This window comes from Copadichromis virginalis, linkage group LG6 (assembly GCF_057382275.1).
Source record: "Copadichromis virginalis isolate Kocher_CV1m ecotype Utaka linkage group LG6, C_Virginalis_male_GT1.1, whole genome shotgun sequence".
In the NCBI taxonomy this organism is placed as follows: domain Eukaryota; kingdom Metazoa; phylum Chordata; class Actinopteri; order Cichliformes; family Cichlidae; genus Copadichromis; species Copadichromis virginalis.
This window is the reverse complement of record NC_140623.1, coordinates 28,209,308-28,278,095: the sequence shown is the minus strand read 5'-3', so window position 1 is coordinate 28,278,095 and position 68,788 is coordinate 28,209,308. Positions and strand designations below refer to the sequence as shown.

Below are 68,788 nucleotides of genomic sequence, written 5' to 3'. Positions count from 1 at the left end.
CAGACATTTCTGCTGTTAGATCTCTTTGTTCTTCAGGTTTTTGAAGAAAGTAGAAGGTTGACGTAGCGCACCTTAAGAGCTGAGCTTCTGGATCTGTGCTCCACAAAACCTCCTGACGCCTGATGTCTCTTATGAACTCCTCAATGTTGAGGAGGCTCTGCAGGCAGGAGTTCATGTAGCAGGTGTTTCCGATGTTTGGAAACCTGACACACACGCACAACGTTTACAGTATCAGTGTAAAAGAATTCATTTTCTCCACTTTGACAAAGTGAGCTTTGGTCTTTGTGCACCACGTGTACTCACCCGAAGCAGTCTATAGTCCCAGTTTGACTTTCTATTATTTCTCCACCGCATGCTACACTGCTCCAAAAAGGTAAAAACACAAACACAAAATTAGGAAAGATGTCAGGATGCTGAGCAGTGTATGTGCATGGATGCATGAGCTTTGAAGTTGAAACATTTTGGAGGACGTCTTTCTCTTACCTGTTAAACACATGCTCCCATCCACTCTCTTGGTCCAGAAGCTCCATAATCCAAGTGTCCCAACTCAGGTCTGCTGGGATCGTTTCCGTGGTGCTTCTTACCTGATATAAATATATAGGACATAGCTGTGTGCCTCATTGCTCTTAATTGCTCTCATTTAACTGTGATGAGTAAATGCTTGATGACAGTGACTCTTTCCATAAAACATACCTTCCCGGATTTAAAAAGAGTCTTCACAGTGTTGCTCTCTGCCTCTGCATCGCTGTCAGTTTGCTGCAGAGGACGAACAAACATAAGTTTATTAAAAAGTACATTTTAAAGAGAATGTGTATTTCATATGTTTTGTGTAAAAGCAAACCGAGGAACAGCAGAAGATGTGTCTCCATTTTCTCTTCTTTTGGCCATTTTCAGGGTTAGCTGGTGTGGCAGCAACAGAAGCATCCGGGATGCTGATGAGGACAAAAGTGTAAATGTTGTGGAAATTTATAAGAAGGAGTACATTTTGCTAATACAGATTGCTAATAAAAGTGAATAACTGTAATGGAATACCAACATGAACAAAATCATGTATTTTATACATTTACACTCTACATTTTCAAACGCTAATCTCTGCATCCATATAAATAATAGACAAGACTAGAAGGAGTAAAAAAGATGTAAATACACAAGGTGGAAGAAAAATGCCAATAAAAGGGAAATAAAAGAGCTCCAACCAAACCACTGCTATAAATATCTCCAGCAGCATTAAAGAGTGGCGCATTTCTTTACCTCTGATGAGACGTAGAAGGAATTTCCTTCTCTGCCACGTTTTGTTTGTGTAATTTCTGTTTAGAAACAAGAAAAGCAACATCAGTAATGGCATAAAACAAACATACCAAGTGGGTCTCTCCATGAAAAGTGTCCAGTTAGAGAATTTGGTATTATTTCATATTATTTATCACTTTAGTGAGCTGTCAGCTCATGAAGCAGATATAGGAATATCTTTAAATAAAATAAAAACAATTTATTCATGCCTTAAATTGAGTTTTAAAGTTTGTCCTATGAAATACAAAATCCTTCATTTGGTTCTGATCAAAATTCAGTTTTTACAGAAATCATCCATGAAGCTTCAAAAATGCTTATTCACCATAAAAAATATTTAGAGAAACATCCTGCAAGTCTCTTCGAACTTACCTTTCTGTGAAAAAAAAACGTTTAAACATCTTTGAACTTAATTTGAGGACATGGCTGTGTGCTAAATTGCTCTTAATTCTTCTCATTTAACTGTGATGAGTAAATGCTTGATGACAGTGACTCTTTCCATAAAACATACCTTCCAGAATTTAAAAAGAAACCAGCGACACTTTTTTTGTGTCTTCACAGTGTTGCTCTCTGCCTCTGCATCGCTGTCAGTTTGCTGCAGAGGACGAACAAACATACGTTTATTAAAAAAGTAAAGTCACTTTAAATTAACAAGTGCAATTTAAAGAGAATGTGCATTTCATATGTTTTGTGTAAAAGCAAACCGAGGAACAGCAGAGGTGTCTCCATTTTCTCTTCTTCTTTTGACCATTTTCAGTAACAGGAGCATCCGGGATGCTGATGAGGACAAAAGTGTAAATGTTATTTTTCAAAGTGCAAATTTTTAACAAGGAGTACATGCTGGAGATTGCAGATAAAAATTAATAACTGTAATGGAACAAAATCATGTATTTTGTACATTTACACTCTACATTTTCAAACGCTAATCTCTGAATCAATATAAATTATAGACAAGACTAGAAGTAGTAAAAAAGATGTAAATACACAAGGTGGAAGAAAAATGCCAATAAAAGGGAAATAAAAGAGCTCCAACCAAACCACTGCTATAAATATCTCCAGCAGCATTAAAGACTGGCGCATTTCTTTACCTCTGATGAGACGTAGAAGGAATTTCCTTCTCTGCCACGTTTTGTTTGTGTGATTTCTGTTTAGAAACAAGAAAAGCAACATCAGTAATGGCATAAAACAAAGTATATGGTATGAAAATACAAAATCCTTCATTTGGATTCAAAATTCAGTTTTTACAGAAATCATCCAAGAAGCTTCCTTAAAAGTTTCAAAAATGCTTGTTTACCATAAGAAAATATTCATAGAAATGTGCTGCGAGTCTCTTCAAACTTACCTTTCTGTGAAAAAGAAGTTTAAACATCTTTGGACTTGATGTGATCGCAGCCAAAATCTCCTCAGCTTTGCAAAAGTTCAACTGAAAACAAGCAGTCAAAGGTTGTATATTTATAAACTTTCAGCATAGAATGTTCATACCCTGAACAGCAAACATCATCATTATGATGTATGGGGCAAATTTGCATATTTTGGAATGTATGCTCATTTGAACTGTATGGTGCTCGTCTCCAAGCAACTGCTACACAAAACAGGTCAAGTCAAGTGGCTTTTATTGTCATTTTAACCACGTGCAGAGGTGCTGTACAGAGTGAAACGAGACAGCGTTCCTCCGAGACCCTGGTGCTATATATGACATATACGGACAAACCCAGGACTACATAAAGTGCAGTGTGCATAAATTGCAAAAATAAACAAGACAAAACAGTGCAAAACGTGACAGAACAGGACGAAACAGACACAAGACAATGGAAATGTGCAAAATGCTGAGTATTGTGCAAAAGTAACTTGGTGTCTGTATGTATGTCATGCGCCGTGGTGCGCGGGCACGAAAGGATCCAGGCGCAGACTCCGAGCTAACAAAAAGACACTTTATTAAAACAACGAAAGGCGACCCGGGGAAAGTAGAGAGCAAAACAGAAACTAAAAATCCGGGGAAACAATGACACGAGGAAGCCGGGATCGGGACGGCGGGGGGCTGCAATAGAAAGGGGAGATGATTACTAGGGAGCCAGGAAGCGGGGAGAACATATCAGGACTGAGTTAGAGTAGGGGCTTACGATAGAACGGAACCGTGGGAGCTCGGGAGGGAAGTGTGGCAGTCCGTGGGGGCAGGAAGTCCGTGGAATGGCGAGTGGGCCAGGTGAGCGCCGCGAGATCCAGTTCAGCCGGAGGACAGGCAGGTAGCAGACGCCGAGTAGAAATCTGGACAGAAGTAGGCAGGTTAAACAAAGTTCCAAGCAGAAGAGAATGCACACTTTTCGTGGAAGTCTGGTTACCACTGTGGGGATGACTACGGACTGGCGTGGAGCCTCCGTCAGCGCCGGATTAAGTGGATCTCCGTGAAATCACCGGGATGGAGAGCAGGTGTGCTAGTGATGGCCCAGCCCGGGGGTGTGGCTACCCGAGCATCACGCATTCCACAGACCATGACAGTGCCCCCCCCTCAAGGGTCGCCCCCAGGCGACCGACCGGACCGCGGCCCGCGGAGAGAAGCGCGGAAATCAGCGATGAGGGACGGGTCCAGAACGAAGGAACGCGGAACCCAGAGGCGGTCCTCGGGACCATACCCCACCCAGTCCACCAGGAACTGCCACCCACGCCCACGCCGGCGCTCAGCCACGATGCGCTGGACCGCATAGGCCGGGTGACCGGCGACAAGCCGGGCGGGAGGAGGGGGCTCGGACGGAGGGCACAACGGGCTGCGGCGGACGGGTTTGACCTGGGAAACGTGGAACGTGGGATGTATGCGCCAGGAAGTAGGGAGCTTGAGCCGAACCGCCGCTGGGTTAACAACCGCATCAACTTCATACGGGCCAATGAAGCGGGGGGCCAGCTTCCGGGAGGACACACGCAGCGGAATGTTTTTGGCGGCCAACCAGACCTTCTGCCCCGGCTGGTAGTCGGGGGCGGGGGTGCGACGGCGGTTGGCATGGCGTGTGTGCTGTTCCTTCGTCCGCAGGAGAGCTTGGCGGGCCCTGAGCCAGACCCGCTGGCAGCGCCGGAGATGGTGCCGAGCGGAGGGGACTGCGAGACCGAGTTCGTCTTCAGGGAAAAGAGGAGGCTGATAACCGAGGGATGCCTCGAACGGGGACAAACCTGTGGCAGACGAGGTAAGTGAGTTATGTGCATATTCAACCCAGGGCAGAAAGGTGACCCAGGAAGTGGGGTTTTGGGACGCCATGCACCGTAGCGCAGCCTCTAGCTCCTGGTTAAGCCGCTCGGTCTGGCCGTTAGATTGTGGATGGAAACCCGAGCTTAAACTAACTCTCGCGCCCAAAATGGAACAAAAGGTCCTCCACACTCGTGAAGTGAACTGTGGGCCTCGGTCTGAGACGATGTCAAGGGGAATACCATGGAGCCGGAACACGTTTTCAATTAGGGCTAGGGCTGTGTCAGGGGCGGAGGGTAGTTTCGGTAGCGGGACGAAGTGGGCGGCTTTAGAGAACCGGTCGATGATGGTGAGGATGACGCTCTTTCCCGAGGAACAAGGAAGACCGGTAATGAAATCTAATGAGATATGAGACCAAGGCCGGTGAGGCGTGCTGAGCGGATGGAGCAGGCCCGCTGGGTGCTTAGTGGACAATTTGTTGCGGGCGCAGACAGTGCAGGCAGCCACGTACTCCCTCGCATCTTGTCGTAAAGTCTTCCACCAGAAATGCCGTTTGAGAAGACCAATGGTTCTGCTCACGCCAGGGTGACACGAAAAACGTGCAGTGTGGACCCAATGGATTACCGCTCCGCGGGCAGCAGCGGGGACAAAACGCCGTCCGGGGGGTCCGGTACCCGGGTCAGGGTCTCCCGGGAGGGCCTGGCGGATAACCTCCTCAACATCCCAGGAGAGGGCGCCCACCACACAGGTTGGGGGGAGAATGGTGGTTGGTGACGATGTCTCCGTGTCTGGGGAGTACTGGCGGGAGAGCGCATCTGGCTTGGCATTCCGTGAACCTGGGCGATACGAGAGAGTGAAGTTAAAGCGTGTAAAAAACAGGGACCAGCGGGCTTGGCGAGAGTTTAACCTTTTAGCAGTCCTAAGATAAATTAGATTCTTATGGTCCGTCCATATGAGAAAAGGCTGCTCGGCTCCCTCCAGCCAGTGGCGCCACTCCTCCAAGGCGAGTTTTATGGCCAAGAGCTCCTTATCGCCTACGTCATAATTTCTTTCAGTAGGGGTGAGCCGGCGAGAGAAGTAGGCGCACGGCTGGAGCTTACCTTGAAGTCCAGACCGCTGAGAGAGAACAGCCCCGACTCCGGTGTCGGACGCGTCCACCTCGACGATGAATTGTTTGGTGGTGTCGGGGTGGAGCAGAATGGGCGCCGTAGTGAACAATGCCTTCAATTTGGTGAACGCTGTATGGGCCTCCAGGGGCCAGGTGAAAGGTACCTTAGGAGAAGTGAGGCGAGTGAGAGGCGCGGCGACGTGGCTGTAGTTTCGAATGAAACGTCGGTAGAAGTTCGCGAACCCGAGAAAGCATTGGAGCTTCTTCCGCGAATCCGGGACCGGCCACTCCAGAACCGCCTTGATCTTAGCTGGGTCCGTCTTCACCTGTCCTCCTGCTAAGACATAGCCCAAAAAGGAAACCGATGAGGCGTGAAACTCGCATTTTTCTGCTTTGACAAACAGTCTGTTTTCCAGTAACCGTTGCAGGACGCTCCGGACGTGAACGTGATGCTCCTCCATGGTCCTGGAAAAAATGAGGATGTCATCCAAGTATACAAAAACAAACACGTTCAGGAAGTCTCGGAGCACATCATTCACTAGCGTCTGAAAAACCGCAGGGGCGTTAGTTAAGCCGAATGGCATAACCAAATACTCGAAGTGGCCCAGTGGCGTGTTAAAAGCGGTTTTCCACTCGTCCCCCTCCCTTATTCGGACCAGATGGTATGCGTTTCGCAGGTCCAGTTTTGTGAAAACGGTGGCTTCCTGGAGAGAGCCAAAAACGGAGTTAATCAACGGAAGAGGGTACTTGTTCTTTACGGTGATGTCATTTAAGCCCCGGTAGTCAATGCACGGCCGCAGCGAACCGTCCTTTTTCCCCACGAAGAAAAAGCCCGCAGCGACTGGGGAAGAAGAGGGTCGAATGATACCGGCCGCGAGTGATTCTCGGATGTAGTTTTCCATAGACTCCCTCTCGGGGCGAGACAGGTTGTACAACCGGCCGGAGGGCAGCGGGGCACCAGGTAGCAGGTCGATGGCGCAGTCATAGGGGCGGTGTGGTGGCAGAGAGCAAGCCTTGTCTTTGTTAAACACTTCCTGCAAGTCGTGGTATTCGGGTGGGATGGAGGAGAGGTCAGGTGCTTGTGTAACAGGTGGGGTCGGGTTAGTGGGTGGAGCGAGAACTGCTGATCTCAGGCAATTCGCAAGGCAGAACAAACTCCAACTGGCGATCTTGCTTCCTGCCCAATCGATGTGGGGATTATGTCTTTGCAGCCACGGGTAGCCTAACACGAGCGGGGTGTCGGGAGACGGGAAGGTAAAGAACGAAAGTGATTCGTTGTGGTTCCCGGAAGTGACTAATGTCACGGGCGCGGTCTGATGAGTGATGTAAGCAAACACTTGTTTATTCAGCGCTGACGCAGGGAGGGGAGGTTCCAACAGAGTGAGTGGAATTTCCAGCTCTTTAGCCAGTCTTTCATCCATGAGATTCTGCTCCGCCCCAGAATCCACTAATGCGCTGCATGTGACAGTCTTTTTATTGGTTATTATGGCAACGGACACAATCAATCGGGGTCTAATAGTATTCAATGTGCAGCCCACCCGTATCCCCGAACCTACCGGTGAGCTGGTCCGTTTGGGCGAACCGGGCAGCTGGCGATGCGGTGTCCCGGCTTCCCACAGTATAAGCAGTCCCCGGCCCGAAAACGGCGTTCCCTCTCCTCCGGCGAGAGCCGAGAGCGCCCGATCTGCATCGGCTCCGGCGGAGGAGGAGACTGTGAGCGAGCGCACGCCGCTGGAGAGCTAAAAGGGGACAGGGGCAGTGATACGCGAAAGTCTGGGTGCAACACGGGTTTCGGTGGCTTGGACCGCCGTTCGGCCTCCCTCTCCCGTAGACGCTTATCGATCCTACGGGCGAGTGACACCAAATCCTCGAACGTTTTAGGCGCCTCGTGAAACGCGAGCTGATCCTTAATCTGATCGTTCAGGGAGCGTAAAAAAATTCCCCTTAGGGCCGAATCGGGCCAGCCAACAGCGGCTGCCACGGTGCGAAACTCCACTAAATACTCCGCAACGCTACGCCGACCCTGGCGGAGCACCAGTAGCTTTTGAGCGGCATCATCCTCGGAAACTGACGGAGAGAAGGTTGCTTTAAACTCGTCGAGGAAGTCATCGAAGTCGCAGCGCTGTGTCGGGTTAGCAGATAAATAGGCTTCAGCCCACGCCAACGCCCTTCCCCTCAGTAGTCCCACGAAGTGGGAAATCTTGGCCGCGTCAGTGGGGAAGGCGAGTGGCGAGCGACTGAAGAAAAGAGTACACTGAAAAAGGAACCCCCCACACTGGTCCAATTCGCCGTGGAAGGGTTCCGGCGGCGGAGACGTCACACAGCGGTACGCCGAGTCGGGCTGTTTAGCGCACATCTCTCCCTGTTTCTCGCTCAGCTCCTGATACTGATCCTGAAGCGAAGAAAGTAACTGATCGTGTCGGCCGAGCACGGCACCCTGCTTACTAATAGCTGAACGTATCGGGTCTGCTGGATCCATCTTGGCCAGTCCGTACTGTCATGCGCCGTGGTGCGCGGGCACGAAAGGATCCAGGCGCAGACTCCGAGCTAACAAAAAGACACTTTATTAAAACAACGAAAGGCGACCCGGGGAAAGTAGAGAGCAAAACAGAAACTAAAAATCCGGGGAAACAATGACACGAGGAAGCCGGGATCGGGACGGCGGGGGGCTGCAATAGAAAGGGGAGATGATTACTAGGGAGCCAGGAAGCGGGGAGAACATATCAGGACTGAGTTAGAGTAGGGGCTTACGATAGAACGGAACCGTGGGAGCTCGGGAGGGAAGTGTGGCAGTCCGTGGGGGCAGGAAGTCCGTGGAATGGCGAGTGGGCCAGGTGAGCGCCGCGAGATCCAGTTCAGCCGGAGGACAGGCAGGTAGCAGACGCCGAGTAGAAATCTGGACAGAAGTAGGCAGGTTAAACAAAGTTCCAAGCAGAAGAGAATGCACACTTTTCGTGGAAGTCTGGTTACCACTGTGGGGATGACTACGGACTGGCGTGGAGCCTCCGTCAGCGCCGGATTAAGTGGATCTCCGTGAAATCACCGGGATGGAGAGCAGGTGTGCTAGTGATGGCCCAGCCCGGGGGTGTGGCTACCCGAGCATCACGCATTCCACAGACCATGACAATGTATGTATATGAGTGTGAGATACTGCAGATAAGTGCTTGGTAGTGACATGTGTGAAGGTGTGCGTGTGCCAGTGCAGTCACTGAGTGTTCAGGGGTCTGACGGCTTGTGGGAAGAAACTTTTCCGTAGTTTGGTAGCGAGGGCCCGGATGTTGTGGGACCTCTTTCCAGAAGGCAGCAGGGTGAAGAGTGTGTTTGAAGGCTGTGTGGGGTCCTCCAGCAAGCGGGTGTTATAAGGAGGGGAGAGGGGCTCCAATGACCTTCTTAGCTGCTCTCACAATCCGTTGTAGGGTACTGCGATCCAATACGCTGCAGTTACCATACCAGACAGTGATGCAGCTACTTAGGATGCTCTCATTAGTCCCACTGTAAAAGGTGGTGAGAATGGATGGTGGGAGATGGGCTTTCCTCAGCTTCTGCATGAAGTAGAGATGCTGCTGGGCCTTCTTGGTTATGGAGCTGGTGTTGAGGGAGCAGGAGTGGTTCTCCGCCAGGTGGACACCAAGAAATCTGGTGCTCTTGACGACCTCCACAGAGGATCCATTCATGTTAAGTGGGCAGTGATCCCACTGTGCTCTCCTGAAGTCAACGATCTCTTTTGTTTTGTTTTGGTGTGCTGGGGGAGCAGCACAGCAAAGAAGGACTCATCCAGGCTGGAGAAACTGATCAGGAGGGCTAGCTCTGTGGTCGGCATGAAGCTGGACACTCTGGTGACAGTGGCAGAGAAAAGGACATTAAAGAAACTGATGGACATTATGAACAATGCTGGGCATCCTCTGCACATGGCCATTAACAACCAGAAGAGTCTGTTCAGTGACAGGTTGCTTCTCCCAAAGACAAGAACTAACAGACTTAAAAACTCCTTTGTCCCACACGCCATCAGACTGTTTAACTCCTCTCTGGAGGGGAGAGGGAGGGGAAACAGGAGGACAAAGGAGGGGGGAACAACTAAGCTGTAGTGCCTCTTCACCTCACTGTGCAATACCTTTTGTGCAATACTTTTGTAAATAGTCAACAGTGCAATAGACTCAATACTTGAAATGTGCAATTCACTTGTATTTTTATTTTTTATTCCTATTTATTCTATTTATCCCCTTCGTATATTTTATTTATATTGTCTCTGTATTTATATATGTGTGTGTGTGTGTGTGTGTGTGTGTGTGTGTGTGTGTGTGTGTGTGTGTGTGTGTGTGTGTGTGTGTGTATATATATAATATTCAGTAACTCTGTAACTTCTGTCGGTGCTGTGCTTTTTTGGAAATCGAATTTCCCAGAGGAACCCACCCGAGGGATTAATAAAGTTCTATCTAAGCTAATCTAATCTAATCTAAACATTCAGAGACAGGTTGTTGACTCTACACCTCTACAGATGGCCCGCAGTGCAACCCTTCAGCTTCCTAGTAAATGCACCTATATACAAATTTAAAGACCTAGGAGACTTACTTCTCGTCACAGAGTTGTAGCATTCACAACATTTTCAGAAAACTTGAACTCAAGGTCAAAGTCACTGATATTCAAACTGACCCCAGAACTTTAGTAAATGCACCAATGGCATCAATTCAAAATCCTGCCCCTCGTTCTCGACCAAGCTGAGTATACAATTATGAAACAATCATTTCCCATTTTATTTCACTATCTGTAACTAAGACAAATAAACAGTATTTGGGACACAAGTCACTATTAAAGTGGTTAGTGAGACTGTGTCTTCTTACGTTAATCTTGTAAAACAGGATGTAGGCTGAGTGCTGCTGTTCCTCACAAGCTGCAGATCCAGTTGTGTGCAGCACCTGTGCATCATTATAGGTGAGCCAAGGATCTGATGTAGAGTGTGGACTCTCCTCAGGATGGACAGAATTACAGATGCAGCAGCTGTTTCCGATGTATGGAAACCTGACACACAAACAAAAGTTTACAGTATCAGTGTAAAATAATTCATTTTGTCCAGGTTGAGAAGGTGAGCTTTGGTCCTTGTGCACCACGTGTACTCACCTGAAGCCGTCTCTAGTCTGAATTTTATTTTCCATTATTTATCCACCGCCCAAATGTTTCACTACGCTACTGCAAAAAGGTAAAAACACAAACACACAATTAGACGCTGAGCACTAGATGTGCATGTATGCTAGTGATGTGTCGAGTAATGGAGGGGGCGTTTCCGCGATGCACGTATCGAGGCTTGCTTCATTTATGGGAGGAGCTGAAAATGATGACGTCCGAAGCCTCGCTGCCCGGCTGTACCACGTGACTGGTTCATGAAGTGGTTCGAACTTTGCCGCGAGATGTGACAGCGATACAAACCCCTCAGACTTCAATCAAAATGTGGGTGTTTGATGGAGAGCTGCGGTTAGTGAGAGTTGGAGACAGCTGGGAGGCAGTTTGGAGGTTTATGAGAGTGAGGAGAGAAACTCAGGAGAGAATGGAGCCAGCTAAGAAGAGGAGGATGTCCTCCCCTGTGTGGGAACATTTTGATCTTATTCCTCCCAACAAGGTATTTCTACAGAAGATGTATTTTCATAATACTGATGGTGCAATACAATTTATGTTAAGCTGTATTTACTTTTGTACAAGGTGAAGTGTTTGCTATGTGCCAGGGAGCTGGGATATAACAACAACACCTCATCCATGCTTAGGCACTACAGAGCTTTGCATGAGAATAAGGGGAACAGCGATTGTTGAGCAAGACCAGGTGAGCCATCAAATGCCATGATAATAATAGCATGCCGTAATGTTACTAAATGATATAACAATATTATACAACTGTAATAAGTTACGTGTGTGATATTTATATTTGTGCTTTGTTTTTATTGTCTTTCCTCAGGAGAACAATCTCAAATAGATGAAAACCTGGTTAGCATGGTGATTGAGGACTCCCAGCCATTTAGCATTGTGGAGGACAAAGGATTTATAAGATTTGTTAAATCATTAAATCCTAGCTATGTTCTCCCCACTAAAAAGGTCATAAAAGCAGTGAAAATTTAGTTTTTACTGAATAAAATATGGGCAGGACTGACGCCTCAGTGTGTAGCTGTCCATACCTCAACGTTACAAAAGCACAACCACTGTCCACACCCCAACCACACCTCACCTCACAGTAAATGATCATTTCCATTTTAAGCATTTCCAAATAATCATTTTCCATACTGCCAGTATAAATATACACAGTATACTGCATCACTACAATATACATGTTTTACACACTCCTTTTGTTGTTGACATTTACAGGCTGTGTGCAAAAGGCCACACTCTTCAAATTCATGCCAACTAATATTTTTACGTCCAGTAGGTGTCCTACTAGAGCAAATAAAGCTTCAAGAAGCTTTGCGCTGGGGTGAACCAATTGGATGAAAAGCTTCAGTGCTTCATCTGCCCATCACTAATGTATGCATGAGCTTTGAAATTTAAACATTTTGGGGGACGTTATTCTCTTACTTATTAAACACATGCTCCCATCCACTCTCTTGGTCCAGAAGCTCCATAATCCAAGTGTCCCAACTCAGGTCTGATGGCATTTTTTCAGTGGTGTTTTTAACCTCTTGGGAACTTTCACTACATTCCTTACTTGATGCAGAAAGAAGAAACGAGTCCATATCCAACCTTCAGAGCAGAGGCGATTAAGATCGGTATGGGTGTCACAGGTGTACCAGTCCGCCTTTTCTTCCAGGGCGAGAGGGGTTGCCATTCTTGTTCGCAGAACTATTCCTTTTATATTCAAAACTCAGATATGTGATCCAGGTGGGAGGTTCATACTTGTTACAGGTACAGTCAACTCCACCCCTGTAGTCCTCTTGAACATCTATGCCCCTAATTTTGACAACCCTGACTTCTTTAGTAAAATATTCAATCTTGTCTCACAATACAATGACCATAATATCATTATCGGTGGTGATTTTAATTGTTATTTCGATCCATTGTTGGATAGGTCTTCTGCGTCCCTGGCCCCAACCTTGAGAGCTGTTTCTGTACTCAATACTCTTACTAAATCTTTGGACTTGGTTGACATTTGGAGGCACCAGCATCCGTTAGAAAAGCAATACTCTTTCTTCTCCCCTGTCCATGGCAGCTTCAGTAGAATTGACTATTTTCTTATTGATTCCAGGCTTATTTCGAAAGTGGTTAGTTCCACTTATCACAGTATTTTAGTTTCGGACCACGCACCTCTCTCAACGGTAATTGACTTCAACCTATATACCCCCCAATACAATTGGAAATTTAACCCCTCTTTATATCTAAATGACTCTTTTACGGTTTACCTATCTACTAAAATCGCAGAATTTTTACAATTTAATGATAATGGTGTAGTTTCAGACTCTGTTTTGTGGGAGTCCTTTAAAGTCGTTATTAGAGGCCATATTATTGCTTATCAAGCTTCTCAGAAGAGGGACAAACTCCGGCTGCGTACTAATATTGAGGCAGAGCTGTCTGTGTTGGAGGAGAAGTATCGCGATACCGGGGCTGCTGACACACTTAATACCATTCTCAAATTGAAATATGACTACAACCACATGTTGGGGGAGCAGGTCATGAATTGTATTCGTCGATTAAAACAGAAGCATTTTGAGCTTGGTGAAAAGGCTGACAAGGTGCTTTCCAGACAGCTGAAGGGCATTCAAGCTGAAAGGGCGATACACAGAATTCTCTCTGCAACTGGCCAGTTGCTGTCCGATCACAAGCAGATAAATGACAGATTTCGCAGTTTTTATTGTCAGTTATACACATCTAGTACTACGGCCACAGTTGCTGAAATCACTAATTTTCTTAATGCTTTAGACATCCCGACTCTTCCTGAGGCTGCACGGGGCTTACTCGATGCAGACTTTACGCTGGAGGAAATTAGAAATGCAATCTGCTCCTTTCCTAATGGAAAAGCATGTGGTCCGGACGGTTTCGGGATAGAGCTTTATAAGACACATATTGACGTTATCGCTCCCCTGCTACTTCGGATGGTAAATTGCGCAGTGTTAAACGGCTCATTCCCTCATTCTTTCTACGATGCCCATATATGTCTCCTCCTGAAAAAAGACAGAGACGAAACTAATGTTTCTTCCTATCGTCCCCTAAGTCTTCTCAACTCAGACCAAAAGATAATTGCTAAAGTCCTAACCAACCGGTTAAATAAGCACATAGGCTCTATAATTCATCCTGACCAATCGGGTTTTATCCCCAATAGATTCTCTTTTTCTAATACTAGATGTCTCTTAAATGCGATGTACTCAACGACACTGCCCAATTCTGCGGTGATTTCACTCGATGCCCAGCAGGCTTTCGACCAAGTGGAATGGAGTTATTTGTTTGCTACTCTTGAAAAATTTGGTTTTGGGTCGAATTTTTTGAATATGATTAAGTTGCTTTACGCTTGCCCTCGTTCCTCGGTCCTTACCAACCATGAGAGGTCGCTCCCGTTCCTCTTACACCGTGGGACAAGGCAGGGTTGTTGCCTCTCTCCAATGCTTTTTGCTTTAGCTCTTGAGCCGTTGGCCATTGCCATCAGAGCCAATTCCCATATCTCTGGTATAAATTGTGGCACGTCAGAGTACACCATCGGTCTGTATGCAGATGATATCATATTGGCTCTTTCAGATTTAAAGATCTCCCTTCCTCCACTTCTTAAGCTGATTGACAGCTTTGGCCACCTATCAGGGTTCACCATAAATTGGAAGAAGTCTGTTCTTATGCCGCTGTTGTCTGGTCTGGGCCCTGATTTCCTGTCTAGTTTGCCCTTTAAGGTCTCCCAGGATTACTTTTCATACCTGGGTATTAACATCCCTAGGAACTCAAAACTCCTCTTCAGGCTTAATTATTCGGTTCTAACTGATGAGCTCAAGTGTATGATAGATAGGTGGAAACTTCTCCCACTTTCAATGATTGGCCGTATCAATATAATCAAAATGGTTGTGCTCCCTAAATTCATGTACCTATTCCAGAACGTTCCTATTTTTCTCAGGTCTTCCTTTTTCAAAGCGTTGGATGCCATTATCATGCCTTTCGTTTGGGCCTACAAGCCCCCCCGCATCTCGAAGTCTCACTTGCAAAAGCCCTCGGACGAGGGTGGTCTGGGCCTTCCAGTTTTCAGACATTATTACTGGGCCTGTAATGCCAGAGCCTGGGTCTTCTGGAATCTGCCTATAGTTGGTGATGCTGTGGGATGCAGGTCCAGCCCTAAATGGCTCGAATTGGAGCTTAGCACTGCTATCGAGCACACTGGAGCATCCTTGCCAGCTATCTTATTTTCAAAATCGGTTATTAAAAGTGCATGTGATGACTTTATTCTTTGCAACTCCGTAAAAATATTGAATCAAATTAAGAGAATCTTGAACCTCCCGGTAGTGTCAACTTTTGCCCCGATCTGCCACAGTCCTAGCTTTACGCCTAGTACAATGGATGCTGCTTTCAAACAATGGCCTGTCAAAGGGTTAATTGCTATAAAGGATCTTTATATTGACAATCATTTTGCCTCTTTTGCTCAGCTTCAGACAAAGTACAATCTCCCTACAAGTCATTTTTTTCGGTACTTACAAATTAGGAATTATGTCAAGCAAGCATTCTCAAATTTAGATACCATCCCCATACAGCATGTCTTTTACAATATGATGAACGAACCTCCCACCTCAAAACACTTAATTTCTCGGCTTGTCAACCTTTTTTCTTCGGCAGCCCCCTCTTGCCATATTAAAGAGGCTTGGACAAGGGACACTGGTTTGGTTATCTCTGACGATCTATGGGCTGAAGTGTTAAGTCGGATAAAACTATGCTCTGTTAACGCCCGGCTTCAGTTAATTCAATTTAAGGTTGTCCATAGACTGCACTATTCCAAAACCAAATTGAACAAGATTTTTCCTAACGTTTCCCCCAAATGTGATAAATGTAAACTTGTGGACGGTACTCTTGGGCATCTTTTTTGGTCCTGTTCTACGCTTACAGCCTTTTGGACTAGTATTTTTAGTTTCTATAGCACTGTTTATGATAGGCAACTGTATCCTGACTGTCTTATGGTGATCCTGGGCTGCTCCGGCGACTCCTTGGCACTTCCCTTTGCTGTTCAACAGGCCCTCATGTTTGGTATGGTGATTGCCAAACGTTTGATTCTGGGGGAGTGGAAATCTGCCTCCCCTCCCTGCTTCAAGAGGTGGCTCGAGGAGATGGTCTCCTGTCTATACCTGGAAGAAATTCGGTTCTCTACGTCTGATTCCATGGAGAAGTTCAGGAAGATATGGGGGCCCTTTATAGACCACATTAAGAAGGACAGTCCACGCCCTGGGTCCTGACCACATTGTTTTAACTGCTTTCATTCTGAGCTGTTGCCCATAACTGTTTTTGCATGATTGTTATCAGCTCCTCCTAGCGATCTTTGGATTTGATCTTGTGGATTGGACTCACTAGATTGTGAGTTGTTTGACATGTATACCAGTTGCTTTGTTTGCTTCTCTGCTGTTTTTAATAAGTGCTGGCCTTGTACCCTGTTGTGTGGTTTGTTGCTCTGTTTTTTTTGTTTGTTTGTTTGTTTGTTTTTTGGTTGTTATTGTCTTTATTGTCTGTGTTCTTCTGTCCCGCTGTTTGTGAATGTGTAAAAAAATTTTGAAACTTGCATAAATAAATACATTAAAAAAAAAGAAAAAAAAAGAAAGAAGAAACGAGTCAGGGATGCATAGCAAGCACAACAAGACACCAGCAGCCCAGACCTTTCACCAACTGAAGACATTTGCAGCACCATAAAACATGACAGAGAAGAGCTGGGACTATGTGAAAGGGTGAAGTGCTGCAGTAAAGTTGCAATGGTCCTATCTTTTATACAGTCTATAGTTCACTCTATTCGATTACCCTTTTCTCATGTTTTTGTTAGTTAGGGAGATAAGACATTGTTATTTGGTTTTATTCTTTTCATAAATAAGTTTTGTACATCCTTTAGATACGGTCCCTTTTGTTTGTTGTTTTGGGGTCCACCCCGAAGCTGTAGTTCGCTCCTTTCCTTTGTTAGAATTCAATCACTGTGAAAAAAAATCACCATCAAAATTGTACTGGTTGTGTGATGTGCTGCTTGGGGTCAGACAGGGGTGGATCACCCTTATATTATGGTCTGGCCACCCTTAGACAGGCCATAACACTAACTAAAATGAAAATTAAAACTAGACTTATAACTGGCTGGCTGGTGTCCTTACCAGTGTCCTTGGGTCTGAACTGTGGGCTCCTCTTTCCAGGTGTTCGTACTGCCTGAGTGGCACCAAGGTGTGCTGTCTTGCCTCTTTTGGGTTTTCTGCATGTTTCTGGCTCAACATGCAAGTATCCACTTCTTGACGTTCGCTGTTGGTTGCAGCCACTTGAGGTTTTTGGGCTCATTTGGGTTCTCAACACTGGGCGACTTTGATGGGAGTGAAAGCATCCTCACAACATAAATCACCACACTACCTGCTTTTGTTTCAGGTTTTTTCTTTATCCTTGTTAACATGTTTGGGTACTGGGTTTACCTGTAATGCATTTTGTGCTCCAAAAGCTGTTATTTTGTGCAGCTGTGCTCCAAAAGCTGTAAGCATGACCTTTCTTATCATTAGATTGTGCCACACCAGCACCTGAGAGAAAAGCTTTGAGTTTGATTTTGTGTTTGTGTTTTGCAGGCACTCAGGAGAATAAGTCATGATGTTTCTTGTGTTTGTCATGTTAGTATCTCAGTGCTTGTCAATCACCAGTCAACAGTGTCACCACTGTGAACAACATCCTGCGACTGTTTGAGCCAAAACCTTCGAGAAGTCCCTGCAGCTGCTTCAAAACTCATCACTGAGCTCGATCTCTCTTTTAACACGCTGGAGACAACAATGAAAGATGACTTTCTTTCATATGCTGCTTTGAGGGCTTTGCTGATGAAGTTCAGCCAAAACAGGAAACATGCAGCAGGAGACAGTAACTTGTTAAAATGTTATAAAAGGTACAATTAAAGATTTTCACCCTACAGGGTTGTCAATGATCCAAGGATAAATGTCTAATTTGGTCAAAAGTTTATAAGCCATTTCTGGAGAGACTGCAGTGGAAATGTTGTCACTTTTGGACTTTGCTACCTGCAGCTAAACATTTGCAGCTAAATCATTTATTTAAAAGCAGAAGCTGCAACTGATCGAGTGAATGTTTGTCTGAAAACTTAAACTGAACTCCAAGCGTACCATTGCTCCAGCTTACCATCTTTACCTGAGTGAATCAGTTTGTTGAACAATCTAAATGATTCAGAAACTTCTGTGACATCAACTTAACTAAGGCTCATTACAAATTTCACAAAACACTGCTGAATACTTTTAATATTTTTTTTATTAGTTATTTTTGTTTTGTTGTTATTTTGATTTTAATAAAACAAAATAACATAAAGAATCAAATTGTTTCTTTGTTTTTTTAAATTTAATTTATTTTACAAATAAATTAATAATAATATTAATAATAATAACAACAAATTAGTGCTGTCAGCGTAAACGTCATTAGTTAAAATGACGTTAACGCTGACAGCACTAATTTGTTGTTCCAGAGAGCAAGCCAAACACTGGTCTAGAAAAGGACGATCTCTAGTAGTGCTGCACTACTAGTAGATTTTGTTTTAACCTCCTAGGACCTGGTGTCCACATATGTGGACATAAGATTTATGAGACCAAAATACAAAATTTTGCTCTTCAAAAACCTGATATCCACTTATGAGGGAGGACATTACACTGCCCCTGTTCAATCGAACTTTAAAATGAATGTCCTCATATGTGGATCTCATTTTTTTGAGAAACAAAAAAAAGATAGTCCGAATCTGATGTCTTTGTTTTCACATTCATCAGGTCCCAATCAACCCAAATGGCACAGAGAAATTAAAAATGCATGCCATGAAAGAGTTCAGGTCTTAGGATGTTAAAAATGTCCCTGCTGATGAGACCAGTGAATGTGGGGCGACGGTGGCAAGAAAAAACTCCCTCCTGGAGGAAGAAATCTTGGGAGGACCAGGCTCTCTGGGAGGACCCTTCCTCCTGAGGGCAATACTTACCAGTACTTGTCCTCCAGTGTGCGATGGTGGGCTGGGACGAGTGTTGTTTCTTCTCAGCATGATGATGACCTTCCTTCCATTTCCTGTTTCAGAACTGAGAATGAAGACAAAACTGGTTAACAAGGTAACAGGACATTTAAAAATTCTCTCACTTCAGGATGAGATGCTGTGTCTTCTTACGTTTCTCTTGTAAAACAGCATGTAGGCCGAGTGCTGCTGTTCCTCACAAGCTGCCGATCCGGTTGTGTGGAGCACCTGTGCGTCATTATAGGTGAGCCAGCGATCTGATGTAGAGTGCTGACTCTCCTCAGGATGGACAGAACTACAGATGTAGTGTCCTGAAATCACATTAAGACAAATGAATCCAACTTCTGGAAGTCAGCTGATTCAAGCAAACAGTGATTTTGACTTAGTGCGTCTTAGAACATCAAAAGCTTTTGTGTGTGAGTCCTTCACTGAAAAGTAGAAAGTTTTCACTTTCTGTTTGTAACAAGTCTGTTGTTTTACCTGATTCTGTGCCTCCATAATGACTGATGATGCTGACAAGACTATAACAGCCACCACCCTGAGAAGGAACAAATCCAAAGAGTGTTAGTTTCACAAAGTCTCACATCAGAGCCATAATTAAGCTGATTTGCTGAGGCTACGTCCACACTAATGCGTTTTCGTTTGAAAACACATCGTTTTCTCTCCGCTTTGACCTCCCGTCCACACTGAGATGGCGTTTTCCTCAAGGAAAAACACAGCATCTTGAAAATGCTCTCGAAAACGCACACATTTCAAAACGGAGTTGTCCCGTCGCAGTGTGGACACTCGAAAACGCAGACTTTCTAAAACGATGACGCATTTTAGCCATGTGATGCAGTCATGTGAGCAATTAAACAAAGATAGCCGAGTGCATTATACAGCGGTTGTTTTGATTGCTCTCAACTTTGACAGCCCTAAAAAAGATTAATATCAGTTTGTACATGCTCCGGATAGCTTTTCTTCAAATTCTGTAATCCTCACTCACTTTTGCGCATGCGCAGGACTGGAACGTAAGCGTTTTCGGCCGTTTCAATGCAGACGCACAACTATTTGAAAATGACTGAAAACACTAGTGTGGACACGGAGTTTTCAAATCTATCAGGGCTAGTGTGGACGTAGCCTGAGACGTTCTGCAGTCTCTTTTTACCTGATTGGATGGCACCACCAAGTCCCTCTGCAGCCTGACGGGGTCATCCACCTTCTTAATGTTGTAGGTTTGTGTAAAGCCAAACCTCTTCAGATGCAAGATCAGGACTCTGGCAGAAAAGAAAAAAAAAACACAAACAAGGTAGAAAATAAGAAGAATGAGTGTCAAACACAAACAGAAGATGGGAGAAAACGACTGCTCAAGTATTGTCTCGAAAAACTCTGATATTTGATGCGCCACAGTTTGGAAACCTGGTCAGTCGATCACTTCTGATGTGACCTTACTCACCTTGGCAGTGTATCAAAAGACGACTTCAGTTCTGAGGCCGTCCCTCCACAATCACAGCGAAATTCTATTTCTTGTTCCTGAACAACAGCACAGAGAAAACAGGCTTTATGGTAGAAAGAAATCTCAACATATGCACACACACATACGCACAAACACTAACAAAAAAGGTGTGTTAAGATCGCTGACACTACAACTCTATTGGAATTTGTGATCTTACCTTCAAGTATGTCTCTAACATGTTTATAATAGACCCCTCTGGAACAAGGTCAAGAGACAAGCTGGTGAAGTCCTCGTGCTGTGATGATTGGTGACCACAGCTACACATTTCAGGAGTAACGTAGTTAAAGTAAAGATCAGGTAGGTGGAAAAGAGGTATATGAAAATATTGCAACCAGCTCTGCGTTTCTGAAAGACAGGCTTACCTCTTGCATGTCCTCATGTTTTCCATTTTAAAAATGTGATGCTCTTCTACTGGGCAGGTATAACTTTGGCCCAGGAGAGCTGCGTTCCTCTCCAGGTGAGGTGCGAGCCTTTTGACCTCATTGAGGAACAATGTTAGGAATTCATGAGCGTCCTGAAAGAAAAGCAGAGAGATTTAAAACAGTACATCAAAATCAGAAGGTAAAGCAAAAAAACAAAATGTCCAAATAGCTGACGCACTTTCTGTGCACTGCCGGTGTATTCAGGAGCTTGACTGCTGAATGCCTTCTTAAAAGCTCTTAGGTGGTGATCTTTAAGGCCATAATCTGTTGACTCATGACAGTCCCTGACATCAATGAGCCTTCTGTAGAAAGGAAAGGGTAAACAGACATTTCTGCTGTTAGATCTCTTTGTTCTTCAGGTTTTTGAAGAAAGTAGAAGGTTGACGTAGCGCACCTTAAGAGCTGAGCTTCTGGATCTGTGCTCCACAAAACCTCCTGACGCCTGATGTCTCTTATGAACTCCTCAATGTTGAGGAGGCTCTGCAGGCAGGAGTTCATATAGCAGGTGTTTCCGATGTTTGGAAACCTGACACACACGCACAACGTTTACAGTATCAGTGTAAAAGAATTCATTTTCTCCACTTTGACAAAGTGAGCTTTGGTCTTTGTGCACCACGTGTACTCACCCGAAGCAGTCTATAGTCCCAGTTTGACTTTCTATTATTTCTCCACCGCATGCTACACTGCTCCAAAAAGGTAAAAACACAAACACAAAATTAGGAAAGATGTCAGGATGCTGAGCAGTGTATGTGCATGGATGCATGAGCTTTGAAGTTGAAACATTTTGGAGGACGTCTTTCTCTTACCTGTTAAACACATGCTCCCATCCACTCTCTTGGTCCAGAAGCTCCATAATCCAAGTGTCCCAACTCAGGTCTGCTGGGATCGTTTCCGTGGTGCTTCTTACCTGATATAAATATATAGGACATAGCTGTGTGCCTCATTGCTCTTAATTGCTCTCATTTAACTGTGATGAGTAAATGCTTGATGACAGTGACTCTTTCCATAAAACATACCTTCCCGGATTTAAAAAGAGTCTTCACAGTGTTGCTCTCTGCCTCTGCATCGCTGTCAGTTTGCTGCAGAGGACGAACAAACATAAGTTTATTAAAAAGTACATTTTAAAGAGAATGTGTATTTCATATGTTTTGTGTAAAAGCAAACCGAGGAACAGCAGAAGATGTGTCTCCATTTTCTCTTCTTTTGGCCATTTTCAGGGTTAGCTGGTGTGGCAGCAACAGAAGCATCCGGGATGCTGATGAGGACAAAAGTGTAAATGTTGTGGAAATTTATAAGAAGGAGTACATTTTGCTAATACAGATTGCTAATAAAAGTGAATAACTGTAATGGAATACCAACATGAACAAAATCATGTATTTTATACATTTACACTCTACATTTTCAAACGCTAATCTCTGCATCCATATAAATAATAGACAAGACTAGAAGGAGTAAAAAAGATGTAAATACACAAGGTGGAAGAAAAATGCCAATAAAAGGGAAATAAAAGAGCTCCAACCAAACCACTGCTATAAATATCTCCAGCAGCATTAAAGAGTGGCGCATTTCTTTACCTCTGATGAGACGTAGAAGGAATTTCCTTCTCTGCCACGTTTTGTTTGTGTAATTTCTGTTTAGAAACAAGAAAAGCAACATCAGTAATGGCATAAAACAAACATACCAAGTGGGTCTCTCCATGAAAAGTGTCCAGTTAGAGAATTTGGTATTATTTCATATTATTTATCACTTTAGTGAGCTGTCAGCTCATGAAGCAGATATAGGAATATCTTTAAATAAAATAAAAACAATTTATTCATGCCTTAAATTGAGTTTTAAAGTTTGTCCTATGAAATACAAAATCCTTCATTTGGTTCTGATCAAAATTCAGTTTTTACAGAAATCATCCATGAAGCTTCAAAAATGCTTATTCACCATAAAAAATATTTAGAGAAACATCCTGCAAGTCTCTTCGAACTTACCTTTCTGTGAAAAAAAAACGTTTAAACATCTTTGAACTTAATTTGAGGACATGGCTGTGTGCTAAATTGCTCTTAATTCTTCTCATTTAACTGTGATGAGTAAATGCTTGATGACAGTGACTCTTTCCATAAAACATACCTTCCAGAATTTAAAAAGAAACCAGCGACACTTTTTTTGTGTCTTCACAGTGTTGCTCTCTGCCTCTGCATCGCTGTCAGTTTGCTGCAGAGGACGAACAAACATACGTTTATTAAAAAAGTAAAGTCACTTTAAATTAACAAGTGCAATTTAAAGAGAATGTGCATTTCATATGTTTTGTGTAAAAGCAAACCGAGGAACAGCAGAGGTGTCTCCATTTTCTCTTCTTCTTTTGACCATTTTCAGTAACAGGAGCATCCGGGATGCTGATGAGGACAAAAGTGTAAATGTTATTTTTCAAAGTGCAAATTTTTAACAAGGAGTACATGCTGGAGATTGCAGATAAAAATTAATAACTGTAATGGAACAAAATCATGTATTTTGTACATTTACACTCTACATTTTCAAACGCTAATCTCTGAATCAATATAAATTATAGACAAGACTAGAAGTAGTAAAAAAGATGTAAATACACAAGGTGGAAGAAAAATGCCAATAAAAGGGAAATAAAAGAGCTCCAACCAAACCACTGCTATAAATATCTCCAGCAGCATTAAAGACTGGCGCATTTCTTTACCTCTGATGAGACGTAGAAGGAATTTCCTTCTCTGCCACGTTTTGTTTGTGTGATTTCTGTTTAGAAACAAGAAAAGCAACATCAGTAATGGCATAAAACAAAGTATATGGTATGAAAATACAAAATCCTTCATTTGGATTCAAAATTCAGTTTTTACAGAAATCATCCAAGAAGCTTCCTTAAAAGTTTCAAAAATGCTTGTTTACCATAAGAAAATATTCATAGAAATGTGCTGCGAGTCTCTTCAAACTTACCTTTCTGTGAAAAAGAAGTTTAAACATCTTTGGACTTGATGTGATCGCAGCCAAAATCTCCTCAGCTTTGCAAAAGTTCAACTGAAAACAAGCAGTCAAAGGTTGTATATTTATAAACTTTCAGCATAGAATGTTCATACCCTGAACAGCAAACATCATCATTATGATGTATGGGGCAAATTTGCATATTTTGGAATGTATGCTCATTTGAACTGTATGGTGCTCGTCTCCAAGCAACTGCTACACAAAACAGGTCAAGTCAAGTGGCTTTTATTGTCATTTTAACCACGTGCAGAGGTGCTGTACAGAGTGAAACGAGACAGCGTTCCTCCGAGACCCTGGTGCTATATATGACATATACGGACAAACCCAGGACTACATAAAGTGCAGTGTGCATAAATTGCAAAAATAAACAAGACAAAACAGTGCAAAACGTGACAGAACAGGACGAAACAGACACAAGACAATGGAAATGTGCAAAATGCTGAGTATTGTGCAAAAGTAACTTGGTGTCTGTATGTATGTATATGAGTGTGAGATACTGCAGATAAGTGCTTGGTAGTGACATGTGTGAAGGTGTGCGTGTGCCAGTGCAGTCACTGAGTGTTCAGGGGTCTGACGGCTTGTGGGAAGAAACTTTTCCGTAGTTTGGTAGCGAGGGCCCGGATGTTGTGGGACCTCTTTCCAGAAGGCAGCAGGGTGAAGAGTGTGTTTGAAGGCTGTGTGGGGTCCTCCAGCAAGCGGGTGTTATAAGGAGGGGAGAGGGGCTCCAATGACCTTCTTAGCTGCTCTCACAATCCGTTGTAGGGTACTGCGATCCAATACGCTGCAGTTACCATACCAGACAGTGATGCAGCTACTTAGGATGCTCTCATTAGTCCCACTGTAAAAGGTGGTGAGAATGGATGGTGGGAGATGGGCTTTCCTCAGCTTCTGCATGAAGTAGAGACGCTGCTGGGCCTTCTTGGTTATGGAGCTGGTGTTGAGGGAGCAGGAGTGGTTCTCCGCCAGGTGGACACCAAGAAATCTGGTGCTCTTGACGACCTCCACAGAGGATCCATTCATGTTAAGTGGGCAGTGATCCCACTGTGCTCTCCTGAAGTCAACGATCTCTTTTGTTTTGTTTTGGTGTGCTGGGGGAGCAGCACAGCAAAGAAGGACTCATCCAGGCTGGAGAAACTGATCAGGAGGGCTAGCTCTGTGGTCGGCATGAAGCTGGACACTCTGGTGACAGTGGCAGAGAAAAGGACATTAAAGAAACTGATGGACATTATGAACAATGCTGGGCATCCTCTGCACATGGCCATTAACAACCAGAAGAGTCTGTTCAGTGACAGGTTGCTTCTCCCAAAGACAAGAACTAACAGACTTAAAAACTCCTTTGTCCCACACGCCATCAGACTGTTTAACTCCTCTCTGGAGGGGAGAGGGAGGGGAAACAGGAGGACAAAGGAGGGGGGAACAACTAAGCTGTAGTGCCTCTTCACCTCACTGTGCAATACCTTTTGTGCAATACTTTTGTAAATAGTCAACAGTGCAATAGACTCAATACTTGAAATGTGCAATTCACTTGTATTTTTATTTTTTATTCCTATTTATTCTATTTATCCCCTTCGTATATTTTATTTATATTGTCTCTGTATTTATATATGTGTGTGTGTGTGTGTGTGTGTGTGTGTGTGTGTGTGTGTGTGTGTGTGTGTGTGTATATATATATAATATTCAGTAACTCTGTAACTTCTGTCGGTGCTGTGCTTTTTTGGAAATCGAATTTCCCAGAGGAACCCACCCGAGGGATTAATAAAGTTCTATCTAATCTAATCTAATCTAATCTAATCTAAACATTCAGAGACAGGTTGTTGACTCTACACCTCTACAGATGGCCCGCAGTGCAACCCTTCAGCTTCCTAGTAAATGCACCTATATACAAATTTAAAGACCTAGGAGACTTACTTCTCGTCACAGAGTTGTAGCATTCACAACATTTTCAGAAAACTTGAACTCAAGGTCAAAGTCACTGATATTCAAACTGACCCCAGAACTTTAGTAAATGCACCAATGGCATCAATTCAAAATCCTGCCCCTCGTTCTCGACCAAGCTGAGTATACAATTATGAAACAATCATTTCCCATTTTATTTCACTATCTGTAACTAAGACAAATAAACAGTATTTGGGACACAAGTCACTATTAAAGTGGTTAGTGAGACTGTGTCTTCTTACGTTAATCTTGTAAAACAGGATGTAGGCTGAGTGCTGCTGTTCCTCACAAGCTGCAGATCCAGTTGTGTGCAGCACCTGTGCATCATTATAGGTGAGCCAAGGATCTGATGTAGAGTGTGGACTCTCCTCAGGATGGACAGAATTACAGATGCAGCAGCTGTTTCCGATGTATGGAAACCTGACACACAAACAAAAGTTTACAGTATCAGTGTAAAATAATTCATTTTGTCCAGGTTGAGAAGGTGAGCTTTGGTCCTTGTGCACCACGTGTACTCACCTGAAGCCGTCTCTAGTCTGAATTTTATTTTCCATTATTTATCCACCGCCCAAATGTTTCACTACGCTACTGCAAAAAGGTAAAAACACAAACACACAATTAGACGCTGAGCACTAGATGTGCATGTATGCTAGTGATGTGTCGAGTAATGGAGGGGGCGTTTCCGCGATGCACGTATCGAGGCTTGCTTCATTTATGGGAGGAGCTGAAAATGATGACGTCCGAAGCCTCGCTGCCCGGCTGTACCACGTGACTGGTTCATGAAGTGGTTCGAACTTTGTCGCGAGATGTGACAGCGATACAAACCCCTCAGACTTCAATCAAAATGTGGGTGTTTGATGGAGAGCTGCGGTTAGTGAGAGTTGGAGACAGCTGGGAGGCAGTTTGGAGGTTTATGAGAGTGAGGAGAGAAACTCAGGAGAGAATGGAGCCAGCTAAGAAGAGGAGGATGTCCTCCCCTGTGTGGGAACATTTTGATCTTATTCCTCCCAACAAGGTATTTCTACAGAAGATGTATTTTCATAATACTGATGGTGCAATACAATTTATGTTAAGCTGTATTTACTTTTGTACAAGGTGAAGTGTTTGCTATGTGCCAGGGAGCTGGGATATAACAACAACACCTCATCCATGCTTAGGCACTACAGAGCTTTGCATGAGAATAAGGGGAACAGCGATTGTTGAGCAAGACCAGGTGAGCCATCAAATGCCATGATAATAATAGCATGCCGTAATGTTACTAAATGATATAACAATATTATACAACTGTAATAAGTTACGTGTGTGATATTTATATTTGTGCTTTGTTTTTATTGTCTTTCCTCAGGAGAACAATCTCAAATAGATGAAAACCTGGTTAGCATGGTGATTGAGGACTCCCAGCCATTTAGCATTGTGGAGGACAAAGGATTTATAAGATTTGTTAAATCATTAAATCCTAGCTATGTTCTCCCCACTAAAAAGGTCATAAAAGCAGTGAAAATTTAGTTTTTACTGAATAAAATATGGGCAGGACTGACGCCTCAGTGTGTAGCTGTCCATACCTCAACGTTACAAAAGCACAACCACTGTCCACACCCCAACCACACCTCACCTCACAGTAAATGATCATTTCCATTTTAAGCATTTCCAAATAATCATTTTCCATACTGCCAGTATAAATATACACAGTATACTGCATCACTACAATATACATGTTTTACACACTCCTTTTGTTGTTGACATTTACAGGCTGTGTGCAAAAGGCCACACTCTTCAAATTCATGCCAACTAATATTTTTACGTCCAGTAGGTGTCCTACTAGAGCAAATAAAGCTTCAAGAAGCTTTGCGCTGGGGTAAACCAATTGGATGAAAAGCTTCAGTGCTTCATCTGCCCATCACTAATGTATGCATGAGCTTTGAAATTTAAACATTTTGGGGGACGTTATTCTCTTACTTATTAAACACATGCTCCCATCCACTCTCTTGGTCCAGAAGCTCCATAATCCAAGTGTCCCAACTCAGGTCTGATGGCATTTTTTCAGTGGTGTTTTTAACCTCTTGGGAACTTTCACTACATTCCTTACTTGATGCAGAAAGAAGAAACGAGTCCATATCCAACCTTCAGAGCAGAGGCGATTAAGATCGGTATGGGTGTCACAGGTGTACCAGTCCGCCTTTTCTTCCAGGGCGAGAGGGGTTGCCATTCTTGTTCGCAGAACTATTCCTTTTATATTCAAAACTCAGATATGTGATCCAGGTGGGAGGTTCATACTTGTTACAGGTACAGTCAACTCCACCCCTGTAGTCCTCTTGAACATCTATGCCCCTAATTTTGACAACCCTGACTTCTTTAGTAAAATATTCAATCTTGTCTCACAATACAATGACCATAATATCATTATCGGTGGTGATTTTAATTGTTATTTCGATCCATTGTTGGATAGGTCTTCTGCGTCCCTGGCCCCAACCTTGAGAGCTGTTTCTGTACTCAATACTCTTACTAAATCTTTGGACTTGGTTGACATTTGGAGGCACCAGCATCCGTTAGAAAAGCAATACTCTTTCTTCTCCCCTGTCCATGGCAGCTTCAGTAGAATTGACTATTTTCTTATTGATTCCAGGCTTATTTCGAAAGTGGTTAGTTCCACTTATCACAGTATTTTAGTTTCGGACCACGCACCTCTCTCAACGGTAATTGACTTCAACCTATATACCCCCCAATACAATTGGAAATTTAACCCCTCTTTATATCTAAATTACTCTTTTACGGTTTACCTATCTACTAAAATCGCAGAATTTTTACAATTTAATGATAATGGTGTAGTTTCAGACTCTGTTTTGTGGGAGTCCTTTAAAGTCGTTATTAGAGGCCATATTATTGCTTATCAAGCTTCTCAGAAGAGGGACAAACTCAGGCTGCGTACTAATATTGAGGCAGAGCTGTCTGTGTTGGAGGAGAAGTATCGCGATACCGGGGCTGCTGACACACTTAATACCATTCTCAAATTGAAATATGACTACAACCACATGTTGGGGGAGCAGGTCATGAATTGTATTCGTCGATTAAAACAGAAGCATTTTGAGCTTGGTGAAAAGGCTGACAAGGTGCTTTCCAGACAGCTGAAGGGCATTCAAGCTGAAAGGGCGATACACAGAATTCTCTCTGCAACTGGCCAGTTGCTGTCCGATCACAAGCAGATAAATGACAGATTTCGCAGTTTTTATTGTCAGTTATACACATCTAGTACTACGGCCACAGTTGCTGAAATCACTAATTTTCTTAATGCTTTAGACATCCCGACTCTTCCTGAGGCTGCACGGGGCTTACTCGATGCAGACTTTACGCTGGAGGAAATTAGAAATGCAATCTGCTCCTTTCCTAATGGAAACGCATGTGGTCCGGACAGTTTCGGGATAGAGCTTTATAAGACACATATTGACGTTATCGCTCCCCTGCTACTTCGGATGGTAAATTGCGCAGTGTTAAACGGCTCATTCCCTCATTCTTTCTACGATGCCCATATATGTCTCCTCCTGAAAAAAGACAGAGACGAAACTAATGTTTCTTCCTATCGTCCCCTAAGTCTTCTCAACTCAGACCAAAAGATAATTGCTAAAGTCCTAACCAACCGGTTAAATAAGCACATAGGCTCTATAATTCATCCTGACCAATCGGGTTTTATCCCCAATAGATTCTCTTTTTCTAATACTAGATGTCTCTTAAATGCGATGTACTCAACGACACTGCCCAATTCTGCGGTGATTTCACTCGATGCCCAGCAGGCTTTCGACCAAGTGGAATGGAGTTATTTGTTTGCTACTCTTGAAAAATTTGGTTTTGGGTCGAATTTTTTGAATATGATTAAGTTGCTTTACGCTTGCCCTCGTTCCTCGGTCCTTACCAACCATGAGAGGTCGCTCCCGTTCCTCTTACACCGTGGGACAAGGCAGGGTTGTTGCCTCTCTCCAATGCTTTTTGCTTTAGCTCTTGAGCCGTTGGCCATTGCCATCAGAGCCAATTCCCATATCTCTGGTATAAATTGTGGCACGTCAGAGTACACCATCGGTCTGTATGCAGATGATATCATATTGGCTCTTTCAGATTTAAAGATCTCCCTTCCTCCACTTCTTAAGCTGATTGACAGCTTTGGCCACCTATCAGGGTTCACCATAAATTGGAAGAAGTCTGTTCTTATGCCGCTGTCGTCTGGTCTGGGCCCTGATTTCCTGTCTAGTTTGCCCTTTAAGGTCTCCCAGGATTACTTTTCATACCTGGGTATTAACATCCCTAGGAACTCAAAACTCCTCTTCAGGCTTAATTATTCGGTTCTAACTGATGAGCTCAAGTGTATGATAGATAGGTGGAAACTTCTCCCACTTTCAATGATTGGCCGTATCAATATAATCAAAATGGTTGTGCTCCCTAAATTCATGTACCTATTCCAGAACGTTCCTATTTTTCTCAGGTCTTCCTTTTTCAAAGCGTTGGATGCCATTATCATGCCTTTCGTTTGGGCCTACAAGCCCCCCCGCATCTCGAAGTCTCACTTGCAAAAGCCCTCGGACGAGGGTGGTCTGGGCCTTCCAGTTTTCAGACATTATTACTGGGCCTGTAATGCCAGAGCCTGGGTCTTCTGGAATCTGCCTATAGTTGGTGATGCTGTGGGATGCAGGTCCAGCCCTAAATGGCTCGAATTGGAGCTTAGCACTGCTATCGAGCACACTGGAGCATCCTTGCCAGCTATCTTATTTTCAAAATCGGTTATTAAAAGTGCATGTGATGACTTTATTCTTTGCAACTCCGTAAAAATATTGAATCAAATTAAGAGAATCTTGAACCTCCCGGTAGTGTCAACTTTTGCCCCGATCTGCCACAATCCTAGCTTTACGCCTAGTACAATGGATGCTGCTTTCAAACAATGGCCTGTCAAAGGGTTAATTGCTATAAAGGATCTTTATATTGACAATCATTTTGCCTCTTTTGCTCAGCTTCAGACAAAGTACAATCTCCCTACAAGTCATTTTTTTCGGTACTTACAAATTAGGAATTATGTCAAGCAAGCATTCTCAAATTTAGATACCATCCCCATACAGCATGTCTTTTACAATATGATGAACGAACCTCCCACCTCAAAACACTTAATTTCTCGGCTTGTCAACCTTTTTTCTTCGGCAGCCCCCTCTTGCCATATTAAAGAGGCTTGGACAAGGGACACTGGTTTGGTTATCTCTGACGATCTATGGGCTGAAGTGTTAAGTCGGATAAAACTATGCTCTGTTAACGCCCGGCTTCAGTTAATTCAATTTAAGGTTGTCCATAGACTGCACTATTCCAAAACCAAATTGAACAAGATTTTTCCTAACGTTTCCCCCAAATGTGATAAATGTAAACTTGTGGACGGTACTCTTGGGCATCTTTTTTGGTCCTGTTCTACGCTTACAGCCTTTTGGACTAGTATTTTTAGTTTCTATAGCACTGTTTATGATAGGCAACTGTATCCTGACTGTCTTATGGTGATCCTGGGCTGCTCCGGCGACTCCTTGGCACTTCCCTTTGCTGTTCAACAGGCCCTCATGTTTGGTATGGTGATTGCCAAACGTTTGATTCTGGGGGAGTGGAAATCTGCCTCCCCTCCCTGCTTCAAGAGGTGGCTCGAGGAGATGGTCTCCTGTCTATACCTGGAAGAAATTCGGTTCTCTACGTCTGATTCCATGGAGAAGTTCAGGAAGATATGGGGGCCCTTTATAGACCACATTAAGAAGGACAGTCCACGCCCTGGGTCCTGACCACATTGTTTTAACTGCTTTCATTCTGAGCTGTTGCCCATAACTGTTTTTGCATGATTGTTATCAGCTCCTCCTAGCGATCTTTGGATTTGATCTTGTGGATTGGACTCACTAGATTGTGAGTTGTTTGACATGTATACCAGTTGCTTTGTTTGCTTCTCTGCTGTTTTTAATAAGTGCTGGCCTTGTACCCTGTTGTGTGGTTTGTTGCTCTGTTTTTTTTGTTTGTTTGTTTGTTTGTTTTTTGGTTGTTATTGTCTTTATTGTCTGTGTTCTTCTGTCCCGCTGTTTGTGAATGTGTAAAAAAATTTTGAAACTTGCATAAATAAATACATTAAAAAAAAAGAAAAAAAAAGAAAGAAGAAACGAGTCAGGGATGCATAGCAAGCACAACAAGACACCAGCAGCCCAGACCTTTCACCAACTGAAGACATTTGCAGCACCATAAAACATGACAGAGAAGAGCTGGGACTATGTGAAAGGGTGAAGTGCTGCAGTAAAGTTGCAATGGTCCTATCTTTTATACAGTCTATAGTTCACTCTATTCGATTACCCTTTTCTCATGTTTTTGTTAGTTAGGGAGATAAGACATTGTTATTTGGTTTTATTCTTTTCATAAATAAGTTTTGTACATCCTTTAGATACGGTCCCTTTTGTTTGTTGTTTTGGGGTCCACCCCGAAGCTGTAGTTCGCTCCTTTCCTTTGTTAGAATTCAATCACTGTGAAAAAAAATCACCATCAAAATTGTACTGGTTGTGTGATGTGCTGCTTGGGGTCAGACAGGGGTGGATCACCCTTATATTATGGTCTGGCCACCCTTAGACAGGCCATAACACTAACTAAAATGAAAATTAAAACTAGACTTATAACTGGCTGGCTGGTGTCCTTACCAGTGTCCTTGGGTCTGAACTGTGGGCTCCTCTTTCCAGGTGTTCGTACTGCCTGAGTGGCACCAAGGTGTGCTGTCTTGCCTCTTTTGGGTTTTCTGCATGTTTCTGGCTCAACATGCAAGTATCCACTTCTTGACGTTCGCTGTTGGTTGCAGCCACTTGAGGTTTTTGGGCTCATTTGGGTTCTCAACACTGGGCGACTTTGATGGGAGTGAAAGCATCCTCACAACATAAATCACCACACTACCTGCTTTTGTTTCAGGTTTTTTCTTTATCCTTGTTAACATGTTTGGGTACTGGGTTTACCTGTAATGCATTTTGTGCTCCAAAAGCTGTTATTTTGTGCAGCTGTGCTCCAAAAGCTGTAAGCATGACCTTTCTTATCATTAGATTGTGCCACACCAGCACCTGAGAGAAAAGCTTTGAGTTTGATTTTGTGTTTGTGTTTTGCAGGCACTCAGGAGAATAAGTCATGATGTTTCTTGTGTTTGTCATGTTAGTATCTCAGTGCTTGTCAATCACCAGTCAACAGTGTCACCACTGTGAACAACATCCTGCGACTGTTTGAGCCAAAACCTTCGAGAAGTCCCTGCAGCTGCTTCAAAACTCATCACTGAGCTCGATCTCTCTTTTAACACGCTGGAGACAACAATGAAAGATGACTTTCTTTCATATGCTGCTTTGAGGGCTTTGCTGATGAAGTTCAGCCAAAACAGGAAACATGCAGCAGGAGACAGTAACTTGTTAAAATGTTATAAAAGGTACAATTAAAGATTTTCACCCTACAGGGTTGTCAATGATCCAAGGATAAATGTCTAATTTGGTCAAAAGTTTATAAGCCATTTCTGGAGAGACTGCAGTGGAAATGTTGTCACTTTTGGACTTTGCTACCTGCAGCTAAACATTTGCAGCTAAATCATTTATTTAAAAGCAGAAGCTGCAACTGATCGAGTGAATGTTTGTCTGAAAACTTAAACTGAACTCCAAGCGTACCATTGCTCCAGCTTACCATCTTTACCTGAGTGAATCAGTTTGTTGAACAATCTAAATGATTCAGAAACTTCTGTGACATCAACTTAACTAAGGCTCATTACAAATTTCACAAAACACTGCTGAATACTTTTAATATTTTTTTTATTAGTTATTTTTGTTTTGTTGTTATTTTGATTTTAATAAAACAAAATAACATAAAGAATCAAATTGTTTCTTTGTTTTTTTAAATTTAATTTATTTTACAAATAAATTAATAATAATATTAATAATAATAACAACAAATTAGTGCTGTCAGCGTAAACGTCATTAGTTAAAATGACGTTAACGCTGACAGCACTAATTTGTTGTTCCAGAGAGCAAGCCAAACACTGGTCTAGAAAAGGACGATCTCTAGTAGTGCTGCACTACTAGTAGATTTTGTTTTAACCTCCTAGGACCTGGTGTCCACATATGTGGACATAACATTTATGAGACCAAAATACAAAATTTTGCTCTTCAAAAACCTGATATCCACTTATGAGGGAGGACATTACACTGCCCCTGTTCAATCGAACTTTAAAATGAATGTCCTCATATGTGGATCTCATTTTTTTGAGAAACAAAAAAAAGATAGTCCGAATCTGATGTCTTTGTTTTCACATTCATCAGGTCCCAATCAACCCAAATGGCACAGAGAAATTAAAAATGCATGCCATGAAAGAGTTCAGGTCTTAGGATGTTAAAAATGTCCCTGCTGATGAGACCAGTGAATGTGGGGCGACGGTGGCAAGAAAAAACTCCCTCCTGGAGGAAGAAATCTTGGGAGGACCAGGCTCTCTGGGAGGACCCTTCCTCCTGAGGGCAATACTTACCAGTACTTGTCCTCCAGTGTGCGATGGTGGGCTGGGACGAGTGTTGTTTCTTCTCAGCATGATGATGACCTTCCTTCCATTTCCTGTTTCAGAACTGAGAATGAAGACAAAACTGGTTAACAAGGTAACAGGACATTTAAAAATTCTCTCACTTCAGGATGAGATGCTGTGTCTTCTTACGTTTCTCTTGTAAAACAGCATGTAGGCCGAGTGCTGCTGTTCCTCACAAGCTGCCGATCCGGTTGTGTGGAGCACCTGTGCGTCATTATAGGTGAGCCAGCGATCTGATGTAGAGTGCTGACTCTCCTCAGGATGGACAGAACTACAGATGTAGTGTCCTGAAATCACATTAAGACAAATGAATCCAACTTCTGGAAGTCAGCTGATTCAAGCAAACAGTGATTTTGACTTAGTGCGTCTTAGAACATCAAAAGCTTTTGTGTGTGAGTCCTTCACTGAAAAGTAGAAAGTTTTCATTTTCTGTTTGTAACAAGTCTGTTGTTTTACCTGACTCTGTGCCTCCATAATGATTGATGATGCTGACAAGACTATAACAGCCACCACCCTGAGAAGGAACAAATCCAAAGAGTGTTAGTTTCACAAAGTCTCACATCAGAGCCATAATTAAGCTGATTTGCTGAGGCTATGTCCACACTAATGCGTTTTCGTTTGAAAACACATCGTTTTCTCTCCGCTTTGACCTCCCGTCCACACTGAGATGGCGTTTTCCTCAAGGAAAAACACAGCATCTTGAAAACGCTCTCGAAAACGCACACATTTCAAAACGGAGTTGTCCCGTCGCAGTGTGGACACTCGAAAACGCAGACTTTCTAAAACGATGACGCATTTTAGCCATGTGATGCAGTCATGTGAGCAATTAAACAAAGATAGCCGAGTGCATTATACAGCGGTTGTTTTGATTGCTCTCAACTTTGACAGCCCTAAAAAAGATTAATATCAGTTTGTACATGCTCCGGATAGCTTTTCTTCAAATTCTGTAATCCTCACTCACTTTTGCGCATGCGCAGGACTGGAACGTAAGCGTTTTCGGCCGTTTCAATGCAGACGCACAACTATTTGAAAATGACTGAAAACACTAGTGTGGACACGGAGTTTTCAAATCTATCAGGGCTAGTGTGGACGTAGCCTGAGACGTTCTGCAGTCTCTTTTTACCTGATTGGATGGCACCACCAAGTCCCTCTGCAGCCTGACGGGGTCATCCACCTTCTTAATGTTGTAGGTTTGTGTAAAGCCAAACCTCTTCAGATGCAAGATCAGGACTCTGGCAGAAAAGAAGAAAAAAAACACAAACAAGGTAGAAAATAAGAAGAATGAGTGTCAAACACAAACAGAAGATGGGAGAAAACGACTGCTCAAGTATTGTCTCGAAAAACTCTGATATTTGATGCGCCACAGTTTGGAAACCTGGTCAGTCGATCACTTCTGATGTGACCTTACTCACCTTGGCAGTGTATCAAAAGACGACTTCAGTTCTGAGGCCGTCCCTCCACAATCACAGCGAAATTCTATTTCTTGTTCCTGAACAACAGCACAGAGAAAACAGGCTTTATGGTAGAAAGAAATCTCAACATATGCACACACACATACGCACAAACACTAACAAAAAAGGTGTGTTAAGATCGCTGACACTACAACTCTATTGGAATTTGTGATCTTACCTTCAAGTATGTCTCTAACATGTTTATAATAGACCCCTCTGGAACAAGGTCAAGAGACAAGCTGGTGAAGTCCTCGTGCTGTGATGATTGGTGACCACAGCTACACATTTCAGGAGTAACGTAGTTAAAGTAAAGATCAGGTAGGTGGAAAAGAGGTATATGAAAATATTGCAACCAGCTCTGCGTTTCTGAAAGACAGGCTTACCTCTTGCATGTCCTCATGTTTTCCATTTTAAAAATGTGATGCTCTTCTACTGGGCAGGTATAACTTTGGCCCAGGAGAGCTGCGTTCCTCTCCAGGTGAGGTGCGAGCCTTTTGACCTCATTGAGGAACAATGTTAGGAATTCATGAGCGTCCTGAAAGAAAAGCAGAGAGATTTAAAACAGTACATCAAAATCAGAAGGTAAAGCAAAAAAACAAAATGTCCAAATAGCTGACGCACTTTCTGTGCACTGCCGGTGTATTCAGGAGCTTGACTGCTGAATGCCTTCTTAAAAGCTCTTAGGTGGTGATCTTTAAGGCCATAATCTGTTGACTCATGACAGTCCCTGACATCAATGAGCCTTCTGTAGAAAGGAAAGGGTAAACAGACATTTCTGCTGTTAGATCTCTTTGTTCTTCAGGTTTTTGAAGAAAGTAGAAGGTTGACGTAGCGCACCTTAAGAGCTGAGCTTCTGGATCTGTGCTCCACAAAACAACCTGACGCCTGATGTCTCTTATGAACTCCTCAATGTTGAGGAGGCTCTGCAGGCAGGAGTTCATATAGCAGGTGTTTCCGATGTTTGGAAACCTGACACACACGCACAACGTTTACAGTATCAGTGTAAAAGAATTCATTTTCTCCACTTTGACAAAGTGAGCTTTGGTCTTTGTGCACCACGTGTACTCACCCGAAGCAGTCTATAGTCCCAGTTTGACTTTCTATTATTTCTCCACCGCATGCTACACTGCTCCAAAAAGGTAAAAACACAAACACAAAATTAGGAAAGATGTCAGGATGCTGAGCAGTGTATGTGCATGGATGCATGAGCTTTGAAGTTGAAACATTTTGGAGGACGTCTTTCTCTTACCTGTTAAACACATGCTCCCATCCACTCTCTTGGTCCAGAAGCTCCATAATCCAAGTGTCCCAACTCAGGTCTGCTGGGATCGTTTCCGTGGTGCTTCTTACCTGATATAAATATATAGGACATAGCTGTGTGCCTCATTGCTCTTAATTGCTCTCATTTAACTGTGATGAGTAAATGCTTGATGACAGTGACTCTTTCCATAAAACATACCTTCCCGGATTTAAAAAGAGTCTTCACAGTGTTGCTCTCTGCCTCTGCATCGCTGTCAGTTTGCTGCAGAGGACGAACAAACATAAGTTTATTAAAAAGTACATTTTAAAGAGAATGTGTATTTCATATGTTTTGTGTAAAAGCAAACCGAGGAACAGCAGAAGATGTGTCTCCATTTTCTCTTCTTTTGGCCATTTTCAGGGTTAGCTGGTGTGGCAGCAACAGAAGCATCCGGGATGCTGATGAGGACAAAAGTGTAAATGTTGTGGAAATTTATAAGAAGGAGTACATTTTGCTAATACAGATTGCTAATAAAAGTGAATAACTGTAATGGAATACCAACATGAACAAAATCATGTATTTTATACATTTACACTCTACATTTTCAAACGCTAATCTCTGCATCCATATAAATAATAGACAAGACTAGAAGGAGTAAAAAAGATGTAAATACACAAGGTGGAAGAAAAATGCCAATAAAAGGGAAATAAAAGAGCTCCAACCAAACCACTGCTATAAATATCTCCAGCAGCATTAAAGAGTGGCGCATTTCTTTACCTCTGATGAGACGTAGAAGGAATTTCCTTCTCTGCCACGTTTTGTTTGTGTAATTTCTGTTTAGAAACAAGAAAAGCAACATCAGTAATGGCATAAAACAAACATACCAAGTGGGTCTCTCCATGAAAAGTGTCCAGTTAGAGAATTTGGTATTATTTCATATTATTTATCACTTTAGTGAGCTGTCAGCTCATGAAGCAGATATAGGAATATCTTTAAATAAAATAAAAACAATTTATTCATGCCTTAAATTGAGTTTTAAAGTTTGTCCTATGAAATACAAAATCCTTCATTTGGTTCTGATCAAAATTCAGTTTTTACAGAAATCATCCATGAAGCTTCAAAAATGCTTATTCACCATAAAAAATATTTAGAGAAACATCCTGCAAGTCTCTTCGAACTTACCTTTCTGTGAAAAAAAAACGTTTAAACATCTTTGAACTTAATTTGAGGACATGGCTGTGTGCTAAATTGCTCTTAATTCTTCTCATTTAACTGTGATGAGTAAATGCTTGATGACAGTGACTCTTTCCATAAAACATACCTTCCAGAATTTAAAAAGAAACCAGCGACACTTTTTTTGTGTCTTCACAGTGTTGCTCTCTGCCTCTGCATCGCTGTCAGTTTGCTGCAGAGGACGAACAAACATACGTTTATTAAAAAAGTAAAGTCACTTTAAATTAACAAGTGCAATTTAAAGAGAATGTGCATTTCATATGTTTTGTGTAAAAGCAAACCGAGGAACAGCAGAGGTGTCTCCATTTTCTCTTCTTCTTTTGACCATTTTCAGTAACAGGAGCATCCGGGATGCTGATGAGGACAAAAGTGTAAATGTTATTTTTCAAAGTGCAAATTTTTAACAAGGAGTACATGCTGGAGATTGCAGATAAAAATTAATAACTGTAATGGAACAAAATCATGTATTTTGTACATTTACACTCTACATTTTCAAACGCTAATCTCTGAATCAATATAAATTATAGACAAGACTAGAAGTAGTAAAAAAGATGTAAATACACAAGGTGGAAGAAAAATGCCAATAAAAGGGAAATAAAAGAGCTCCAACCAAACCACTGCTATAAATATCTCCAGCAGCATTAAAGACTGGCGCATTTCTTTACCTCTGATGAGACGTAGAAGGAATTTCCTTCTCTGCCACGTTTTGTTTGTGTGATTTCTGTTTAGAAACAAGAAAAGCAACATCAGTAATGGCATAAAACAAAGTATATGGTATGAAAATACAAAATCCTTCATTTGGATTCAAAATTCAGTTTTTACAGAAATCATCCAAGAAGCTTCCTTAAAAGTTTCAAAAATGCTTGTTTACCATAAGAAAATATTCATAGAAATGTGCTGCGAGTCTCTTCAAACTTACCTTTCTGTGAAAAAGAAGTTTAAACATCTTTGGACTTGATGTGATCGCAGCCAAAATCTCCTCAGCTTTGCAAAAGTTCAACTGAAAACAAGCAGTCAAAGGTTGTATATTTATAAACTTTCAGCATAGAACGTTCATACCCTGAACAGCAAACATCATCATTATGATGTATGGGGCAAATTTGCATATTTTGGAATGTATGCTCATTTGAACTGTATGGTGCTCGTCTCCAAGCAACTGCTACACAAAACAGGTCAAGTCAAGTGGCTTTTATTGTCATTTTAACCACGTGCAGAGGTGCTGTACAGAGTGAAACGAGACAGCGTTCCTCCGAGACCCTGGTGCTATATATGACATATACGGACAAACCCAGGACTACATAAAGTGCAGTGTGCATAAATTGCAAAAATAAACAAGACAAAACAGTGCAAAACGTGACAGAACAGGACGAAACAGACACAAGACAATGGAAATGTGCAAAATGCTGAGTATTGTGCAAAAGTAACTTGGTGTCTGTATGTATGTATATGAGTGTGAGATACTGCAGATAAGTGCTTGGTAGTGACATGTGTGAAGGTGTGCGTGTGCCAGTGCAGTCACTGAGTGTTCAGGGGTCTGACGGCTTGTGGGAAGAAACTTTTCCGTAGTTTGGTAGCGAGGGCCCGGATGTTGTGGGACCTCTTTCCAGAAGGCAGCAGGGTGAAGAGTGTGTTTGAAGGCTGTGTGGGGTCCTCCAGCAAGCGGGTGTTTGAAGGAGGGGAGAGGGGCTCCAATGACCTTCTTAGCTGCTCTCACAATCCGTTGTAGGGTACTGCGATCCAATACGCTGCAGTTACCATACCAGACAGTGATGCAGCTACTTAGGATGCTCTCATTAGTCCCACTGTAAAAGGTGGTGAGAATGGATGGTGGGAGATGGGCTTTCCTCAGCTTCTGCATGAAGTAGAGACGCTGCTGGGCCTTCTTGGTTATGGAGCTGGTGTTGAGGGAGCAGGAGTGGTTCTCCGCCAGGTGGACACCAAGAAATCTGGTGCTCTTGACGACCTCCACAGAGGATCCATTCATGTTAAGTGGGCAGTGATCCCACTGTGCTCTCCTGAAGTCAACGATCTCTTTTGTTTTGTTTTGGTGTGCTGGGGGAGCAGCACAGCAAAGAAGGACTCATCCAGGCTGGAGAAACTGATCAGGAGGGCTAGCTCTGTGGTCGGCATGAAGCTGGACACTCTGGTGACAGTGGCAGAGAAAAGGACATTAAAGAAACTGATGGACATTATGAACAATGCTGGGCATCCTCTGCACATGGCCATTAACAACCAGAAGAGTCTGTTCAGTGACAGGTTGCTTCTCCCAAAGACAAGAACTAACAGACTTAAAAACTCCTTTGTCCCACACGCCATCAGACTGTTTAACTCCTCTCTGGAGGGGAGAGGGAGGGGAAACAGGAGGACAAAGGAGGGGGGAACAACTAAGCTGTAGTGCCTCTTCACCTCACTGTGCAATACCTTTTGTGCAATACTTTTGTAAATAGTCAACAGTGCAATAGACTCAATACTTGAAATGTGCAATTCACTTGTATTTTTATTTTTTATTCCTATTTATTCTATTTATCCCCTTCGTATATTTTATTTATATTGTCTCTGTATTTATATATGTGTGTGTGTGTGTGTGTGTGTGTGTGTATATATATATAATATTCAGTAACTCTGTAACTTCTGTCGGTGCTGTGCTTTTTTGGAAATCGAATTTCCCAGAGGAACCCACCCGAGGGATTAATAAAGTTCTATCTAATCTAATCTAATCTAATCTAAACATTCAGAGACAGGTTGTTGACTCTACACCTCTACAGATGGCCCGCAGTGCAACCCTTCAGCTTCCTAGTAAATGCACCTATATACAAATTTAAAGACCTAGGAGACTTACTTCTCGTCACAGAGTTGTAGCATTCACAACATTTTCAGAAAACTTGAACTCAAGGTCAAAGTCACTGATATTCAAACTGACCCCAGAACTTTAGTAAATGCACCAATGGCATCAATTCAAAATCCTGCCCCTCGTTCTCGACCAAGCTGAGTATACAATTATGAAACAATCATTTCCCATTTTATTTCACTATCTGTAACTAAGACAAATAAACAGTATTTGGGACACAAGTCACTATTAAAGTGGTTAGTGAGACTGTGTCTTCTTACGTTAATCTTGTAAAACAGGATGTAGGCTGAGTGCTGCTGTTCCTCACAAGCTGCAGATCCAGTTGTGTGCAGCACCTGTGCATCATTATAGGTGAGCCAAGGATCTGATGTAGAGTGTGGACTCTCCTCAGGATGGACAGAATTACAGATGCAGCAGCTGTTTCCGATGTATGGAAACCTGACACACAAACAAAAGTTTACAGTATCAGTGTAAAATAATTCATTTTGTCCAGGTTGAGAAGGTGAGCTTTGGTCCTTGTGCACCACGTGTACTCACCTGAAGCCGTCTCTAGTCTGAATTTTATTTTCCATTATTTATCCACCGCCCAAATGTTTCACTACGCTACTGCAAAAAGGTAAAAACACAAACACACAATTAGACGCTGAGCACTAGATGTGCATGTATGCTAGTGATGTGTCGAGTAATGGAGGGGGCGTTTCCGCGATGCACGTATCGAGGCTTGCTTCATTTATGGGAGGAGCTGAAAATGATGACGTCCGAAGCCTCGCTGCCCGGCTGTACCACGTGACTGGTTCATGAAGTGGTTCGAACTTTGTCGCGAGATGTGACAGCGATACAAACCCCTCAGACTTCAATCAAAATGTGGGTGTTTGATGGAGAGCTGCGGTTAGTGAGAGTTGGAGACAGCTGGGAGGCAGTTTGGAGGTTTATGAGAGTGAGGAGAGAAACTCAGGAGAGAATGGAGCCAGCTAAGAAGAGGAGGATGTCCTCCCCTGTGTGGGAACATTTTGATCTTATTCCTCCCAACAAGGTATTTCTACAGAAGATGTATTTTCATAATACTGATGGTGCAATACAATTTATGTTAAGCTGTATTTACTTTTGTACAAGGTGAAGTGTTTGCTATGTGCCAGGGAGCTGGGATATAACAACAACACCTCATCCATGCTTAGGCACTACAGAGTTTTGCATGAGAATAAGGGGAACAGCGATTGTTGAGCAAGACCAGGTGAGCCATCAAATGCCATGATAATAATAGCATGCCGTAATGTTACTAAATGATATAACAATATTATACAACTGTAATAAGTTACGTGTGTGATATTTATATTTGTGCTTTGTTTTTATTGTCTTTCCTCAGGAGAACAATCTCAAATAGATGAAAACCTGGTTAGCATGGTGATTGAGGACTCCCAGCCATTTAGCATTGTGGAGGACAAAGGATTTATAAGATTTGTTAAATCATTAAATCCTAGCTATGTTCTCCCCACTAAAAAGGTCATAAAAGCAGTGAAAATTTAGTTTTTACTGAATAAAATATGGGCAGGACTGACGCCTCAGTGTGTAGCTGTCCATACCTCAACGTTACAAAAGCACAACCACTGTCCACACCCCAACCACACCTCACCTCACAGTAAATGATCATTTCCATTTTAAGCATTTCCAAATAATCATTTTCCATACTGCCAGTATAAATATACACAGTATACTGCATCACTACAATATACATGTTTTACACACTCCTTTTGTTGTTGACATTTACAGGCTGTGTGCAAAAGGCCACACTCTTCAAATTCATGCCAACTAATATTTTTACGTCCAGTAGGTGTCCTACTAGAGCAAATAAAGCTTCAAGAAGCTTTGCGCTGGGGTGAACCAATTGGATGAAAAGCTTCAGTGCTTCATCTGCCCATCACTAATGTATGCATGAGCTTTGAAATTTAAACATTTTGGGGGACGTTATTCTCTTACTTATTAAACACATGCTCCCATCCACTCTCTTGGTCCAGAAGCTCCATAATCCAAGTGTCCCAACTCAGGTCTGATGGCATTTTTTCAGTGGTGTTTTTAACCTCTTGGGAACTTTCACTACATTCCTTACTTGATGCAGAAAGAAGAAACGAGTCCATATCCAACCTTCAGAGCAGAGGCGATTAAGATCGGTATGGGTGTCACAGGTGTACCAGTCCGCCTTTTCTTCCAGGGCGAGAGGGGTTGCCATTCTTGTTCGCAGAACTATTCCTTTTATATTCAAAACTCAGATATGTGATCCAGGTGGGAGGTTCATACTTGTTACAGGTACAGTCAACTCCACCCCTGTAGTCCTCTTGAACATCTATGCCCCTAATTTTGACAACCCTGACTTCTTTAGTAAAATATTCAATCTTGTCTCACAATACAATGACCATAATATCATATTCGGTGGTGATTTTAATTGTTATTTCGATCCATTGTTGGATAGGTCTTCTGCGTCCCTGGCCCCAACCTTGAGAGCTGTTTCTGTACTCAATACTCTTACTAAATCTTTGGACTTGGTTGACATTTGGAGGCACCAGCATCCGTTAGAAAAGCAATACTCTTTCTTCTCCCCTGTCCATGGCAGCTTCAGTAGAATTGACTATTTTCTTATTGATTCCAGGCTTATTTCGAAAGTGGTTAGTTCCACTTATCACAGTATTTTAGTTTCGGACCACGCACCTCTCTCAACGGTAATTGACTTCAACCTATATACCCCCCAATACAATTGGAAATTTAACCCCTCTTTATATCTAAATGACTCTTTTACGGTTTACCTATCTACTAAAATCGCAGAATTTTTACAATTTAATGATAATGGTGTAGTTTCAGACTCTGTTTTGTGGGAGTCCTTTAAAGTCGTTATTAGAGGCCATATTATTGCTTATCAAGCTTCTCAGAAGAGGGACAAACTCAGGCTGCGTACTAATATTGAGGCAGAGCTGTCTGTGTTGGAGGAGAAGTATCGCGATACCGGGGCTGCTGACACACTTAATACCATTCTCAAATTGAAATATGACTACAACCACATGTTGGGGGAGCAGGTCATGAATTGTATTCGTCGATTAAAACAGAAGCATTTTGAGCTTGGTGAAAAGGCTGACAAGGTGCTTTCCAGACAGCTGAAGGGCATTCAAGCTGAAAGGGCGATACACAGAATTCTCTCTGCAACTGGCCAGTTGCTGTCCGATCACAAGCAGATAAATGACAGATTTCGCAGTTTTTATTGTCAGTTATACACATCTAGTACTACGGCCACAGTTGCTGAAATCACTAATTTTCTTAATGCTTTAGACATCCCGACTCTTCCTGAGGCTGCACGGGGCTTACTCGATGCAGACTTTACGCTGGAGGAAATTAGAAATGCAATCTGCTCCTTTCCTAATGGAAAAGCATGTGGTCCGGACGGTTTCGGGATAGAGCTTTATAAGACACATATTGACGTTATCGCTCCCCTGCTACTTCGGATGGTAAATTGCGCAGTGTTAAACGGCTCATTCCCTCATTCTTTCTACGATGCCCATATATGTCTCCTCCTGAAAAAAGACAGAGACGAAACTAATGTTTCTTCCTATCGTCCCTTAAGTCTTCTCAACTCAGACCAAAAGATAATTGCTAAAGTCCTAACCAACCGGTGAAATAAGCACATAGGCTCTATAATTCATCCTGACCAATCGGGTTTTATCCCCAATAGATTCTCTTTTTCTAATACTAGATGTCTCTTAAATGCGATGTACTCAACGACACTGCCCAATTCTGCGGTGATTTCACTCGATGCCCAGCAGGCTTTCGACCAAGTGGAATGGAGTTATTTGTTTGCTACTCTTGAAAAATTTGGTTTTGGGTCGAATTTTTTGAATATGATTAAGTTGCTTTACGCTTGCCCTCGTTCCTCGGTCCTTACCAACCATGAGAGGTCGCTCCCGTTCCTCTTACACCATGGGACAAGGCAGGGTTGTTGCCTCTCTCCAATGCTTTTTGCTTTAGCTCTTGAGCCGTTGGCCATTGCCATCAGAGCCAATTCCCATATCTCTGGTATAAATTGTGGCACGTCAGAGTACACCATCGGTCTGTATGCAGATGATATCATATTGGCTCTTTCAGATTTAAAGATCTCCCTTCCTCCACTTCTTAAGCTGATTGACAGCTTTGGCCACCTATCAGGGTTCACCATAAATTGGAAGAAGTCTGTTCTTATGCCGCTGTCGTCTGGTCTGGGCCCTGATTTCCTGTCTAGTTTGCCCTTTAAGGTCTCCCAGGATTACTTTTCATACCTGGGTATTAACATCCCTAGGAACTCAAAACTCCTCTTCAGGCTTAATTATTCGGTTCTAACTGATGAGCTCAAGTGTATGATAGATAGGTGGAAACTTCTCCCACTTTCAATGATTGGCCGTATCAATATAATCAAAATGGTTGTGCTCCCTAAATTCATGTACCTATTCCAGAACGTTCCTATTTTTCTCAGGTCTTCCTTTTTCAAAGCGTTGGATGCCATTATCATGCCTTTCGTTTGGGCCTACAAGCCCCCCCGCATCTCGAAGTCTCACTTGCAAAAGCCCTCGGACGAGGGTGGTCTGGGCCTTCCAGTTTTCAGACATTATTACTGGGCCTGTAATGCCAGAGCCTGGGTCTTCTGGAATCTGCCTATAGTTGGTGATGCTGTGGGATGCAGGTCCAGCCCTAAATGGCTCGAATTGGAGCTTAGCACTGCTATCGAGCACACTGGAGCATCCTTGCCAGCTATCTTATTTTCAAAATCGGTTATTAAAAGTGCATGTGATGACTTTATTCTTTGCAACTCCGTAAAAATATTGAATCAAATTAAGAGAATCTTGAACCTCCCGGTAGTGTCAACTTTTGCCCCGATCTGCCACAATCCTAGCTTTACGCCTAGTACAATGGATGCTGCTTTCAAACAATGGCCTGTCAAAGGGTTAATTGCTATAAAGGATCTTTATATTGACAATCATTTTGCCTCTTTTGCTCAGCTTCAGACAAAGTACAATCTCCCTACAAGTCATTTTTTTCGGTACTTACAAATTAGGAATTATGTCAAGCAAGCATTCTCAAATTTAGATACCATCCCCATACAGCATGTCTTTTACAATATGATGAACGAACCTCCCACCTCAAAACACTTAATTTCTCGGCTTGTCAACCTTTTTTCTTCGGCAGCCCCCTCTTGCCATATTAAAGAGGCTTGGACAAGGGACACTGGTTTGGTTATCTCTGACGATCTATGGGCTGAAGTGTTAAGTCGGATAAAACTATGCTCTGTTAACGCCCGGCTTCAGTTAATTCAATTTAAGGTTGTCCATAGACTGCACTATTCCAAAACCAAATTGAACAAGATTTTTCCTAACGTTTCCCCCAAATGTGATAAATGTAAACTTGTGGACGGTACTCTTGGGCATCTTTTTTGGTCCTGTTCTACGCTTACAGCCTTTTGGACTAGTATTTTTAGTTTCTATAGCACTGTTTATGATAGGCAACTGTATCCTGACTGTCTTATGGTGATCCTGGGCTGCTCCGGCGACTCCTTGGCACTTCCCTTTGCTGTTCAACAGGCCCTCATGTTTGGTATGGTGATTGCCAAACGTTTGATTCTGGGGGAGTGGAAATCTGCCTCCCCTCCCTGCTTCAAGAGGTGGCTCGAGGAGGTGGTCTCCTGTCTATACCTGGAAGAAATTCGGTTCTCTACGTCTGATTCCATGGAGAAGTTCAGGAAGATATGGGGGCCCTTTATAGACCACATTAAGAAGGACAGTCCACGCCCTGGGTCCTGACCACATTGTTTTAACTGCTTTCATTCTGAGCTGTTGCCCATAACTGTTTTTGCATGATTGTTATCAGCTCCTCCTAGCGATCTTTGGATTTGATCTTGTGGATTGGACTCACTAGATTGTGAGTTGTTTGACATGTATACCAGTTGCTTTGTTTGCTTCTCTGCTGTTTTTAATAAGTGCTGGCCTTGTACCCTGTTGTGTGGTTTGTTGCTCTGTTTTTTTTGTTTGTTTGTTTGTTTTTTTTGGTTGTTATTGTCTTTATTGTCTGTGTTCTTCTGTCCCGCTGTTTGTGAATGTGTAAAAAAATTTTGAAACTTGCATAAATAAATACATTTAAAAAAAAGAAAAAAAAGAAAGAAGAAACGAGTCAGGGATGCATAGCAAGCACAACAAGACACCAGCAGCCCAGACCTTTCACCAACTGAAGACATTTGCAGCACCATAAAACATGACAGAGAAGAGACTATGTGAAAGGGTGAAGTGCTGCAGTAAAGTTGCAATGGTCCTATCTTTTATACAGTCTATAGTTCACTCTATTCGATTACCCTTTTCTCATGTTTTTGTTAGTTAGGGAGATAAGACATTGTTATTTGGTTTTATTCTTTTCATAAATAAGTTTTGTACATCCTTTAGATACGGTCCCTTTTGTTTGTTGTTTTGGGGTCCACCCCGAAGCTGTAGTTCGCTCCTTTCCTTTGTTAGAATTCAATCACTGTGAAAAAAAATCACCATCAAAATTGTACTGGTTGTGTGATGTGCTGCTTGGGGTCAGACAGGGGTGGATCACCCTTATATTATGGTCTGGCCACCCTTAGACAGGCCATAACACTAACTAAAATGAAAATTAAAACTAGACTTATAACTGGCTGGCTGGTGTCCTTACCAGTGTCCTTGGGTCTGAACTGTGGGCTCCTCTTTCCAGGTGTTCGTACTGCCTGAGTGGCACCAAGGTGTGCTGTCTTGCCTCTTTTGGGTTTTCTGCATGTTTCTGGCTCAACATGCAAGTATCCACTTCTTGACGTTCGCTGTTGGTTGCAGCCACTTGAGGTTTTTGGGCTCATTTGGGTTCTCAACACTGGGCGACTTTGATGGGAGTGAAAGCATCCTCACAACATAAATCACCACACTACCTGCTTTTGTTTCAGGTTTTTTCTTTATCCTTGTTAACATGTTTGGGTACTGGGTTTACCTGTAATGCATTTTGTGCTCCAAAAGCTGTTATTTTGTGCAGCTGTGCTCCAAAAGCTGTTAGCATGACCTTTCTTATCATTAGATTGTGCCACACCAGCACCTGAGAGAAAAGCTTTGAGTTTGATTTTGTGTTTGTGTTTTGCAGGCACTCAGGAGAATAAGTCATGATGTTTCTTGTGTTTGTCATGTTAGTATCTCAGTGCTTGTCAATCACCAGTCAACAGTGTCACCACTGTGAACAACATCCTGCGACTGTTTGAGCCAAAACCTTCGAGAAGTCCCTGCAGCTGCTTCAAAACTCATCACTGAGCTCGATCTCTCTTTTAACACGCTGGAGACAACAATGAAAGATGACTTTCTTTCATATGCTGCTTTGAGGGCTTTGCTGATGAAGTTCAGCCAAAACAGGAAACATGCAGCAGGAGACAGTAACTTGTTAAAATGTTATAAAAGGTACAATTAAAGATTTTCACCCTACAGGGTTGTCAATGATCCAAGGATAAATGTCTAATTTGGTCAAAAGTTTATAAGCCATTTCTGGAGAGACTGCAGTGGAAATGTTGTCACTTTTGGACTTTGCTACCTGCAGCTAAACATTTGCAGCTAAATCATTTATTTAAAAGCAGAAGCTGCAACTGATCGAGTGAATGTTTGTCTGAAAACTTAAACTGAACTCCAAGCGTACCATTGCTCCAGCTTACCATCTTTACCTGAGTGAATCAGTTTGTTGAACAATCTAAATGATTCAGAAACTTCTGTGACATCAACTTAACTAAGGCTCATTACAAATTTCACAAAACACTGCTGAATACTTTTAATATTTTTTTTATTAGTTATTTTTGTTTTGTTGTTATTTTGATTTTAATAAAACAAAATAACATAAAGAATCAAATTGTTTCTTTGTTTTTTTAAATTTAATTTATTTTACAAATAAATTAATAATAATATTAATAATAATAACAACAAATTAGTGCTGTCAGCGTAAACGTCATTAGTTAAAATGACGTTAACGCTGACAGCACTAATTTGTTGTTCCAGAGAGCAAGCCAAACACTGGTCTAGAAAAGGACGATCTCTAGTAGTGCTGCACTACTAGTAGATTTTGTTTTAACCTCCTAGGACCTGGTGTCCACATATGTGGACATAAGATTTATGAGACCAAAATACAAAATTTTGCTCTTCAAAAACCTGATATCCACTTATGAGGGAGGACATTACACTGCCCCTGTTCAATCGAACTTTAAAATGAATGTCCTCATATGTGGATCTCATTTTTTTGAGAAACAAAAAAAAGATAGTCCGAATCTGATGTCTTTGTTTTCACATTCATCAGGTCCCAATCAACCCAAATGGCACAGAGAAATTAAAAATGCATGCCATGAAAGAGTTCAGGTCTTAGGATGTTAAAAATGTCCCTGCTGATGAGACCAGTGAATGTGGGGCGACGGTGGCAAGAAAAAACTCCCTCCTGGAGGAAGAAATCTTGGGAGGACCAGGCTCTCTGGGAGGACCCTTCCTCCTGAGGGCAATACTTACCAGTACTTGTCCTCCAGTGTGCGATGGTGGGCTGGGACGAGTGTTGTTTCTTCTCAGCATGATGATGACCTTCCTTCCATTTCCTGTTTCAGAACTGAGAATGAAGACAAAACTGGTTAACAAGGTAACAGGACATTTAAAAATTCTCTCACTTCAGGATGAGATGCTGTGTCTTCTTACGTTTCTCTTGTAAAACAGCATGTAGGCCGAGTGCTGCTGTTCCTCACAAGCTGCCGATCCGGTTGTGTGGAGCACCTGTGCGTCATTATAGGTGAGCCAGCGATCTGATGTAGAGTGCTGACTCTCCTCAGGATGGACAGAACTACAGATGTAGTGTCCTGAAATCACATTAAGACAAATGAATCCAACTTCTGGAAGTCAGCTGATTCAAGCAAACAGTGATTTTGACTTAGTGCGTCTTAGAACATCAAAAGCTTTTGTGTGTGAGTCCTTCACTGAAAAGTAGAAAGTTTTCATTTTCTGTTTGTAACAAGTCTGTTGTTTTACCTGACTCTGTGCCTCCATAATGATTGATGATGCTGACAAGACTATAACAGCCACCACCCTGAGAAGGAACAAATCCAAAGAGTGTTAGTTTCACAAAGTCTCACATCAGAGCCATAATTAAGCTGATTTGCTGAGGCTACGTCCACACTAATGCGTTTTCGTTTGAAAACACATCGTTTTCTCTCCGCTTTGACCTCCCGTCCACACTGAGATGGCGTTTTCCTCAAGGAAAAACACAGCATCTTGAAAACGCTCTCGAAAACGCACACATTTCAAAACGGAGTTGTCCCGTCGCAGTGTGGACACTCGAAAACGCAGACTTTCTAAAACGATGACGCATTTTAGCCATGTGATGCAGTCATGTGAGCAATTAAACAAAGATAGCCGAGTGCATTATACAGCGGTTGTTTTGATTGCTCTCAACTTTGACAGCCCTAAAAAAGATTAATATCAGTTTGTACATGCTCCGGATAGCTTTTCTTCAAATTCTGTAATCCTCACTCACTTTTGCGCATGCGCAGGACTGGAACGTAAGCGTTTTCGGCCGTTTCAATGCAGACGCACAACTATTTGAAAATGACTGAAAACACTAGTGTGGACACGGAGTTTTCAAATCTATCAGGGCTAGTGTGGACGTAGCCTGAGACGTTCTGCAGTCTCTTTTTACCTGATTGGATGGCACCACCAAGTCCCTCTGCAGCCTGACGGGGTCATCCACCTTCTTAATGTTGTAGGTTTGTGTAAAGCCAAACCTCTTCAGATGCAAGATCAGGACTCTGGCAGAAAAGAAAAAAAAAAACACAAACAAGGTAGAAAATAAGAAGAATGAGTGTCAAACACAAACAGAAGATGGGAGAAAACGACTGCTCAAGTATTGTCTCGAAAAACTCTGATATTTGATGCGCCACAGTTTGGAAACCTGGTCAGTCGATCACTTCTGATGTGACCTTACTCACCTTGGCAGTGTATCAAAAGACGACTTCAGTTCTGAGGCCGTCCCTCCACAATCACAGCGAAATTCTATTTCTTGTTCCTGAACAACAGCACAGAGAAAACAGGCTTTATGGTAGAAAGAAATCTCAACATATGCACACACACATACGCACAAACACTAACAAAAAAGGTGTGTTAAGATCGCTGACACTACAACTCTATTGGAATTTGTGATCTTACCTTCAAGTATGTCTCTAACATGTTTATAATAGACCCCTCTGGAACAAGGTCAAGAGACAAGCTGGTGAAGTCCTCGTGCTGTGATGATTGGTGACCACAGCTACACATTTCAGGAGTAACGTAGTTAAAGTAAAGATCAGGTAGGTGGAAAAGAGGTATATGAAAACATTGCAACCAGCTCTGCGTTTCTGAAAGACAGGCTTACCTCTTGCATGTCCTCATGTTTTCCATTTTAAAAATGTGATGCTCTTCTACTGGGCAGGTATAACTTTGGCCCAGGAGAGCTGCGTTCCTCTCCAGGTGAGGTGCGAGCCTTTTGACCTCATTGAGGAACAATGTTAGGAATTCATGAGCGTCCTGAAAGAAAAGCAGAGAGATTTAAAACAGTACATCAAAATCAGAAGGTAAAGCAAAAAAACAAAATGTCCAAATAGCTGACGCACTTTCTGTGCACTGCCGGTGTATTCAGGAGCTTGACTGCTGAATGCCTTCTTAAAAGCTCTTAGGTGGTGATCTTTAAGGCCATAATCTGTTGACTCATGACAGTCCCTGACATCAATGAGCCTTCTGTAGAAAGGAAAGGGTAAACAGACATTTCTGCTGTTAGATCTCTTTGTTCTTCAGGTTTTTGAAGAAAGTAGAAGGTTGACGTAGCGCACCTTAAGAGCTGAGCTTCTGGATCTGTGCTCCACAAAACCTCCTGACGCCTGATGTCTCTTATGAACTCCTCAATGTTGAGGAGGCTCTGCAGGCAGGAGTTCATGTAGCAGGTGTTTCCGATGTTTGGAAACCTGACACACACGCACAACGTTTACAGTATCAGTGTAAAAGAATTCATTTTCTCCACTTTGACAAAGTGAGCTTTGGTCTTTGTGCACCACGTGTACTCACCCGAAGCAGTCTATAGTCCCAGTTTGACTTTCTATTATTTCTCCACCGCATGCTACACTGCTCCAAAAAGGTAAAAACACAAACACAAAATTAGGAAAGATGTCAGGATGCTGAGCAGTGTATGTGCATGGATGCATGAGCTTTGAAGTTGAAACATTTTGGAGGACGTCTTTCTCTTACCTGTTAAACACATGCTCCCATCCACTCTCTTGGTCCAGAAGCTCCATAATCCAAGTGTCCCAACTCAGGTCTGCTGGGATCGTTTCCGTGGTGCTTCTTACCTGATATAAATATATAGGACATAGCTGTGTGCCTCATTGCTCTTAATTGCTCTCATTTAACTGTGATGAGTAAATGCTTGATGACAGTGACTCTTTCCATAAAACATACCTTCCCGGATTTAAAAAGAGTCTTCACAGTGTTGCTCTCTGCCTCTGCATCGCTGTCAGTTTGCTGCAGAGGACGAACAAACATAAGTTTATTAAAAAGTACATTTTAAAGAGAATGTGTATTTCATATGTTTTGTGTAAAAGCAAACCGAGGAACAGCAGAAGATGTGTCTCCATTTTCTCTTCTTTTGGCCATTTTCAGGGTTAGCTGGTGTGGCAGCAACAGAAGCATCCGGGATGCTGATGAGGACAAAAGTGTAAATGTTGTGGAAATTTATAAGAAGGAGTACATTTTGCTAATACAGATTGCTAATAAAAGTGAATAACTGTAATGGAATACCAACATGAACAAAATCATGTATTTTATACATTTACACTCTACATTTTCAAACGCTAATCTCTGCATCCATATAAATAATAGACAAGACTAGAAGGAGTAAAAAAGATGTAAATACACAAGGTGGAAGAAAAATGCCAATAAAAGGGAAATAAAAGAGCTCCAACCAAACCACTGCTATAAATATCTCCAGCAGCATTAAAGACTGGCGCATTTCTTTACCTCTGATGAGACGTAGAAGGAATTTCCTTCTCTGCCACGTTTTGTTTGTGTAATTTCTGTTTAGAAACAAGAAAAGCAACATCAGTAATGGCATAAAACAAACATACCAAGTGGGTCTCTCCATGAAAAGTGTCCAGTTAGAGAATTTGGTATTATTTCATATTATTTATCACTTTAGTGAGCTGTCAGCTCATGAAGCAGATATAGGAATATCTTTAAATAAAATAAAAACAATTTATTCATGCCTTAAATTGAGTTTTAAAGTTTGTCCTATGAAATACAAAATCCTTCATTTGGTTCTGATCAAAATTCAGTTTTTACAGAAATCATCCATGAAGCTTCAAAAATGCTTATTCACCATAAAAAATATTTAGAGAAACATCCTGCAAGTCTCTTCGAACTTACCTTTCTGTGAAAAAAAAACGTTTAAACATCTTTGAACTTAATTTGAGGACATGGCTGTGTGCTAAATTGCTCTTAATTCTTCTCATTTAACTGTGATGAGTAAATGCTTGATGACAGTGACTCTTTCCATAAAACATACCTTCCAGAATTTAAAAAGAAACCAGCGACACTTTTTTTGTGTCTTCACAGTGTTGCTCTCTGCCTCTGCATCGCTGTCAGTTTGCTGCAGAGGACGAACAAACATACGTTTATTAAAAAAGTAAAGTCACTTTAAATTAACAAGTGCAATTTAAAGAGAATGTGCATTTCATATGTTTTGTGTAAAAGCAAACCGAGGAACAGCAGAGGTGTCTCCATTTTCTCTTCTTTTGACCATTTTCAGTAACAGGAGCATCCGGGATGCTGATGAGGACAAAAGTGTAAATGTTATTTTTCAAAGTGCAAATTTTTAACAAGGAGTACATGCTGGAGATTGCAGATAAAAATTAATAACTGTAATGGAACAAAATCATGTATTTTGTACATTTACACTCTACATTTTCAAACGCTAATCTCTGAATCAATATAAATTATAGACAAGACTAGAAGTAGTAAAAAAGATGTAAATACAAAACACCAATAAAAGGGAAATAAAAGAGCTCCAACTCAACCACTGCTATAAATATCTCCAGCAGCATTAAAGACTGGCGCATTTCTTTACCTCTGATGAGACGTAGAAGGAATTTCCTTCTCTGCCACGTTTTGTTTGTGTGATTTCTGTTTAGAAACAAGAAAAGCAACATCAGTAATGGCATAAAACAAAGTATATGGTATGAAAATACAAAATCCTTCATTTGGATTCAAAATTCAGTTTTTACAGAAATCATCCAAGAAGCTTCCTTAAAAGTTTCAAAAATGCTTGTTTACCATAAGAAAATATTCATAGAAATGTGCTGCGAGTCTCTTCAAACTTACCTTTCTGTGAAAAAGAAGTTTAAACATCTTTGGACTTGATGTGATCGCAGCCAAAATCTCCTCAGCTTTGCAAAAGTTCAACTGAAAACAAGCAGTCAAAGGTTGTATATTTATAAACTTTCAGCATAGAACGTTCATACCCTGAACAGCAAACATCATCATTATGATGTATGGGGCAAATTTGCATATTTTGGAATGTATGCTCATTTGAACTGTATGGTGCTCGTCTCCAAGCAACTGCTACACAAAACAGGTCAAGTCAAGTGGCTTTTATTGTCATTTTAACCACGTGCAGAGGTGCTGTACAGAGTGAAACGAGACAGCGTTCCTCCGAGACCCTGGTGCTATATATGACATATACGGACAAACCCAGGACTACATAAAGTGCAGTGTGCATAAATTGCAAAAATAAACAAGACAAAACAGTGCAAAACGTGACAGAACAGGACGAAACAGACACAAGACAATGGAAATGTGCAAAATGCTGAGTATTGTGCAAAAGTAACTTGGTGTCTGTATGTATGTATATGAGTGTGAGATACTGCAGATAAGTGCTTGGTAGTGACATGTGTGAAGGTGTGCGTGTGCCAGTGCAGTCACTGAGTGTTCAGGGGTCTGACGGCTTGTGGGAAGAAACTTTTCCGTAGTTTGGTAGCGAGGGCCCGGATGTTGTGGGACCTCTTTCCAGAAGGCAGCAGGGTGAAGAGTGTGTTTGAAGGCTGTGTGGGGTCCTCCAGCAAGCGGGTGTTATAAGGAGGGGAGAGGGGCTCCAATGACCTTCTTAGCTGCTCTCACAGTGTGTAGCTGTCCATACCTCAACGTTACAAAAGCACAACCACTGTCCACACCCCAACCACACCTCACCTCACAGTAAATGATCATTTCCATTTTAAGCATTTCCAAATAATCATTTTCCATACTGCCAGTATAAATATACACAGTATACTGCATCACTACAATATACAGTTGTGTGCAGCACCCGTGCGTCATTATAGGTGAGCCAAGGATCTGATGTAGAGTGTGGACTCTCCTCAAGATGGACAGAATTACAGATGCAGCAGCTGTTTCCGATGTATGGAAACCTGACACACAAACAACAGTTTACAGTATCAGTGTAAAAAAATGTCCTTTGACCTTTACTTTTGTCAAACAGCGGCCATATGGACTTGTACTGAACATCGACAGCACGAGAGGTAACGTGGCAAAGTAACAGAATAACCGATTAAACAAAGATGCGCCAATACAATACGAGGAATAAAATAAATGAAATGAAATACAAAAAACAAAAATACGGCAGTGGCCCCTGTCTGTGCAGAACAAAATACAAAGAACTAAATCACACAAGGCTCCTTTAAAAAATGTGGAAGTGTTACATACATTTTTATAAATACTTACATTCCACAGAAATCTCAGCTCACTTGCAATACTGCAGCACACAGACGATCTCGCAGCTTATCCCTTGCATGGAGAAAATGGCCGCTCCACACTGCACATACAGGTCCTTTGCATCATACATTTAAGAAATACATCATCTTGTTAAAATACTGACGTTTTGCCACTGCACTACAATTATAACAATATGTTTCAATGAGTTATGTGCATATTTAACAATTCCCTACCAACAATTTAACTCCTTCACAACATTCCCGTTCCACATCCACAACAAAAAGAAAGGTAAACAGGAAGTCCCAAGATGCATTTCTTGTTAAGTTTTTTTGGAAAACTGCAGTTAACCCTTAAGCACTGCCCCCTACACAAACCTATAAAATTAACAGCTTCAAGTGCACACAACATGCAGATAACCCAAGAAATAGCACAAGCAATAACATTAAATTACCCAACAACATTCTTGTCTTACCATACATGGAAACAAAGAAAAACATTTTAAGACCCCTTTTTGAACCTTAAATGGATATTTGGTTAACTGAAATGGAAAATATTATTAATTTACCACTCGGCTACACTCTCCCCTGCAATCAGTCAATGCCCTCGGTGGCTAATAAACCTCGACTGAATGGAAACCCCCCCGCAGTGTTGTTTTTCTTTTTTTCTAAACAGAGCTGCCCCTAGACTTGTTCAAATCTGAGATGCCATGTCAGTGCTAATTGCTACAGCATTGCAGGCAGATTTGGGCAAATGAAACAGGTTTGAATGTGACCCTGCAGTACTGCAGATTTGACCTAAGGTGTCCACAGTCGTAAATTCCAGCGGAGGTGCCAGAGGGATCAACTGCAACCCAACCAGTGAACCTGCAAATTGGTTTTGTATGGTTTTTTTGGCTTTTTCTCTACTCATTTTTTGTCATGTTGGATTATAGAATCAAGAACATTTGAATTCCCAGTCAACACAGAACACAGAAATAAGTGCATCTCTAGGCCTGGATGTGCCTTTCTCCTTCAAACGATCAAAACAAAATCAGCATTAGCTCAGAGTAGGTTGATTGGATAAGCATAGTTCAAGTGATTTAACTGATTATTATTTAGTTTTATTTCATTTAGCTTTTTTTCCTGCCAAACTGCTTTAATAAAATATCCTGTAATAGGTTCAAATGGTGGATATTCACTTTTTAAACTTTTGTTAAGCAGTGCAGGTAAAAATCCGAGTATTTATCCTTATTAGTGCAAATAGCTTTTACAGGTTACTCCAGCCCTTTAAATACTGTCCAGGCCCGTAAAATTGACCATGTTATTAAGAAGTGCACCAATCTAGAGGGGAGCTGTCATAACAGGTGGGACTGGTAGGATTTGACCTGCAAGGCTACTCAGGTTTTGCTTATCTCATCAGGGGAAGCAGGGAGGACGTGCCGACTTCAACGTATTTAGAGCTGGGCGAGTCCCCCCACCCACATCAGCTCCATCTGAATTGTGCATTTCCTTCTGGGTAAGACCCATAGGATCAGAGATTGCAACCTTTTAACCACAGAGCTGATCCAGGCTTCCTGTATTTGTGGTGCCGGTCCTGCTGATCCTACTGGAAGAGTTTTACAATAGAAAAACTGTCAAGTGCTGCTCTCTTGTGGTTAAAAGTGAGACTATCAGTAGCCATGTGACTGGCTTTTACTCTGCAGGAGACTAAATAAATAAAACAAAACTAACTGATGAATGAATGAATAATCTAAGAGTTCAAATAGATCGTGGCTTTTATTGGTCATATTCTTTTTTTCACTCTGGGACTGCCATTAAAATGTATATTCACAAATTACACTGTTTGCCAAATTTGTGTCAGTAAAACCAAACCATAGCAGGTCTCACATTCACTCCTCATGCTATCCCTTTGTCACAAATCACCCTTCACAGTGGTCTTCACACACTCCAACCTGCCTGCATTATTTTCTTCACCTCTCTGCATTGCCCGTTGTTTTGAATGGCACGCACCAGATACATAACACAGCTACCTTCACTACTTATACTTCTGCAGCTCTGTTGTTACACCTTTCTCCCACTCATTCACAAGTATTCTGTCTTCCTTCTACTGACTTTTATACCTCTTCTCTCCAGAGCACACATCCACCTGCTCCCTGCTCTCACAATGTCGCTTGCAAACATCAGTTCATGGAGACTCCAGCCTGACCCCATCAGTAAACCTACCCACCACTATTGCAAACAAGAAGAAGCTCAGAGTCAATCACTGATGTAATTCCACCCTCACCTTAAACCCATCTGGGACTCGTACTGAAAATCTCACCACTCTATCAAGGTACAACTCCTGACAAAGTCTCCTCTCAAAGCAAACATTCCTCTCAGTGCAGGTGATATGAAGAAGACACTGCTGAAAATAGCCCAGTAACCTGAAAAAGTGGGGAAACAATGCCTAGGAAATATGCTCACAAAACCCTAAATCAAAACAAATTTCACTCTATGAAAGTGCAAGCACCACATAATGCAGGTTTTTATTGACAGCAATGACAAATGAGTTTAATCCAGAACATACTGTACACTCTCCCCTTTGAACAATAAAGATCTTGCAGCATTTACTTAAACCAGATATACTGTTTGTATGTGTGTGCGTGTGTGTGTTTTTCATTGAATATTTTTCATTGAATGTTTTTTTTATTATATACCTCAGATTACTGTTGTTATAATCCAGAGCACAGAGCACAAATTATGGAGGTTTGGAATTAACAATAATAAAGCATACAAGCCAAGAAACAAACAAACAAACAAAACTACAACTGTTTCAAAACATGTCTGTTATTTCCATTCTAATAAATGACTGGGTGTGTAAAGCGCTTTGGGGTCCCTAGGGGGACTAGTAAAAGCGCTATACAAATACAGGCCATTTACCAATAAACAGTCTAACCAGTTATCATCCAGTCTCATCTCCACTTTCAGAACTCTAATTACATCAGTTATTTATATGCGACTGTTATCAAATCAACATTAATAAACCATGTGAGATATCTGCATGTAGAAATATAAACCACTCATCCCCATCCCCACCCTCCCACCCATCTTCGGTGGTTTTTGGCCACAAGTGTGTTTCACATGTCCTCGCATGCACCCTCCAAGTTATAATACATAAACAAGAAACACTCACCACGTGTTCATTTGTGCTAAACTAACAGATGAATAATCAGGCTGCTGATGTTTATTATGGTGTCTGAGGTCTAGGTCCACACAAGCAACAACCCAAACCTATCCCTATGATATCACAATATATATTTATGCTTTTTTCAAATGCCCTCTCAAGTCTCGAATAATCAGGGAACAGAGGCAATGCAACACTATGAATGGTCACTTTGAGTGCATCATTGTGATTTATATCACTTCAAAAACAAAAATCAACCAAAAGCAGTGAAACAAAAGAAGAAGAAAAAACACCCCATCAACAGCTTCAAAAGAAACCCTCCAGAAGTGAATAATATTCGACTACATATCTAAACAAGCTCATAGGGGTTTTGTGTTGGCTGCTCTGGAGCTGCTGCTGGGCACCTGTTGGTCTTCATCATAACTTCATACACATAATCATTGGATCCTTGCAGGGAAGGTCTTGCTTTTCTTTCATGGCTTTTCATTTTTCTCGCCTGTCAATAGTAAAATACCACTGTATCAGTTTTCTGTATAAATAGTATGATGGTTTAAGCAGATTTCAAAAAAGTACATCCAGTTAACTTCTAGAAAGTTTTCATTTTTGACAAATGATTTGACACATGGTAAAACAATAAAACAGTGCTCACAGTGGGTACAAAGCCAAGTGGAGTTCTTAAGAAGTGGAGTTTACAGAGGACAGGTGTGTTAGTGTATTATTAACGTTGGGTTTTGTAACAAAGAAAAATTATTTTCATCTTGAGCTAACAGAGCGAAAGACGTGAACAGTGTGATGCACTTTCCAAGGAGCTGCAGCCCTTTCACAGCTGCACTTCAAGATCCAAACAGATAATTCAGTGGTTTCTGATATAATCAGCAAGTCAGCGCAAGAGCGTTTACAGTGTTTACAGCAGTCATACTTGGTTGCGGTGAGGCTAATAAATGTGTACATTTACATGTCTGCAGACAGAAGATAACCACTGCTGCACACCATAGCTGCAGGGCTGGATTACATAACAGTACCTTACATAGAAAGCTTTAAGTAGAAAGAACTGAACTCACCTTCTGGATCATCAGTAGGATTAAGATTATGATGAACAGCAGGATGATGGTGGAAATACTGATGATTAACACCAGAGGTAGATGTCTCTCCTCTGCAGTGGACAAGAGCGCTTTTTGTCTGGAACATGGTTCTGTGTGAAATACAGGGAAACACAAGTGATGTCTTCATTCAGCTACATAAGAAGTTTACCATCCTGGTGCACTCCTTTAATTACACTGTTCTAACTTTAAATTTGCAATGTAATACAGAATTCTCCAAAAGAAAACTCAAGAAGAGCTCATCTAAAAATAAAAGGAAGATTGCTCTTCTCTTTGTATATCATATAGGAAGAGGAAAAGTAATTAAAAGTAATTAAAATCTGTGTTGTCACTGTTTGTTTAAAAAAAAACAATAGCCTTTTATATTACTTTTATTCAGCATTACTGTTGAGGGTGTCACCAAGCCCAAATGGCACATCAGTAATTGTGAATTATGGTCTATTGTGTTTTATATCTACTGTAAGTTGAGTTCAGCCCTACTGAAGACCACAACCATAAGAGATATCACAATTGTAAAACTTAACATAAAATCGTTTTCTTTGTTATTGCTACTTCTTTTTTTTATAGCTTCATAAAGTGTGCAAGCTAATTTGTGGCAATGGAAGCATCTGTATGCAGTGCACCTCACTTGGCTGATAACAGCACTGGGAGTTAACAGACAGGCTGTTAGTTGAGAGAATCAAACTGACCTTTGGGATGCTCGGTAGTATTATGCTCACGATTACCACCAGGTAGACGTCTCTTCTCTGTGGTCGTCTGGAGCTCTCTGTTAGGTTTGTTTGTTATTTCTGTATGGAAAAAAATGTAAATACAAATTTAGAATAGCTTTAACTGTACTTTAACAGCAAAAAATTTTTTGATACAAAACCCTTCATAGTCAGGAAGGACAACAGAAAATTGGTATTTTTTGTATATGTCACCTTGACAAGAAAAGTGGATTAGGTCACATCATTTACAAGCTGGAGTAATGAAACATATAGAAGACACATTAAACAGGAGCCCTGTGTTTGTATACGACCAAAGAAGTTGTGTAAAGTGTAAATTAAAACTGAATGTAATGATCTGCAAATCTCATAAACACAGAAAACATGTCAAATATTTAAATTGTGAAATTTTACTTTTTCATGAAAAATATTAAGTCATTTTTCATTTGATGGCAGCAGTTTGTCTCAAAATGATGGTGGAGGGCAAAAAAAGACTGTAAAATAAAGTAGTAGCAAAAACAAAGCCCTGCAGGAACACTTCACCTCTTGCTAATTAGGTTAATTGGCAGGAAGTCAGCGTTATAACAAAGTACAAAAAGAGCATTGTAGCGAGGCAGAGTTTCTAAGAAGTAAAGATGGGCAGAGGGCCATTAATTGGTAAAAACTATAATGTTCCTCAATGTAAAACCATTAAGACTGAATATCTCATCATCTGTATTACATAATATCAAAAGATTCAGAGAATTAGTATTGGATGCCAGTGATCTTTGGGCCTTCAGGTGGTAGTTCAGTAAAAACAGGTATGATTTTACCTTGGAAATCATTGCATGGTTTCAGGAACACAGCCATAAATCACTGCCTGTGTTAGTTGACCATGCCATCCTCAAAAGGAGGTTAAAGCTTTATCATGCAAAGAAGCCATATGTGTATGTGATCTAGAAACAGTGCCATCTTCTCTGGGCCAAAGTTAGTTTTAAATGAAGTCGAAAACTGTTCTGTGGACAAAAAACCCGAAATTTGAAATACTTCTTGGAAAACTTGGACTCTTTCAGACTAAAGAAGAGAGGGACCATTAGTGAGGATGCATTAGTGCCTGTGGAACTGAAAGCCTGTACATTTGGCACCATCGATTTTGAAAGGTATATGCAGGTTTTAGAGCAACAAACAGTAGGTTCCAATCTGGACAACACGGTGCCGAGCTCTTCAGCCTGTATTCCAAACTTTCACCAACTGAAAACATTTGGTGCATCATAAAAAGAAAAACATGGCAAGGAAGACCCTGGACTGTTGAGCAGCTAGAGTGCTATTGGACAAAAATGGGACATTACTTTCCTAAAAGTCCAGCAACTGATCTGTTGTTTAAAAAAAAGTAGGTATGCTGCACAGTACTAAATGTGACCCTGTCCTAATGTTTTGTAGATGTGTTGACCTAATTTTTTTCTTTAAATTGTATATATTTTCAGTTTAAATATTCTGTTATGAATAAAATGTGGGTTTATGAGATTTGCAAATCACTGTGTGCTGTTTTTAGTAACATTTTACAGTGAACTTTTTTTTTAAAATGAGGTTATATTTTACAGATTCAGAAGTGCAAAAGTATTAAACTGAAACAGTTGTTGCTGGTACAATAACTTTCTTAAATATATTTTTCAGCAACAGTGGTGTTTATAGAGTGCTATCCTGCCTAAATACTTCATAAAAATACTACATATTGGAGTTTAGGGTTATAAAAAGCTGACTTTCCTGGAGCCCAAATAACCACATCCATGTGTAATGTCACCACTGTGTAGGTAAATATAAACCAACTTCCTATACTGTTGCTACTTCGTAATGTAAAAATCACATCCTGAATTTGTAACTGTGTACTGTACATTTACAGTACACTGTCTTTAGCCCCTCTAAAGTCTTTTAGTTACTGGACAAGATTTTGGAGTTAAATGGAAGAAAACACTCACCTCTTACAAAAACTGTGTAGACTTTGCACTCAACACTTTTGTCTACTGATTCTTTGTAGACACAAGTGTAGACACCAGAATCATCCACAGTCAGATTGGTCATGGTGATGCTGTGGTTCATGGGAGCTCCGTTTGACTCAATCCTGCCTTTGTATCTCGATCGCACAGCGACTTTGCTGTTTACATGGTTTCTATAGTAATACACCTCATTCTGTTCAGTAAACCTATGATACAGATACATCCCAACATATCGACCATTGTTTTTGGGGCATTCTTCTGAGGAACACTTCAAAGTGATGCTCTCACCAGGCTCTGTGATGATTATAGTGCCTTCTGTTATAAAAGAGACAAAGTCTCTGATTAAAGACATGTCAAAGACACCTGCATTAACAGTGGCTGAATACCAGTTGTTCTGGAAGCACTTTAGACACATATCAAAATGTAATGTGACATTAATTTAAACCAGAAACAAATTAAGAAATGGTAAAAAAGTCCTCTCTCAGCTAGTGTTATTTCATGCAGACATAAACAAAATGAAAACCTCAGAATAGGAAAGTAAATGAACATACCTGAAGTGGAATAAGAAAAAATCAGTACTAGGGCCCAACACAGTCGCATCATCTCTGCAGCAGTGGCAGCATAAACTGCTTGTGTTTCTAATGCTCTCTCTCTATTTACACACACACAGATAAAAGAGACAGTGAGTAGTGTTTCCTGTATGTATGGTCTGGACTGATGATTAGCGCATCTTGTAGGATAAAATCACTGGTTTCAGTTTTAGATAGTGAAGTTGTGTTTAGCTTTTAAATCTCGATGCAAATGTGTTCATGAGAAAAAATACAGTACAAGTATGTCAATAACTTCTTTAAAATGACTCAGATTTACCATTTAAAAGCAAAAAGCAGATTGCCATGCGCAATCTGACAATGAAGAATAAGACAGCAATAAAAAAAAACCCAACTCATTTCTGTGCTTTACTAACAAAGACACAATGTCTGTTTTTTTAAAAATTACATTTTTTTAAAGCATATAACCTAGTTTACCTCAATATTTTGTAAATAATGTAGATGTAAATCAAATCACCTTTTACAAAAGTTGACAACAGACAATAGCAGTAGATTTTCAACTGGTCTCACGGTTCACATTCCTGCTCATCATCAGAGTATCATAAGTATTAAGGAATATATAACATACCGTAAGATAGAGCTGGGCGATAGAACGATAACGATATGTATCGCGATATAACTTTTACTCGATAGAGAAATTAAGCTATCGCGATAGACCTCGCCGCTCTTGTCCTCTTAAAAAAAAAAAAAAAAAAAAAAAAAGGTCAGCCGATCCAAATTCAGTAGCGCAGAGCCGAACCAATCACAGCCGCAGCGTCACGTCGCGTGACTTGTTACGTACAGCACAAGTGCCAAGCCGCACATGTGTTTGTTTGGGAAGCAGCCAGCGGGTAATGGAGCCAGCGCATAATGGAGGAAATGAGTGTGCCGACTAGAAAAATCAACCGAGCGTGACCGAAGAGAAAACAGATGATGGTTCCAACGCCGGAGAGATTGTCGAACGGAAGAGCCATAGAAGTTCCGTAGTGTGAAGGTATTTCGGCTATTTCAAGTCTGACAAAAAACAGAGTAGCGCGCACTGTAAATTGTGCCGAAAGCAAGTCTGGAAATACAATAAACTGGTGCATGCGTCACACTGTGCGCCACGTTATTGTTTCGGTGAAATGAATTTCTACAATACTGTTACTGTTAATTCTACTCTCTGCAGTGTTTAAATGCTTACATATACACACAGTTACTGTCCCTCCACACATACGACTCGGTTCTGCTTCTATGCCCCAGCTTTGTTTACTTTTTCCCACCGAGGCTTCTAGACTTCTGATTGGCCAACATTTCTGCACGGTTAGGAATCTAGCGCCACCTGCTGCTTTGGCATGTTCATAGCAGCGTTTTCCTTCATTTCTGCCTTTATGTGTGGACGGGATTATTTTTCAAAACGAAAACGGAAAATCTCCGTTTTCAAAAACACCCGTGTACGTGTGGACGTAGCCTCAGTCTCTGACTGGAAGTGCTAATTCATCATTCGGCTTTTGTCAGACTAAAGTAACTGTTAAAACTGTTTGAAAAGCTAAGCTATACAACAAGGAGAGATTGAGAATTTCCTTTTAGTTCTCAGTTTATTTGATATTGACAAAAGTTAGTCAGTTTTGTCTGTTCTTCTGTAAAACAAACTAATATTTATTTTTAGAATTAATACTTTATTTCTAAGTGGAATTGACAATTTAGTCAGTTTCATTTGTTCTATTTTGAAACTTAAACGCTTTAGCGGCTGCCTTTTGTGTAGTTTGCAATATTTGCCTTTATTTAGCTGAAAAAGTCTCATGTTCCTTAAGTACATCTACCCTGTTGAACTTATTATGAGAAATAAATATTTAAAAACAAGCTGCTGATTATTTCACATTTTACTTGTGAGCAACGGCACATTTAAATCTTACAAATATAGTTATTTGGCTTATATCGTGATAGATATCGTTATCGCCTGAAATGAAAAAAACATATCGTGATATGAAAAAATCTCATATCGCCCAGCTCTACCGTAAGATGAAGAAATACTGTTAAGGTCAAGGTGCCTCAACCAGATGATCCACTATGAGTCTCTGATTGTTGGACTTAGACCTACACAAAAGCCAATTTTGGCTTCTGATAAATGAAGGCTGGGATGTATTAAAGAAGCATAGTTAATATGTAATGATTGGGAAGTATGGACAGTTATTTCATTCAGTTATTTTTTGGCTATATTACATAAATGTTTGGAGATGTTTCCCTTCCACACTGCAACATTTGAGAAGTGAAATGTTCACTTTAAGCAAGTCCGAATGTCTGTAAAACTTCTTTATTATTTTGGGGATTTCAGAACCATCTGTAACATCTGTGTGTTGCCATATTGTAGTTACTTCACGCAGGTAATGAAACGGCAGCTTTTTTTTCCAGCCACTCCATTTAGGAATCAACATAGTGGGACATCTGCCTCCATCTCACCCATCCTCCACTGTCACATCGCCCTTCTGCATGTCCTCCATCACAACAACCATGAAGGTTCTGTGTGTTCTTCCTTGCTTTAAAGCTGGTGTGCTCCAAATGGCAGCAAAACTATGACTTTGTGGAAAGGCTTAGGGTACTACTGTTGTTCCATGTGCATTAATGTGGAAAACTCTGATGCTTTGGGGATACTCCCAGAGATCTTGGGTCCGTATCCAAAGTTCTTGAGCTGCAGGGATTTATGACTTTCAGAAGAAATAATCTTAATTGAGAGCAGCCTAAGCTCACATGCAGTTGTATACAAACAAAAGCCATGTGCTGCTCAAACCCAGTCTGCCACAATACACTAAGCAACAACTCAGGTTACTTCCTTCTTAGACAGGTGTGTAGCTTGGTACGGCTGTGGCTGCTCTGTGGTCTCTGTGTCTCAAAATTTCAGCCTGCTAAGTAAAAAGGAATGGCTGATTAGAAGATATGCAGCAGCTGTACCATTCAGCTCAAGCTGGCACTGCTCTCTGAAATGCTCTGCCCCACCTCTGCAGCTAAGCTAAAACCACAGTGTACATCTACAACATTTTGTGTGGTAGTGGGATGTGGCTGTCTTGTCAAAAGACAAAACACCAAATGTTCTTCTCACAGTCACAATCAGAGAAATAAAAGTTTTCCAGGTGTGTGAAAGCACACCAGTGGTTATGTGGGTGCACAAACTGCAATAAAGCTTTTATTTTTAATATTTCCCTGATGTCATTTAAGATGTGTGACATTATTGTATACAACACACACAGCAAAATGTATCGTGCCTACTGCATGTTATAGGCTGGGAGGATGCACAGTCATGCACATTAACCAGCTATGTGGTAACTAAGAGTTCTGTAAAAAAAAAAGAAAAGGGAAGTTAAATTTGATTTCAAATAATATTTGTTTGTTCTTCCTTCATCAGACAGTCTGTCGTTAACGAGCTAACTGCGCTAACGCACTAGTTCCCACCATTTGAGCATTGCGTGGCACATCCGAAATACTGTTTTACTTTTGTCCATGACGCGCTTACCATCAGGGTCATGCTTCACATGAAAACCAAAATAGTTCCAAACGGCAGATCTGAATGAGGGTGGGGGCCGTTCAATTTCGGGTAGCGTTGAGGCAGTTGCCATGTTACAATGAGCTTAGCTTCTGTCTTGCTAGCTTGTGCTGCGACAGTGCAGCCTAGGCGGAGTAGTTGAACGCAGATCCACTGAGCGCTCGACACAGACAGCATCGTCAGAAGAAAAGTTGATAAAATAAATAAAAAATGTGTATTGTTCAATACATATGCATACCGAACCGAAAGCACTGTATCGAACGGTTCAATATCGATACGAGTATTGTTGCACCCCTAATATAATATATTAGCACAGGTATCAATAAAGGACTACCGTATTAAACACTTTTACTAACCGCAGGAAGACAGACATTGGTGTTTAGGCGGGCGATGCTGGGACCCACGCGGGACAGCAGCTCCTCAAACTGGGCAAGGGAAAGACGGTGGTACCGCTGAAAGCGGCCATCATCCATATGCAGCTCCTGGAGCAAGTGGTGAAACTCACCAAACTGCTCATGCTTCTAGAGGACCAGATGGACCCAGGTACGGCGAGGACATCCTTTACGCCGCTGCTCTGCTCTCCACAGTAAATAGAGAAGGAGACTCTCTCTTCAAACGCTAGATTGACAGCTGCCGTCTTGCAAACATACCGTCTGGCACTACTTCCTCCCACATTTCCGCTTCACACGCGTGAAAATTGCATATTTTGAAGCGCGACCAATTCGTGTTGGTCCCGCGTCGAGGTGCAAATGTGCACGCGACCAGCTAGGGGCGGTCTAGTATGGCAAGCCATTAGAGCCAAAATTCGCCACTTTCCTAACCCGTTTGGTTAAGAAATGGCGTAAAAAACGCCGTTTAATTATTCAAAACGCCGAAAAAAACGGCGTTCTGTTCCGACAAACGCCGCTTTTTCCGCCGCTCGGATGGCGCCCTGAACGCACCATCCGAGTGACGTAAAAAGCGGCGTTCAAAGACAGACGGAAACGCCGTTTTTTACGCTACTCGGCACAAAACGCCGTTTTTATGCATCTTTGAACGGCGTTTTTTTACGGCGTTCTCTGCCAGCTGTAACGGCGTTTAAAACGGCGTTTTGTTGAAATTATGCAGGGCACTCCCCATGGTTCCCTCATCCAATTACTTTCAACTCATTTCACCCAATCAAAGAAGAGGAAGTGCAGACCACACTAATGCATCACCGATTCACCTTGCTGCTAAGTGATTGCCTATTCAGTACCAGTGCTTGTCACAGTATTCACTTGTATTATAATCCCACTATGCATTTTGATGTGTTTAAGGCATGATCGAGCAAACAAACGACAGAATACTTTTTCTGAAACCTTAACTGTGTTACCTGTTATGGCAGCTAACAGGTAATGAGCTGAGCTTCTTTCTTATTTTCCTCTTTACTTCTCTTAACCTTAAACTTATGTCTTAGCAATCAGATCCTGCCATCTTGCATTACCGCTTCGTGCTAGTTATGTTGACTTTTCTCTTCTTTTTACTCCACTTTTTTCACCCGTGTTTGGACACTCGGGGCATGGCTCCTTTGTTTACATTAGGGATCAGCTGTTAGCGCTGCGCCCTGCAGCTGCGCTACCGGCAGACAGACCCTACATCCCCAGTGAGGGAAGAAACGGGGGTGATGTCTCCCGAGGACACCTCACACACCATCTCTCCTTCCTGTAATCACTTTAAATGTGAGATCGCTCCCTGATATGATTGAGGAGCTAATGACGCTAACCCGGTCACAGTGGCAGTATCCCGGCACTGCCCGGCACTCCCTCTGTGAGTAGGCTGCCCGGCTTCCAGCTGCTGCGGGCGGACAAGACGAGAGACAGCGGTGAGAGGAAAGGAGGGGGGCTGGCGGTGTTTGTTAAAGACGGTTGAGGTATCTCTGGGCACATCGCTGTGAAAGAACAACTCTGCAACACAGACATTGCCGTTAGCATTAGCGTTAGCCGTTAGCATCCGTGGAGGTAGCCTGTGACTCTGTGGTCCGCAGACTGCAAACGCAATCTCCGAGAGCTCTTCTTCTAATATCAGGGGACTTTAATCATGTCTCGC

The 68,788-nt window shown here is 41.9% G+C and overlaps 5 protein-coding genes across 15 annotated transcripts in view; all 5 read right to left on the bottom strand.

The window, feature by feature from the left end:
- LOC146707999 (ubiquitin carboxyl-terminal hydrolase 37-like) overlaps positions 1 to 2,727 on the bottom strand; it is a 5,699-nt gene extending 2,972 nt beyond the window's left edge. The window contains exons 1-10 of one of the 3 annotated variants that reach the window (XM_085459686.1): positions 2,627 to 2,727; positions 2,373 to 2,428; positions 1,989 to 2,061; positions 1,796 to 1,879; positions 1,252 to 1,307; positions 842 to 932; positions 694 to 756; positions 484 to 608; positions 304 to 360; positions 72 to 203 (exon numbers count right to left, since the gene is read on the bottom strand). In XM_085459686.1, coding sequence (XP_085315812.1) covers positions 72 to 203; positions 304 to 360; positions 484 to 608; positions 694 to 756; positions 842 to 932; positions 1,252 to 1,307; positions 1,796 to 1,879; positions 1,989 to 2,061; positions 2,373 to 2,428; positions 2,627 to 2,653 — 764 coding nt within the window. In that variant the 5' untranslated portion in view covers positions 2,654 to 2,727. The remainder of the gene's footprint in view (positions 1 to 71; positions 204 to 303; positions 361 to 483; positions 609 to 693; positions 757 to 841; positions 933 to 1,251; positions 1,308 to 1,795; positions 1,880 to 1,988; positions 2,062 to 2,372; positions 2,429 to 2,626) is intronic. The other 2 variants (XM_085459687.1, XM_085459688.1) reach the window with 2 other exon arrangements.
- A 15,708-nt stretch (positions 2,728 to 18,435) lies between these two features.
- Positions 18,436 to 23,655, bottom strand: LOC146707998 (ubiquitin carboxyl-terminal hydrolase 37-like). 3 transcript variants are annotated; one of them, XM_085459683.1, is made up of 18 exons: positions 23,578 to 23,655; positions 23,324 to 23,379; positions 22,940 to 23,012; positions 22,747 to 22,830; positions 22,203 to 22,258; positions 21,793 to 21,883; positions 21,645 to 21,707; positions 21,435 to 21,559; positions 21,255 to 21,311; positions 21,023 to 21,154; positions 20,807 to 20,930; positions 20,569 to 20,720; positions 20,364 to 20,463; positions 20,147 to 20,223; positions 19,859 to 19,967; positions 19,192 to 19,249; positions 18,865 to 19,022; positions 18,436 to 18,778 (listed from the first exon to the last, which is right to left on the bottom strand). In XM_085459683.1, exons 1-18 carry the CDS (start codon positions 23,602 to 23,604, stop codon positions 18,773 to 18,775), a joined length of 1,548 nt encoding a protein of 515 aa, XP_085315809.1. In that variant the 5' UTR covers positions 23,605 to 23,655; the 3' UTR covers positions 18,436 to 18,772. The 3 variants fall into 3 exon arrangements, with proteins under 3 accessions (XP_085315809.1, XP_085315810.1, XP_085315811.1); XM_085459684.1 differs by having other exon boundaries at positions 21,435 to 21,535; XM_085459685.1 differs by lacking the exons at positions 21,435 to 21,559; positions 21,645 to 21,707; positions 21,793 to 21,883.
- Positions 23,656 to 33,832: 10,177 nt separating this feature from the next.
- LOC146707997 (ubiquitin carboxyl-terminal hydrolase 37-like) lies at positions 33,833 to 39,068 on the bottom strand. Of its 3 annotated transcripts, none has more exons than XM_085459681.1 (18): positions 38,976 to 39,068; positions 38,722 to 38,777; positions 38,338 to 38,410; positions 38,145 to 38,228; positions 37,601 to 37,656; positions 37,191 to 37,281; positions 37,043 to 37,105; positions 36,833 to 36,957; positions 36,653 to 36,709; positions 36,421 to 36,552; positions 36,205 to 36,328; positions 35,967 to 36,118; positions 35,762 to 35,861; positions 35,545 to 35,621; positions 35,256 to 35,364; positions 34,589 to 34,646; positions 34,262 to 34,419; positions 33,833 to 34,175 (listed from the first exon to the last, which is right to left on the bottom strand). In XM_085459681.1, the coding sequence occupies exons 1-18, from the start codon at positions 39,000 to 39,002 to the stop codon at positions 34,170 to 34,172; spliced, it is 1,548 nt and encodes a 515-aa protein (XP_085315807.1). In that variant the 5' UTR covers positions 39,003 to 39,068; the 3' UTR covers positions 33,833 to 34,169. The 3 variants fall into 3 exon arrangements, with proteins under 3 accessions (XP_085315807.1, XP_085315808.1, XP_085315806.1); XM_085459682.1 differs by having other exon boundaries at positions 36,833 to 36,933; positions 38,976 to 39,067; XM_085459680.1 differs by lacking the exons at positions 36,833 to 36,957; positions 37,043 to 37,105; positions 37,191 to 37,281 and having other exon boundaries at positions 38,976 to 39,064.
- A 10,121-nt stretch (positions 39,069 to 49,189) lies between these two features.
- On the bottom strand, positions 49,190 to 54,418 carry LOC146707996 (ubiquitin carboxyl-terminal hydrolase 37-like). Of its 3 annotated transcripts, none has more exons than XM_085459675.1 (18): positions 54,317 to 54,417; positions 54,063 to 54,118; positions 53,695 to 53,764; positions 53,502 to 53,585; positions 52,958 to 53,013; positions 52,548 to 52,638; positions 52,400 to 52,462; positions 52,190 to 52,314; positions 52,010 to 52,066; positions 51,778 to 51,909; positions 51,562 to 51,685; positions 51,324 to 51,475; positions 51,119 to 51,218; positions 50,902 to 50,978; positions 50,613 to 50,721; positions 49,946 to 50,003; positions 49,619 to 49,776; positions 49,190 to 49,532 (listed from the first exon to the last, which is right to left on the bottom strand). In XM_085459675.1, exons 1-18 carry the CDS (start codon positions 54,341 to 54,343, stop codon positions 49,527 to 49,529), a joined length of 1,545 nt encoding a protein of 514 aa, XP_085315801.1. In that variant the 5' UTR covers positions 54,344 to 54,417; the 3' UTR covers positions 49,190 to 49,526. The 3 variants fall into 3 exon arrangements, with proteins under 3 accessions (XP_085315801.1, XP_085315802.1, XP_085315803.1); XM_085459676.1 differs by having other exon boundaries at positions 52,190 to 52,290; positions 54,317 to 54,416; XM_085459677.1 differs by lacking the exons at positions 52,190 to 52,314; positions 52,400 to 52,462; positions 52,548 to 52,638 and having other exon boundaries at positions 54,317 to 54,418.
- An 8-nt stretch (positions 54,419 to 54,426) lies between these two features.
- On the bottom strand, positions 54,427 to 67,584 carry LOC146707995 (uncharacterized). Of its 3 annotated transcripts, XR_014920903.1 has the most exons (8): positions 67,081 to 67,584; positions 63,172 to 63,272; positions 62,603 to 62,935; positions 60,633 to 60,731; positions 59,905 to 60,035; positions 59,248 to 59,339; positions 55,712 to 55,817; positions 54,427 to 55,398 (listed from the first exon to the last, which is right to left on the bottom strand). XR_014920903.1 is itself a non-coding variant. In XM_085459679.1 (7 exons), exons 1-7 carry the CDS (start codon positions 67,095 to 67,097, stop codon positions 55,769 to 55,771), a joined length of 822 nt encoding a protein of 273 aa, XP_085315805.1. In that variant the 5' UTR covers positions 67,098 to 67,584; the 3' UTR covers positions 55,406 to 55,768. The 3 variants fall into 3 exon arrangements, 2 of the variants coding, with proteins under 2 accessions (XP_085315805.1, XP_085315804.1); XM_085459679.1 differs by lacking the exon at positions 54,427 to 55,398 and having other exon boundaries at positions 55,406 to 55,817; XM_085459678.1 differs by lacking the exons at positions 54,427 to 55,398; positions 55,712 to 55,817 and having other exon boundaries at positions 58,769 to 59,339.
- Between the last annotated feature and the right edge of the window lie 1,204 nt (positions 67,585 to 68,788).

Excerpts from the sequence above, each read along its gene's own strand:
- LOC146707998 (XM_085459683.1), bottom strand. The coding sequence starts at position 23,604 with ATGTTTAAACTTCTTTTTCACAGAAAG. Across the intron at positions 22,259-22,746 it reads TTCTTTTTAAATTCTGGAAG|AAATTACACAAACAAAACGT; the intron begins GTATGTTTTATG and ends GTTTCTAAACAG. Across the intron at positions 21,560-21,644 it reads CTCTTTTTAAATCCGGGAAG|CTATGTCCTATATATTTATA; the intron begins GTATGTTTTATG and ends TGAGGCACACAG.
- LOC146707997 (XM_085459681.1), bottom strand. The coding sequence starts at position 39,002 with ATGTTTAAACTTCTTTTTCACAGAAAG. Across the intron at positions 36,553-36,652 it reads GGGACTATAGACTGCTTCGG|GTTTCCAAACATCGGAAACA; the intron begins GTGAGTACACGT and ends CGTGTGTGTCAG. Across the intron at positions 35,365-35,544 it reads TCTTTTGATACACTGCCAAG|AGTCCTGATCTTGCATCTGA; the intron begins GTGAGTAAGGTC and ends CTTTTCTGCCAG.
- LOC146707996 (XM_085459675.1), bottom strand. The coding sequence starts at position 54,343 with ATGTTTAAACTTCTTTTTCACAGAAAG. Across the intron at positions 52,463-52,547 it reads ACATCTTCTGCTGTTCCTCG|CAAACTGACAGCGATGCAGA; the intron begins GTTTGCTTTTAC and ends CGTCCTCTGCAG. Across the intron at positions 50,004-50,612 it reads TGGTGGTGCCATCCAATCAG|GGTGGTGGCTGTTATAGTCT; the intron begins GTAAAAAGAGAC and ends GTTCCTTCTCAG.
- LOC146707995 (XM_085459678.1), bottom strand. Across the intron at positions 62,936-63,171 it reads TTTTTCTTATTCCACTTCAG|AAGGCACTATAATCATCACA; the intron begins GTATGTTCATTT and ends CTTTTATAACAG. Across the intron at positions 60,036-60,632 it reads TACTACCGAGCATCCCAAAG|AACCATGTTCCAGACAAAAA; the intron begins GTCAGTTTGATT and ends TATTTCACACAG.